General features: G+C 37.6%; 1 pseudogene; it reads right to left on the reverse strand.

Annotated features, from left to right (window-relative positions):
- Positions 1-6,956: 6,956 nt before the first annotated feature.
- Positions 6,957-51,362, reverse strand: LOC100596913 (annotated as a pseudogene).
- Between the last annotated feature and the right edge of the window lie 20,727 nt (positions 51,363-72,089).

Genomic DNA, 72,089 nt, shown 5'->3' on the forward strand with positions numbered 1-72,089 from the left:
ATAATCCTTTGGGTAATGGGATTGCTGGGTCAAATGGTATTTCTGGTTCTACATCCTTGAGGAATCGCCAGACTGTCTTCCACAATGGTTGAAGTAATTTACATTTTCACCAACAGTGTAAAAGCGTTCCTATTTCTCCACATCTTCTCCAGCATCTGTTGTTTCCTGACTTTTTAATGATTGCCTTTCTAACTGGTGTGAGATGGCATTATCATCCATTCTATCTCATTTTTTCCTGGTTTAGAAAATAGCTTCTCATTTTCAGTGTTGCCATCCACCTTGACTCATGTGTTCACATTCCCTGTAGGATCTTTATCCATCTCTTCATTCTTGTATGCATCAACTTCCTTGAATTCCATGATATTAATTTTTATTCTACTTTGCTTTTATTATTTTTATGCTTTCCTTTAAAAACCTTTATGTAATAGTTGTTTTCAAGTCCTTGTCTGTCAATTGCATTATCTCTGTCATTTCTGGGTCCATTTTTATTCATTGATTTTCTTCTGATTATGAGTCCTAGTTTCCTGTTTCTTCACAATTGGTTGTTTTTTTTTTTTTTAACACTGTACAATGTGAATATCACATTACTGAGGTCAGGATTTTTTTCTTTTAAGAGCACTGAGTTTTGTTTTAACAGGCGGTTAAGTTTCTTTCGGATCTGCTGGATTCTTTAAATGCTTTTGAAAAAACAACATTTTTTAAAGCATTTTTAAAAAGCATTTTAAAATGCTTTTTTTAAAAAAAGCATTCTGTCAGGGCAGGTTTATAGTTCCCTATGCTAGATACTTTAGCCCTACTGTTAATTCTTGACCCTTCTGAGTGCTCTTTTGAATGCCTTTGGTGTTTAACGAGCTTTCTACACTCTGCCTGGTCAGATGCCAATTATTCCTCTGCCCTGTGCAAGCTCTAGTGCGTGTTCAGTTTTAGTTTCCTAGTAGCTGTTCTTTCCCCAATAGTTTTGTGCCTAGTCTCATGGATCCATACTCTAACCATGCATAGTTTGGTGTTCAGCCGAAGACTCCAGTGAACGCTATGGTGCTCTTTCTCTGCCTTGCTCACTCTTTTCCAATACTTTTAGCAATTCCAGTGACTTTAGACTCACTGAACTCCAATCACTGTTTCTTCAACTCAGTGAAGCTATCATGCTTTGTTTGGATTCTCTCCTTGTACTGCGTATGTATATATATATATTTAAGTTTTGTAAAGTTTGTGGATAACCTTTTATCCACAAACAAGGTATATTCCTCCATTTTCTAAATTCTATTTCACGTCTTTAATAAAGGTTTATAATTTACCTCCCCAAAATTTCTGTATCTCCCTTGTTAGACTTATTCCTTGGTCCTCGTGTAGTTATTGTATATTGTATCTTGTTTAGCTTTTTAAAAATTCAAACTTATAGAAAATTTCAAAATTACATAAAAGTTGCAAGAATATTAAAAAGAACTCCCATACAATCTGGAATTGACAATTTTAAACATGGTCATGTTTATTTTATCATCTTTATCCCTACCTAGATACATAGATACAATGGCAAAATTTCACGGAACCATTTGACAGTGAATTGTATACATTTTGTACCTTCATGCCATAAAAATTCAATATATATATTTTATTTTTTGAGACAGAATCTTGTTCTGTCTGTCGCCCAGGCTGGAGTGCAGTGGGGCAATCTTGGCTCACTGCAACCTCCCTATCCTGGGCTCAAGTGATCCTCCCATCTCAGCCTCCCAAGTAGCTGGGAGCTGAGACTGCAGGCACGCACCCTCATGCCCAGCTAATTTTTGTGTTTTTTGTAGAGACAGGGTTTTGTCATATTGGCCAGGCTAGTCTCAAACCCCAGGGCTCAAGTGTTCCCTCTGTCTCAGCCTCCCAAAGCGCTGGGATTACAGGCGTGAGTCACCACACCCGGCCTCAATGTGTATTTCTTAAGAAAAATGATATACATACTTTTAGACATTTACAGTTCAGTTATAAAATGCAGGAAACTGAATATTTATAATACACTTTTATTTAAACTATAATCTATATTCTAGTTTTGTCTCTTACATCAATAATTTTTCCTTTACAGCAATGATTTTTCCAGTATAGAATCCAGTTCAAAATCATGAACAACAACAAACAATTCTATGGCAATTGTTTGTTGTTCATGCCATTGGCATGTTTGAAGAATAAAGGACAGGTATTTTACAGAGTATAACTCAATTCGAGTTTATCTGATTTTTTCTTATATTTAGATTTAGATTTTAGATATTTTTCCTAGAATGTTGCATAATTGATGTATGTTTCTTAAAGATACATGTGATAATCTTTTGCCCCTTAGCGACGTTTATTTTGATGACATGTGGAAGGTTTTGCCTGACTTCTCCACTGCTTACTTACTATTTTTTGTAATTAATAAGTATTTATATATTATTAATCTAACAATTAACAAATTACATCATTTCTTCCTTCAAATCTTTCTATTCTGTATTTGTATCTCGTGTTTTTTTTTGCCATCTTACTGCACTGAACACATAGTAGTAATACTAAGAATCAGCATCCTTGTTCTCTTCCAGTTTTTGATTCCTTCCTTCCTTCCTTCCTTCCTTCCTTCCTTCCTTCCTTCCTTCCCTTCTTCCTTCCTTCTTTCCTTCTTCTTCTTCCTGCATTTTACTTTGTATTTCTAGAAATCTATTTTTAAAAAAAGAAATCTATTTAATTTTTTGAGTCTATATTGTGAAATATATTTTTTCTGAAAAACTGAATTTTACCTAAGTTTTCATTTTTGTAAAATGTGACTATAGTATTTCCTTCCATTGTAATTCTGTATAGGTACCTAGTTATGTCCCCATTTTATTGCTGTCATTACTTCTTTGTTTTTTGTCTTTCTGTTCTTGGTCAATCATGCAATAGGTTTAAGAATTTTATTAGTCTTTTTCAAGAACTCAGTTTTAGGTTAGTCAATCCTTTCTGCTGTATTCATTTCCTTCCCTACTTTTCCATATGCTCTCTCTCTCTTTTTTTAACTATGTTACGGTCTAATTCACAAATAAAAATTACATATATTCAAAGTATGCAATGTGGTGTTTTGATAGACCTATAGATTGTGAAATGGCAACCACAATGAAAGTAATTAGCATATCACCTCACCTAGCCACTTACGTGGTTGTTACGTGGTGAGAATAGTTAAGATCTACTCTCTTAGCAAATTTCAAGTGCATAATATATTACTATGAAGTGTAGTTATCATGCTGTACATTAGGTTTTCAGATCTTATTCTGCAAGTGTGTACCCTTTAAACTTCTTCTCTTCATTTCTCCCAACCCTTCAGCCCCTCATAACAACCGTTCTGCTCTGTGCTTCTATGTATTTGACCTTTTTAGATTTAGATTCCACATATTCTCTTCCCTCAGTTTTCTCTAAGAACACTCTGCTGCTTTTTTCTTTTCTTTTCTTTTCTTTTCTTTTTCTTTTCTTTTCTTTTCCCCTTCCTTCCTTCCTTCCTTCCTTCCTTCCTTCCTTCCTTCCTTCCTTCCTTCCTCCCTCCCTCCCTCCCTCCCTCCCTTCTTTTTTTTTTTTCTTTCGGAGTTTTCCTCGTTACCCAGGCTAGAGTGCAGTGGCACGATCTCAGCTCACTGCAACTTCCACCTCCCGGGTTCAAGCCATTCTCCTGCCTCAGCCTCCCAAGTAGCTGGGATTACAGGCCTTTGCCACCATGTCCGGCTAATTTTGTCTTTTTAATAGAAACGGAGCTTCTCCATGTTGGTCAGGCTGGTCTCGAACTCCTGACCTCGTGATCCACCCACCTCTGCCTCCCAAAGTGCTGTGATTACAGGCATGAGCCAGCACGCCTGGCCTCATTTTCTAACCTGTTAAGCTAGTTTTTGAGCTTCTATAAATAAGCATTTATGAATATAAATTCCCCTCATAATACTTTGACTATAGCCCATACATTTTGATATGCTGTATTTATGTTTTGTTCACATCTAGGTATTTAAAAATATTTGTTATGTGTAATATTTGATCCACAAGTTACTGAGAAATGCATTTGTAAATGTCCAACTATATAAATTTTAAGTTATTCTTCACTGATTTCTAACTTAATTCCACTTTTCATAAAATATGCCAGTGTGACGCTTGTTGGGATTTGACTCTTTCCTTCCTTTCCCATTCCACATCCTCTCCTCCTCACAGGTTCACACAATAGCCTGCAGGCACTGCGTGACTTTCTCTCTCTCCAGTCTTTACCTTTTGGTCTTATTCTTCTGCCACTAGGTCATCCTCTAAATCAACACATTCTAAAAATACCAGCCCATTTACTCTTTCTTGGACATGCCCCATTTAAGGCCTTAGAAGTTGTTGTTTCTTCTGAAATACTCTTCCCTTAGAAATCCAGATGTCTGTCCTTGCTTCTTCACACCCCTTAAATGTTGCTCAAAAACTACATTTCCAGGGAGGCTTTTCCTAAACACTCTTCAGCAAGGCCAACTCCCTCCCTGTGTTCCTCTTTTGTCTTCTATTTTTCCATAGTACTCACCCCCATGGAATACCATATACATATTACTAGAGTATAAGCTCCATGAGGGCAAACATTTTTATGAGAATTCATTTTTCTCTTTGTAGCATCCCCTGCAACTCAAAGAGTGCCTGGCACATAAGAAGTAACCTGTAACTATTTGTTCAAAATTTTTTTCTCTTTAATCTCTCATGTGCTGTTAGATTTCTCAATCTATCTTTTTGATTCTGTACATGCTTTCTTTATATTTTTCAGACTATGTATTAGTTTTATACAAGGTTAAAACCGTCGTGTGTTATTGGTTAATTTAGTGTTTTATGACGTAATCTTATAATCCTTTTGCCTAAAATTTAATCTATCTGACATTCTTACCTCTGACCCAGATTTCTTTTCATTAGTATTTAATGAGTTTATCTTTTCTCCATTCTTTTACTTTCAACCTTTCTGTGTAGTAATTTCAAGTGTTTCTTTCAAGTATCATTTAGTTAGACTTTACCAAAATCTAATCCTACAAACTCTGTGTTAATGTGTTTATCTCATTTACATATATTGTGATTAATGGTATATTTGCATTTCTTCTGCCATGTTATTTTATAGTTTCTAATTGCCCTGCTCTTTCTTTCTTTTCTTGTTTCTTACTTTGACTTAATGGATTTAAACTCATTTCATCGTACTAGTTGGGAGCTTATATATTCTACCCCTATTGTTAGGAGCTACTCTTACATGTTATGTTAAGCTGCTCTTAAACGTAACATACATACTTGGCATAAAGTCTAAAGTTACTTTATATCTACTTCTACCTTCCTTGAAAACAATTATTACTAAGGTTTCATAATACTAATACTTGTTTAGATTTACCAGCCTGCTTTCCTTTTTAAGATCTTAAAAATTAAAAAAAAATGTTGTAGGTACATAGTAGGTGTATATATTTATGGGGTACTTGAGATACTTTGACAGGCATGTAGTAAGCAGTAATCACATCATGGAAAATGGGGTATCCATCCCCTCAAGCATTTATTCTTGGAATTGCTAACAATCCAATTATACTCTTTGAGTTATTTTTTCTGAAAATCATCTATTTACTATAATACATATAAGACAATCTTAAAATTGTAGTCTGAATTAAGATAACATTGACCAAAGAATTTTTTTCTTTACTACACAAAATATAACCTAGTGAAATTTGCCTGTGCCACCTATTCCGAAAATTTTATCCATAATTTATTGTTCTGGTTATATCTTCACTAACAAAATGTTTACCCCCAAAGGCAGCAGTCGTTTATAGTAATTCTGGTACCAACATCAAAGGAAAAAAATTGGCTTAAAAATGGTGCAAGAGCCATTTGGGGTTTTAGGATAACACATCACAGGAAAGGACATGAATACAAATTTGTAACATAAACACTCCAAAGAGTTTGTCAGTACCCAAAGTATTTTTATTGGTTTTTTGGATATGTTTTTAAGGGCCACATAAAAATAGACACAAGGAACAAATTAAATTGAAGTCCTAGATTTAAATGTTTGGTTTAAAGAATTTTCTACAACAAATTTCATGTTTTTGTATGAAAAGTTATATAAACTTAATGCAAATGTCATGAAGTATTTTCTACACTATACTAAATGTGTTCTCCAAGAGGGAAAAAATTAAAATATCTAAAATATATTAGATTAAGATTATAAGATCATAGAGCTTTTGAACACGCATCTGTTTCCAGAATTAACTGTCTACAAAATGTTTATTTCATTATGGACTATAAAGAAATGAGTTGGTGACAAGTATCCTTTGCACAATATTATCAACTCACTTTAGTCACAAGCATGTCCTTGGTATGTGTGTAAAAGAAATAGGTTCATTTATCCTTCATCAAATCATCCACAGATTTATTTGGAAGTAAAGATGTAGGTACAGAAATGTGAAATATGTCAAGTGTATTTTTTCTTTCAAACAACATCCCAAGCATGGCCTCAGTAGCCTGAAATTATAAAATACTTAACTGGGCTTTTACTTATCTACACTGACTGCCAGAATGTAAATTAAGTTGCCCAAATTAGGACATCAAATAACAAAATCAGCCAGAAATCAGGCTGAAAAGCATTAAATGTTTCATATAGGTGAGTTTTTAAATCATTTAATTTCTATAGAAAAATTTTATTCGCAATATAATGTGACAGAAATTGTCATAGGAATGATATACTGATTGCAATAAGGTTGCATGCAGCAGCAGTTTTGTATTTTATAGCTATTTTTGTTTATAAAAATTAAACCTCTCCAGTCATGCTTATCACATGGTCTTAGATTTGTAATGTAAGCAAATAAGGAATACCATCTAGTTCAAAGAGAAAATGTCATTTTGAATATGAATTATCTGCATGAAATATGAAGTATACTACTGAACCCTGAAACATGCATGTCTAGATTTGTTTTTTGTCCAAATCCAGCCTGTTTGCAATCACTTCCTACTCACATAATACCAAGAGGTTCCGTTTGTAATTGTGGTTGTATCAGCTGAGGTTGCAATGGTGGCGGCAACTGAAGTAATACCATTGGTTCCACCAACTGTCCTGGGTTTGAAGGTGGTGGAGAAGCCACAGTGTTTGTCGTTTCTACAATTTCTCCATTGTAAAAGAAAAACTGACACTGTTGAACGAATGTTTCAACAACAGATTGATGAATCTTAGTAGTGGACAGAAACTCTTGATTTTCAAAATCAGCTCTCATCAAGATTGGCCAAAAACAGATGGATAAGTTGTCTGCTGTCATTAGGTTGATTTTATTTTGCTGACTAACCCTGTTCAGATGTGTTATCATGTATCTGAATACATCATAGTTTACAGGATGAAATTTCTTAACAATTTCTTTCAAGGCATGAAGATGTTCTGTTTTATCTGGGATTTTTGCTGCTTCCAATAGCTCTGGATGAAGAGAATATGGTATTAAAGGAACTGGCAGATCTGCAAAGAAAGCTTTAAGGGCTCCAGCTACAGCATTTACTGTTACTTCCATTGACACTAGATTGATATTATGATCTTGATCAAACTGCTTTTGAATATTGTCTTAGTCAGTTTTGTTCCCACTAACACAGCAGAGTCTTTCAGTACATAACCCTGTATCTTCAATAAATTCCACACATTTCTCAACAAATACTGGTATGGGCTTCTCAGCTGTAACCAGATCCTGGAGGGGCATCCCAAAGTAATTAATTTCCCAATTTCTACATGTTGGTGGATTGAAGGTCTTAGTTTTCTTTTTCTGCTTTTTATCTTCTTTCACTTTGCGGGTTTTCTTCTTCATCTTCTTATCATCTAACTCCTGGTCAGAAGTGATTGCAGGATTACCAATACCTAACCTTTCCAAGTTTCAACAGGAGAAAGAAGTGGATCTTCTTCACTTCCACGATGTCTTCCTTTACTTTTTGTTTTAGAAGTGGTGAAAGCCTCATCATCACTTGCATCTGAATGTGTTCTCTTATAGTATGACTTGGCTTTACTAAACAAAGTTTTAGATTTATATTTGTATTTTGAAGGCCTCCGTTCCCCATGATTTTTTGAGGTTCTACCAGAAAATCCATTTTCTTCATCTCCTTGGGTGTTATTTACAAGTGAGTTTTGAACTTTAATGCTGTTTTGACTATCATCTGGGACAATATAAATCTCATCAGAATAGCCCTTCTATTTGAAAATTGTATCAATGGGTTCCGCATAGTTATCTGAAGGATCCATATCTTCAGGATGTGCCAAAGGCACCCGGGAAGTCCGCTTTCTTGGATTTTTACCAATACCAGCTTCAATTGTTTTTAAAAGGTTTGGATCCATTTTTTTTCACATTTGTCTTAGGTACAACTGGTTTAGTTTTAATAGGTGGAGACACTTTATGGTTGCGTTCATGGTCATGACAGTTTGGGGTACTATGAATAGAATATTCATTTCCTTGCAAATCTAATCTATATCTGGAATGGTCACTAGGTGTGGGAAGCAACTGTACATCATCCCCAGTTGGACTATAAGGAGGTAGTGCTTCTGTGTCATCATCTGAATCAGGGTAGTTGTTATAGGGAAAACAGTCTCTGGGAGATGGTAGAAAAACATCTTCACTTTGATGGGTTGATTCCCTTGTATTATCAGAAAAATAAGAATTTTCTATCAGATGTTTTTTCTCTAGAACATCACTAAAAAACAGAATAAAGATCTCAGTTTGCCGATGATACTGAGATAAAGAATACAATGCTGTAAATGTAGCAGTGATCTCAGTTGCAATGTGTTCTCCTTCAGTCATTAATTCTTTGATAGCCTCATTTTTAAAAAAAATCTGCTTGGCTGTCAGTAACTGCCACCAGCTGTACAGGAATGTGTCTTGAACTTCTGATAGAAATGCTCGAAGCATTCCCATTGATGCTTTCCGTTTTGCAGAGTATATTAATATATACCCATGAACTAGTTCATCTTTTCTTACTCCAATTGAAGAGTGGTATGATAATATTGTGGTCTGTATTCGCCTTCTTTTTTCACCAATGATTTTATCAAGCATTAGGGAATTATTCTGTCCAGCTTGAGCAGCACTGCAAGAATGAGAATCAAGGAAGGGTGAAGGAATAAGATCCACACTAAATGGATCTCCACACATGGCACAAATGACAATTCTCAAGTCAGCTTCTGATATGTCCTTATTGGCAGAAACTGGGCTCACCACATCCAAATTGGGTTTAACCGATTCCAGTACTCCTCTTAGAGCTTGCTTTATTTGGGTTTCATTAAAATTATGAGGATATGTACCAGCAGGTACATCTACAAACGGACATTGTAACTTGTTTGCCATCTTCTGCCCTTGGTGCCTGAGAATTGGTAGATTCTTACTAGTGGAATCTCTCTGATTAGCCAGAATTAATGTAAATGGAAGATTAGCCAAGAATTTATCTTTTCTGATCCGAGAAGCTTCAGTTCTTATTTTCCCAATAAATTCCCCCAATAAAACTCAATGACTCAATGGAATTAAATACACAGAAGCACCAATGTGGTTTGAAGGCGGCAGTCCATAACTGACTCAAAAAGTAAGGCGAACGGCCGAAGATCAAGTTCATAAATTTTCCATCTAAGGCATACTCATCATCAGTGGATTGTGTCCTTATCTCATTTGCTAGTTCTTGGGCAAGGCCAACCTTCCTTAAAATAAAAAGGTTAATTTTATCTATATTAGTACTATCGTGATATAATCTTAAGCAGCTGTGATCCAACTGTAAAAGACTGCTAGCAAGTAACTGCTCTACTTTAATGTCTGTACAATTTTGGTCACTAAGACATGTTTCTTTAGTGGGATGATAAACAAATCCTATATGCTTAAGTAGAAGAGAATCCCTATCAGGTGCAAGTTTCTGTAAAGCTTTATATCTAGGTTCTTCACTCAGAACTGTATGAATTTCACTCATTTTATCTGAACTAGGTGTTGCATTAAGATCTAAATCATAAAAAAGTTCAGAATGCTCAAAAAGCATTTCTTGAAACTTTTCTTTGGCTTTTTCAACTATTTCTTACTGATGCCTACCATACACCTCTTTGCTATCAGCCTCAGTGATATACTTGAAGGCTTCATCCTCCATAACAAAGCACATAACTTCCTCCCATGGCTGTCCAGGTGAAATGACTTGAATTTTTTCGAAAGTCTTTTTGAATTTTTCCTTCATTTCTACCCTCCTCTTCTCGGATATTGGATGTTGTACATGGTTCTGACAGACTTTTTCAGCTTCTAAAGTGCTCAGGAGGTCAAATGGAATCTGCCTGTCATTAATTTTGTCTATATGGTCAGTTTCATCCCAAGGTGTTTTTTCTAGCACCACAAAAAAAACTGGAAATCTATTCTCTTTTCCATTAACTTCAAAGCTTCTGACCAATTCAGATGTTCAATCTCTTCTAGACTTGGCAAGAGTTAAAAGCTCTTGGTAAAGTATTTATATACTCTTCTCTCCTTTTTCTTATACGTTCCTGTTTAAGTTGTTGTATATGTTTTAAGAATGTATTTCTGGCCTTTCTTGTTCCCTCTAAGTTGATGTATTCCTCATAATCAGGATGATTTTTTAATTTATTACTAACAGTTTTCCAAGTTGCATGATATCTCTCCCAGTCTGCACGATTTTTCAAACTTATCTGTTGCTGTGACAAGTTGTCTCTGTGTTTTATAAGCATCCAAATAGGGAATAATTTTAGGCTTGCTATGAGTTTTATCCAACATTTGTACCAGTGAAGTGAAACACGTTTCAATGTTGACATTAAATCCTGCTGATGTTTCCACTACAAGAAGCTTCTTTTTGTTTGAAGCAAATGCCTGAACTTCTCTAAGATAATGATCCACGCACTCATCACATTTAGTTGCCGCTATTATTATAGGTATTTTTTATTTTGATAACTGGACGAAAAGGTTATTCACAAATTTAAGTTGATCATCAAATTTCCTATTGCATCCCTGACTTACATCAATGCATAATAAAAATCCATCTACATTGAGCTTCCCTTCAGGCATTTGCTTCTGTTCAAAGTCTTGTTCTAAGCCTAGTTGATCAGTGCAAATGTACATTAGTTTTTCTGCTGACTGCAATTTAGATGCAGCTGCACGTTTTATATATGGTTGCAAATTCATACTCTGATGAGGCAAGAATGTCTGGTCATCAATGAACTCTGTTAAATGACATGAATTTTGCATTCTACTCCATCTTCACCATTCTGTGTTATGTCACCCCAGTAGTACAAAAAGTGATCATTGTTTACTACTCGTCCTCCAAAGTCAATGGTGCTAAGCACAGAAGTATGCTGTGGATAATATTCATCTGCTTTTGAGCGTACAAATCTATTGCACAAACAAGACTTTCCAACTCCACAGTTACCTTTGTCTTTTTCAGTCCCAGAGAGTCCAGCTACACTGATAGTATAGGATGGGGGACGAGGCTCTTTTGTTTTTTGCCATCATAACTCTCTTCTCATGTCTCTACATTCATAAATGTAGATATGAAACCAGATATGTTTCTCATTCTGAAAATAAAATCATCTCAAAATACAGATCCCAAGTTTCAGAACTGTATTTGGTTCTTTGTATTTCCCTCATTTCTGTGCAGAAACATCTTCAAGATCATAGAGATCGTCTTCCTAACAACGTCTGTCTCCTCTGTCTCCCCCTCAACCACAGCGGCCCTGGCAGTGGCTGCGGCAGCAACATTCCTGGGTAGCGCTCCCGCCGCCACCGCCTCCTCCTCCACTCTCTGCTCGCCTGTCTTCCGCGGCGCGCTCACCTAGCGGCGCGTCCCTTCAGCCACCTCCCTCCGCCCTCCCCGACACACACGCCCCGAAACCCTGAGCCCTACGGCTCCCCGCAGCCTGCTCACCCTCCCTCCCTCCCTCTCTGCCACCAGCTGCGGCCCCATCCCTCCCCGCTCTCCCAGCGCCAGCCGCAGCGCCAGGCTCAGTAATGGCGGCCACTCGGGCTCCCTGGCGCTGACCTAAGTTAATTTTTAATGTACATTTAAAGTATTATTGACTATAGTCACCCTGTTGAGCTATCAAATACTGTCTTATTCATTCTAATTATATATATACATATATAATTATATATATAATATTACATAGATATATATATGTATGTTTTGTACCTGTTAACCATCCTTACTTCCCTCCACCCCCCACTACCCTTCCTAGCCTCTAGTAATCATCCTTCTACTCTCTATCTGCATGAGTTCAATTGCTTTGATATTTAGCACCCACAAATAAGTGAGAACATGCGAAATTTGACTTTCCAAGTCTGACTTATTTCACCTAACACAATGACCTCTAGTTCCACCTATGCTGTTGAAATGACAAGGTCTCATTCTTTTTATGTCTGCATAGTACCCCATTGCGTATATGTACCACATTTTCTTTATCCATTTGTCTGTTGATGGACACTTACGTTGCTTTCAAATCTCAGCTATTGTGAACAGTGCTGCAGTGAACACGGAAGTGCAGCTATCTCTTCCATACACTGATTTCCTTTCTTTGGGGTATATACCAAGCAGTGAGATTGCTGGGTTATATGGTAGCTCTATTTTGAGTATTTTGAGGAACCTCCAAACTGTTCTCCATAGTGACTGTAATAATTTACATTCTCATCAACAGTGTATAAGGATTCGCTTTTTTCCACTTCCTCATCAGCATTTATTATTGCCCGTCTTTTGGATAAAAGCCATTTTAACTGGAGTGAGATGATATCTCATTGTAGTTTTGATTTTCATTTCTCTGTTGATCAATGATGTTCATCTCCTTTTCATGTGCTTACTTCCATTTATATGTCTTCTTTTAAGGAATGTCTGTTCAGATCTTTTGCCTATTTTTAAATCAGATTATTATTTTTTCCCTGTAGGGTTGTTTGAGCTCCTTATATATTCTGGTTATAAATTCCTTGTCAGATGGGTAGTTTGCAAATATTCCTCCCCTTCCGTGGGTTGTCTCTTCACTTTATTGACATTTCCTTTGCTGTGCAGAAGCTTTTAAACTTGATGTGATCCCATCTGTTCATTTTTGCTTTAGTTGTCTGTGCTCGTAGGATATTACTCAAGAAATTTTTGCCCAGGCCAATATCCTGGAGAATTTCTTCAATGTTTTCTTGAAGTAATTTCATAGTTTGAGGTCTTAGATTTAAGTCTTTCATCCATTTTGATTTGATTTTTTGTATATGGTTAGAGATATGAGTCAAGTTTCATTCTTCTGCATTTGAATATCCAGTTTTCCCAGCACCATGTATTGAAGAGACTGTCCTTTCCCCATTTTATGCTCTTGGGACCTTTGTCAAAAATGAGTTCACTTGAGATGTGTGGATTTGTGTCTGGGTTATCTGTTCTGTTCCATTGATTCATGCTTCTGTTTTTATTCCAGTACCATGCTGTTTTGGTTACTGTAGCTGTGTAGTATAATTTGAAGTCAGGTGATGTGATTCTTCCAGTTTAGCTCTTTTTGCTTTGGCTATTCTGGATGTTTTGTGGTTCTATGTAAATTTTAAGATTGCTCTATTTCTGTGAAGAATGTCTGGTATTTTTATAGGGATGGCATTGAATTTGTAGATTGCTTTGAGTAGTATAGACATTTTAACAATATTGATTCTTCCAATCCATGAACGTGAAATACTTTTACATTTTTTTGTGTCTTCTTCAATGTCTTTCATCAGTGTCTTATAGTTTCGTTGTAGAAATCTTTCACTTCTTTTTGATTCCTAGGTATTTAATTTTATTTGCGGTTATTGTAAATGGAGTTGCTTTTTTTATTTCTTTTCCAGAATGTTCACTTTTGGAATATAGAAATGCTACTGATTTTTGCATGTTAATTTCTGTGGTATCAGTTCTAATGTCTTTTTTTTTTCCAACTCCGCAACTTTTCTGAATTTGTTTATCAGTTCTGTACTTTCTTTGGAATCTTTGCAGATGATATCAGCTCATATCATCTGCAAACTAGGATAATTTGACTTCTTCCTTTCCAATTTGGATGCCCTTTATGTCATTCTCTTGTCTGATTGCTCTAGCTAGGACTTCCATTACTATGTTGGATAACAGTGGTGAAAGTGGGCATCACCGTTGTGTTCCAGATCTTAAAGGAAAGGCTTTCAGTTTTTCCTAATTCAGTGTGATACTAGCTGTGGGTCTGTCATATATGTCTTTTATTATGTTAAGGTATGTTCCTTCTATGCCTGTTTTTTGAGGATTTTTATCATGAAAGGGTGTTGAATTTTGTCAATTGCAGCACCAATTAAAATGATCACATGGTTTTTGTCCTTCATTCTATTGATATGATGTAAGACATTGAATTATTTGCATATGTTAAAGTGTTCTTATATCCCTGGGATAAATCCCATTTAGTCATGATGAATATTCTTTCTAATGTATTGTTTAATTCAGTTTGCTAGTATTTTGCTAAGGCTTTTTGCATCAATATTCAACAGAGAGAGTGTCCTGTAGTTTTCTTTTTTTGATGTGTCTTTGTCTGGTTTTGGCCTCATAGAAGGAATTTGGAAGTTTTTCCTCCTCCTCTACTTTTTAGAATAGTTTGAGTAGGATTGGTATTGGTTGTTTAAATGTTTGGTAGAATTCTGCTGTGAAGCCAACAGGTTCCCAGACTTTTCTTTACTGAGAGACTTTTTATTACAGCTTTGATCTCATTGCTTGTTAATGGTCTGTTCGGGTTTTGGATTTCTTTATGGTTTAACCTTGGTAGGTTGTATAGGTCTAGGAATTTACAAATTTCCTCTAGATTTTCCAATTTGTTGGCATACAGTTGCTCATACTAGCTACTAATCCTTTGAATTTCTGTGGTATCAGTTCTAATGTCTCTATTATTTTCAACTCTGATTTTATTTATTTGGTTCTGGTCTCTTTTTTTCGTAGTCTCGCTAAAGATTTGTCAATTTTATTTATTGTTTCAAACTAAATTTTCATTTCATTGATCTCTTGTACTGTTTTCTTAATTTCAAATTTATTTATTTCTGTGCTGATCTTTATTTTTTTTTCTACTACTAATTTTGGGTTTGGTTTGCTCTTGTCTTTCTAATTTTTTAGGATGCATTCTTGGCTTATTTATTTGAAGTTTTCTTTCTTTCTTGATGTAGGCTTTTACAGCTATAAATTTCCCTGTTTTTGCTACATTCCATAGGTTTTGGCATGTTGTGTTTCCTTATCATTTGTTTCAAGAAAATTTTCAATTTCCTTCTGATTTCTTCATTGACTCACTGATCATTCTGGGCCATATTGTTTAATTTCCATGTGTTTATATAGTTTTAAAAATTCCTGTTGTTATTGATGCCTAGTTTTATTCAACTGTGGTCAGAGAAGATGCTTGATAGTATTTCAATTTTTCTGAATGTTTTAAGACTTGTTTTGTAACCTATGATCTATTCTTGAGAATGATCCATGTGTTGAGGAGAAGAATGTGTATTCTGTGGCCATTGGATGAAATCTTCTGTAAATATATATTAAGTCCATTTGTTCTAAAGTGCAGATTAAGTCTGATGTTTCTTTGTTGATTTTCTGTCTGGAAGATCTGTCCAATACTGAAAGTGAGGGGTTGAAGTCTGCAGCTTTTATTGTACTGAAGTCTATCTCTCTCTTTAGCTCTAATATTATTTGCTTTATATGCCTGGGTGCTCCAGTGTTGGGTACATATATATTTACAACTGTTACATTCTGTTTCTGAATTGACTCATTTATTATTATATAATAACCTTCTGTGTCTCTTATTACAGTTTTTGTCTTGAAGCCTATTTTGTCTGACATAAGTGTAGCTACTCCTTTCTTTTTTTTTTTGCTTCCATTGTCACGCAATATCTTTTTTCATCCTTTTATTTTCAGTCTACATGTGTCTTTATAGATGAGGTGTGTTTCTTATAGGCAACAGTCATGGGTCTTGCTACTATGTTTATTCAACCACTCTATCTCGTTTTTCATTGGAAATTTTAGTCCATTTACATTCAATATTATTATTAACAAGTAAGGACTTGCTTTTGCCATTTTGTTATGTGTTTTCTGGTTGTTTGGTGGTTGTTTTGTTTTCTTTCTTCCTTCCTGTCTTCCTTTTAGTGGGGTTGATTTTTGTTGGTGGTATGCTTTAATTTCTTGCTTTTTATTTTTTGTGTGCCCATTATGTGTTTTTCAATTTGAGGTTACCATGAAGCTTGAAAAACGATCTTATAACCCATTATTTGAAACTGATGACAACACTAATTGCATAAACAAACAAATAAGCAAACAAGCAAAAATAAAATGAATAAAAACTCTACACTTCAACTTTATCCACTCACTTTTTAACATTTTATGGTTTCTCTTTATGTCTTATTGTACTCTCTACATCTTGAAAAGTTGCTGTAATTACTATTTTTGATAATTCAAAATTAATCTTTTCATCATTTAGTCTTTCTATTTAAGAGTATTTTACACAACACAGAGTATTATTATATTCTCTGTTTTTATGTGCTATTACCACTGAGTTTTGTACCTCCAGATGATTTCTTATTGCTCATTAATGTCATTTTCTGATTGAAGAAATCCCTTTAGCATTTCTTGTAGGACAGGTCTGGTGTTAATAAAATCCCTCAGCTTTTTTTGGTCTGGAAAGGTCTTTATTTCTCCTTCACGTTTGAAGGATTTTTTTTTTTTTTTTTGCCTGAACTATTCTAGGGTAAAAGTGTTTTTCCTTTAGCAGTTTAAATATGTCATGCCATCCTCTCCTGGCCTATAACATTTCGACTGAAAAGTCTCCTGCCAGAAGTGTTGAAGCTCAATTGTACATTATTTGTTTCTTTTCTCTTGCTACTTTTAAGATCCATTCTTTATCCTTGATCTTTGAAGAGTTTGATTATTAAATGTCTTCAAGTAGTCTTCTTTGGGTTAAATCTGCTTGGTGTTCTACAACCTTCTCATACTTGAATATTGATATATTTCTCTAGGTTTGGGAAGTTCTCTACCATTATCCCCTTGAATAAACTTTCTACCCCTATCTCTCTCTCTATCTCCTCTTTAAGGTGAATAATTCTTAGATTTGCCCTTTTGAGGCCATTTTCCAGATCTGGTAAGCAAATGCTTCATTGTTTTTTTTTTGTCTTCTCTGTGTATTTTCTTTTTTCTTTTGTCTTTTCTGTGTATTTTCAAATAGCCTGTCTTCAAGCTCATTAATTCTTTCTTCTGCTTGATCAATTCTGCTAGTAAGGGACTCTGATGCATTCCTCAGTATGTCAGTTACATTTTTCAACTCCAGAATTTCTGCTCAATTTTTAAAAATAACTTTAATCTCTGCTAAATTTATCTGATAGAATTCTGAATTCATCCTCTGTGTTATTTTGAATTTCTTTGAGTTTCCTCAGCACAGCTATTTTGAATTTTCTGTCTGAAAGGTTGCATATCTCTCTTTATTCAGGATTAATCCTTGGGGCTTTGTTTGGTTAATTTCATAGGTCATTTTTCTTCCTGCATGGTCTCGATGCCTGTAGATGTTAGTTGGTGCCAGGGCATTTAAGAGTTAGGCATTTATTATAGTCTTCACTGTCTAGGCTTGTTTGTTTATACCCACCCTTCTTGGGAAGGCTTTCCAGGTATTCAAAGAGACATGGGCCCCAAACCCAATAACGTTATGGTTCTTGTAGGCTCAGAGAGGTACCATCTGTCTTGGACAAGATCTAGAATAATTATCTGGATTACCAGGCAGAAAGTCTTGTTCTTTTCCCTTACCTTTTCCCAAACAAAGTCTCTCTGTCTTTGCTAAGCCTCCTGGAACTGGGGGTGGGGGGACACAAGAACCCTGTGGTCACCAACATTAGGACTGTGCTACTTTAGACCTGAACAGCCAAGCACAGCATTGGGTCTCACCCAAGGTCCACTGTAACCACTACCTGGCTACCACCTAAGTTCACTCAAGGCCCTAGGGATCTATGATCAGCAGGTGGCAAAGCTGGTCATTACTTTTTATCCTTCAGAGCAGCAAGTTCCTCCAAGCCCTGGGTGGGTCCGGAGATGCTGTCTGGGATCCAGGAATTGAAGTCAAAAACCTTAGAAATTTATCTAGTGTTCTATTCTACTGTGGCTAAGCTGACACCCAAACAACAAGACAAAGTTTTCTGACTCTTCTATCCCTTTTCCATAGGCAGAGGAGACTCTTTCTGTGGCCACCACCACCACCGATCCATGTGGGATTCTGCCAGGCCACCACCATTGTTCACTTAAAGCCCAAGGTCTCTTCAGTCAGCTTGTGGTGAATGCTGCCAGACCTGGGACTCACCCTTCAGGGCCATTGGCTCCCGTTTGGCCCAAGGCAGGTCCAGAAATGTTGATCGACAGCCTTGGCCTGGACTCAGGGACCCCAAGAGCCTACTTGGTGCTCTACCCCATTGTGGCTGAGCTGGTACCTAAGGTGCAAGACTGAGTTCCCTTTGTTTTCCCCCCTACTTTTCTCAAACAAAAGGAGTCTTTCACCATAGTCACCACAGCTGTGGATGTGCTGGGTCATCCCTGAAGCCAGCAAGTCTTAGAGCCCTAGGCCTGTGGTGTATTACCTGGGTATCACTGCTGGTTACTCAGGCTGATGGCGGAGGGGCTCTATAGTCAGCAAGTGATGAATCCTGCCGGGTCTCTGCTGGGCCAGGGCAGCACTGAGTTCAAATTAAGGTCCTCCAGTCACTGTACTCTCCCTCTCCCAACACATAGATTTCTCCATAATGTGCAACACTCCCTTAGCCACCCTGGCTGGTGTCTCAGTAGGTCACATGCCCCTCCAGTCCACTGGCCCTGAGCCCCACTCAGCACTAGGACTTGCCTAGAAATTGCAGTCCTTGTGGCTTAGACTGCCCCTCAAGTTTACTTAGGGCCCCAGAGCACTCAGCCCACAGTGGTGAGGCTTGCTGGAACTCAAGCTCTGATCACTGGGATGGGTGATTCCTCTCTGCCTAGGACTGGTCCTGATGCTCCCTCCATGGGCAGATGTCAGTTGAGTACAACCTTGTTCTGCTTTCAACTGTGACAAGGCACCAGCGAGTTCAATGCAAAACTTCACAATCACTGTGCTCTCCCTCCCTTAAGTGCATAGATTTCCCAGCAGGAGGGAACAAGGGAGGGAGAGCATCGGTATGTGGAGGCCATCTTTCCTGCCCTTTTCAACGTCTCTTTCTGTGATATCAAGTTAAAATCATGTATTGAGATTGCTCACCTGATCTTTCATTCTTGTGATAGTGCTTTTTGTGTGTAGTTAGTTGTTAAAATTTGGTGTTACTGTGGAGGAACAAATGGTGTAGGCCTCTAGTCCATCATCCTGCTCTGCCCCTCCCTTTCTAATTTCTTTGCACGCCATTATCTCTTGTATATCAGTCCATCCTAAGACTTGAGATCACTTAAGAATATCCTTTTCCTTAATAAACTACATATTTTAAAATTCCTTTAATAAATTAGGTCTGTTAGTGGAAACTCAGCTTTTATTTGAAAATGCATTTACTTTGCCCTCTTCCTGTCTTTTTTTTTATTATTATACTTTAAGTTCTAGGGTACATGTGCACAACGCCCAGGTTTGTTACCTAGGTATACATATGCCATGTTGGTTTGCTGCACCCATTAACTCGTCATTTACATGAGGTATTTCTTCTAATGCTATCCCTCCCTCTGCCCCCCAACCCACGACAGGCCACTATGTGCAATGTTCCCTGCCCTGTGTCCAAGAGTTCTCATTGTTCAGTTTCCATCTATGAGTGAGAACATGCGGTGTTTGGTTTTCTGTCCTTGTGAGAGTTGGCTCAGAATGATGGTTTCCAGCTTCATCCATGTCCCTACAAAGGACATGAACTCATCCTTTTTTATAGCTGCATAGAATTCCATGGTGTATATGTGCCACATTTTCTTAATCCAGTCTATCATTGATGGACATTTGGGTTGGTTCCAAGTTTTTGCTATTGTGAATAGTGCCACAATAAACATACGTGTGCATGTGTCTTTATAGTAACATGATTTATTGGGTATATACCCAGTAATGGGATTGCTGAGTCAAATGGTATTTCTAGTTCTAAATCCTTGAGGAATTTCCACACTGTCTTCTACAATGGTTGAACTAGTTTACACTCCCACCAACAGTGTAAAAGCATTCCTATTTCTCCACATCCTCTCCAGCATCTGTTTTTTCCTGACCTTTTAATGATCACCATTCTAACTGGCATGAGATGGTATCTCATTATGGTTTTGATTTGCTTTTCTCTGATGACCAGTGATTATGAGCATTTTTTCATGTGTCTGTTGGCTGCATAAATGTCTTCTTTTGAGAAGTATCTGTTCATATCCTTTGCCCACTTTTTGATGGGGTTGTTTGTTTTTTTCTTGTAAATTTGTTTAAGTTCTTTGTAGATTTTGGGTATTAGCCCTTTGTCAGATGGGTAGATTGCAAAAATTTTCTCCCATTCTGTGGGTTGCCTGTTCACTCTGAGGGTAGTTTCTTTTGCCATGCAGAAGCTCTGTAGTTTAGTTAGATCCCATTTGTCTATTTCGGCTTTTGTTGCCATTGCTGTTGGTGTTTCAGTCATGAAGTCCTTGCCCATGCAAGGACTTGAGTGGTATTGCCCAGGTTTTCTTCTAGAGTTTTTGTGGTTTTAGGTGTAATATTTAAGTCTTTAATCCATCTTAAATTAATTTTTGTATAAGGTGTAAGGAAGGGATCGAGTTTCAGCTTTCTACATATGGCTAGCCAGTTTTCCCAGCACCATTTATTAAATAGAGAATCCTTTCCCCATTTCTTATTTTTGTCAGGTTTGTCAAAGATCAGATGGTTGTAGATGTGTGTTGTTATTTCTGAGGCCTCTGTTCTGTTCCATTGGTCTGTCTCTCTGTTTGAGTAACAGCACCATGCTGTTTTGATTACTGTAGCCTTGTAGTATAGTTTGAAGTCAGGTAGCATGATGCCTCCAGCTTTGTTCTTTTTGCTTAGGATTGTCTTGGCAATGCGGGCTCTTTTTTGGTTCCATATGAAGTTTAATTTTTTCCAATTCTGTGAAGAAAGTCTTTGGTAGCTTGATGGGGATGGCATTGAATCTATAAATTACCTTGGGCAGTATGGCCATTTTCACCATATTGATTCTTCCTATCCATGAGCATGGAATGTTCTTCCATTTGTTTGTGTTCTCTTTTATTTCATTGAGCAGTGGTTTGTAGTTCTCCTTGAAGAGTTCTTTCACATACTTTGTAAGTTGGATTCCTAGGTATCTTATTCCCTTTGTAGCAATTGTGAATGGGAATTCACTCATGATTTGGCTCTCTGTTTGTCTATTATTGGTGTATAGGAATGCTTGTGATTTTTGCACATTGATTTTGTATCCTGAGACTTTGCTAAAGTTGCTTATCAGCTTAAGAAGATTTTGGGCTGAGACGATGGGGTTTTCTAAATATACAATCACGTCATCTGCAAACAGGGACAATTTGACTTCCTCTTTTCCTAATTGAATACTCTTTATTTCTTTCTCTTGCCTGATTGCCCTGGCCAGAACTTCCAACACTATGTTGAATAGGAGTGGTGAGAGAGGGCATCCCTGTCTTGTGCCAGTTTTCAAAGGGAATGCTTCCAGTTTTTGCCTGTTCCGTATGATATTGGCTGTGAGTTTGTCATAAATAGCTCTTATTATTTTTAGATTTGTCCCATCAATGCCTAATTTATTGAGAGTTTTTAGCATGAAGCGCTGTTGAATTCTGTCAAAGGCCTTTTCTGCATCTATTGAGATAATCGTGGTTTTTGCCATTGGTTCTGTTTATGTGATGGATTACGTTTATTGATTTGTATATGTTGAACCAGCCTTGCGTCCCAGGGATGAAGCCAACTTGATCGTGGTGGATAAGCTTTTTGATGTGCTGCTGGATTCGATTTGCCAGTATTTTATTGAGGATTTTCGCATGGATGTTCATCAGGGATATTGGTCTAAAATTCTCTTTGTTATATCAGGCTTTAGTATCAGGATGATGCTGGCCTCATAAAATGAGTTAGGGAGGATTCCCTCTTTTTCTACTGATTGGAATAATTTCAGAAGGAATGGTACCAGCTCCTATTTGTACCTCCAGTAGAATTCGGCTGTGCATCTGTCTGGTCCTGGACTTTTTTTGGTTGGTAGGCTATTAATTATTGCCTCAATTTCAGAGCCTGTTATTGGTCTATTCAGAGATTCAAATTCTTCCTGATTTAGTCTTGGGAGGGTATATGTGTCCAGGAATTTATCCATTTCTTCTAGATTTTCCAGTTTATTTGCATAGAGGTGTTTATAGTATTCTCTGATGGTAGTTTGTATTTCTGTGGGATCAGTGGTGATATCCCCTTTATTATTTTATTGCGTCTATTTGATTCTTCTCTCTTTTATTCTTTATTAGTCTTGCTAGCAGTCTATCAATTTTGTTGATCTTTTCAAAAAATCAGCTCCTGGATTCACTGATTTTTTGAAGAGTTTTTTGTATCTTGATGTCCTTCAGTTCTGCTCCGCTCTTAGTTATTTCTTGCCTTCTGCTAGCTTTTGAACGTGTTTGCTCTTGCTTCTCTAGTTCTTTTAATTGTGATGTTAGGGTGTCGATTTTAGATCTTTCCTGCTTTCTCTTGTGGGCATTTAGTGCCATAAATTTCCCTCTACACACTGCTTTAAATGTGTCCCAGAGATTCTGGTGTGTTGTGTCTTTGTTCTCATTGGTTTCAAAGAACATCTTTATTTCAGACTTCATTTCGTTATTTACCCAGTAGTCATTCAGGAGCAGGTTGTTCAGTTTCCATGTAGTTGTGTGGTTTTGAGTGAGTTTCTTAATCCTGAGTTTTAATTTGTTTGCACTGTGGTCTGAGAGATAGTTTGTTGTGATTTCTGTTCTTTTTGCTGAGGAGTGCTTTACTTCCAACACACATAGGCTCAAAATAAAGGGATGGCGGAAGATCTACCAAGCAAATGGAAAGCAAAGAAAAGCAGGGGTTGCAATCCTAGTCTCTGATAAAACAGACTTTAAACCAACAAAGATCAAAAGAGACAAAGAAGGCCATTACATAATGGTAAAGGGATCAATTCAACAAGAAGAGCTAACTATCCTAAATATATATGCACCCAATACAGGGGCACCCAGATTCATAAAGCAAGACCTTAGAGACCTACAAAGAGACTTAGACTCCCACACAATAATAATGGGAGACTTTAACACCCCACTGTCAACATTAGACAGATCAATTAGACAGAAGGTTAACAAGGATAACCAGGACTTGAACTCAGCTCTGCACAAAGCAGAACTAATAGACATCTACAGAACTCCCCACCCCAAATCAACAGAATATACATTCTTCTCAGCACCACTTTGCCCTCTTTCTTAACGCACTGCACAGCTCTGCATAAAATTCCAGGGTGTCAGTTATTTACACTAAAGATATTATTGTGGCTTTTTTCCTCCTGTATTTGGTAATTCTTGATTATGGATTTGTTTTGTGCAGGATTTTATCTGTGACAATGTGGGTATCCTGTACTGGCAAGGTGAAATCATGTACTGCAAAAACGACTTAATTTTGTTTTTGCCAAGTGCTCTATGACTTAAAATCTGGCACTTCAGGTTAATTTTGTAGTGTACATTTCCCTAGTTCACACAAGCAACATAATCTGGATTTCAAATTCACGTGGAGCAAGTCTATAGTGAGAAAGTTTTAGAGAAGAAGAATTTTTATTTTTTACACAGAGTAGACAAATTTCCCCAACATCTGTGTGCCTCTTGGGAAGATATTTTTAGGTTCACTGTTTCACTGAGTGAAAGAGTCCAAATTGTCAGGAGATTCTCAGGGTTCATACCTCATTTGCATAGTTAAAATATTTGTTTCCTGACCTCTGCAGCTATTAAGCCAACCCTGGTGGTTCCAAGATCAGCAGAGGCCCAGGACAACTGTAGCATCAGCATCCATTCATCATTATATTTTCAGCCTCTTTGATATTTTTGGATGCTGGGAATTTTCATTTTTTGAGGACTTGGCAATACATTTGAGATGTTGTTTATTACATTTTTACTCAGTATTGTTTTATAGTGAAAGCCTATCAGATTTTGTCATTTGTCTTTCCTCCCTCATGTTTTTGTTACTCTAAGATAACATTTTAAGCATATTTCATTATACTTGGTTTACATTAATAAGAATTATCTTCCTCTTCCTCCATAAGTTTGTTTTTATTATCTCCCAAATTATTTTACAAAATATTTAACTCTAATTTCTCTAAATATTAACCCTCTAATTTCTCTGCTCCCTTTCTTTATGTAGAAACCAAAATGTGAATTAAATCTCATGCTTTTTGCTCAAAACTTTTTATATTTCAAGTTTTCCTACTTTATAAAATTGTTCAGATTCTTCAGCATGGCATTCAAGGCATTCCAACTATTTAGCCATAATTAATATCAGAATATTTTTCTCCTTTCCTTGGGCTCCTACTCTATTTTATTATGTATATTATTGAACGTAACAGGGTGAGTTTTATTATAGTTGCATTCCTAAATCTTTGCCCATCTACTTTCATTCCATGCCATTTCCCTGCCCAATCACAGTCTTACCAAAGTCTAAAAATCACTTCCTGAGAACTTTTATGTTCTATAGTGCTTATTCAGATGCTGAAATATTTTTCTTATATTGAACTTAGACCTGTAGCAATCTATTTGCTGTGAAGCTATTGTTTAGGCTAATTGCTGAATTCTACTATGTAGCAATAGTAATTATCATTGTTTCAATTGGCATTTCAGAAAAATCCTATTTAATGAATATTGCTGAATAAAATCTCACAACTTTAGGCATTACAATTATCAAATTATGACATAAAGAAATTTGAATTATGTCACATTTTCTAAAAATAAAATAACAGCAAAAAATTCAGCCTAAATCATTCTGTACCATTTACTAGAATTCTGCAAACTTTACTGAATTCCTATTGTGTTCAAACTAGGAGCAAACTGTTTTGCTTAAAACTCATTCACTTAAAGGCAATTTGCTTTTAGATTAATGGTACATTTATTTAAAATTTATATTTACCCCATGCTGTGTTTATAACTTATCTTTATTTTATATGCAACAGAATTGCTTTAGCTCACTTTTAAACTTTTTAAAAATTTGACTATTTATATTTTTCTAACCTCTAAACATTTTGAAGATATTTCAGCCAGTTTTCTAAGGGTACTGTCCCTTATGATTTGGATTTTAAAAATTAGTACACATATTTTAATTCTTGTCACATTACAAACTTGGTTTAGCCATTTAAAAGTATGTTCGCATCCTTGGATGTGCCTTTTTTTTTTTCTGATTAGCACACTTTTAAACCTTTCTAGAATTAAGAAAAAAACAACGCATTGAGTCACTCTTAAAATTTTTTTGATCTTTCTAAATAGGTCTTTATAAAATTTACAAGAGTTTATGTATGATTTATTAATTCATGTCTTTTAAATATTTTGGATTATTTTGAGGAGTGTTTAGAACCTTTCTACATTATGCAAAATAATAATCAATAAAACCATGCTTATCGTTTGATTTCATTCTCTGTTCTTTATTTGCATGTGAATTATACTTCTTGTTTTACTTTTCTTAGTGTTGCCCTAGAGTTTGCAATGTACATTTACAACTAATCCCAGTACACTCTCAAGTAACACTACGCTGCTCTACTGGTAGTGTGAATACCTTATAATAACAAAATAATCCTATTTCTTCCAACAATTATTTGGCTATGTATACTGGTGTATATCTATGTGTGTATACATAAGCATACATATATACACACATATATATAAGCATACATAATCAAATAATTGTTGCTATCTGTTAGATCAATTAAGAATAAGAAAAATGAAAGGTTTTATTTCACCTTCACTTAGTTCTTCTCTGATACTCTTCCATTTTTTATGTAATTCTGAATTTCTGATCTTTATCATTTTCCTTTTCTCTAAAAAAATCTTTTAACCTTTCTCGCAACAGAATTACTGGCAACAAATTCCCTCAATTTTTTGTTTGCCTGAAAAAGTCTTTATTTTTTCTTCATTTTTGAAGGGTAACCTCACAACGTATAGAATTCTGGGTTTGTGAATTTTTTATCTCAACATTTTAAATATTTAACTCCACTTTCTTTGTGGCTTGGTTTCTGAGAAGTTGGATCTAATTCTTACATTTGCTCTTTTATAGGTAAAATGCTTTTTTGGCCTTCTGTGTTATTTCAGAATTTTTTCTTTATTTTTGATTTTCTGTAGTTGAAAATAATATGCATTGGTGTAGATTTTTGGAGTTCCTCCTGATGGTGTTCCCTGAATTTCCTGCATCTATAGTTTGGTGTCTGACATCAATTTGAGAAAATGCTTAACCCCTATTGTTTCTGTTCCTCTCTCTGTCTTTTGATTCTGATACTCCCTTTACATGTATGTTATACCTTTTGTAGCTGTACTACAGGCCTTCGATATTCTGTTCTGACACCTTTCTGTCTTTTCGTCTTTGCTTTTTCAGTTTTGTCAGTTTCTACTAAAGAATCTTCAAGCTCAGACATTCTTTCCTCAGCCATATTCAGTTTACCAGTAAGCCTAGTAAAGGCATTCTTGATTTCTTTTATAGTAAGTTTGGCCTTTAGCATTTCTCTTTAGTTCTTGCTCAGAATTTTCATCTCCCTTCTTACAAGGCCCATCTGTTCTTGCATGCCATGTACTGTATCCATTAGGGCCCTTAACGTGTTAATCACAGTTGTTTTAAACTCCTGGCTGGACCATTCCAACATCCCTGCCATATCTGACTCTGGTTCTGATGCTTGCTCTGTCTCCTCAAACTGTGTTTTTATGTTGTAGTATGTCTTGTAACTTTTTCTTGATGGCTGGACATAATGTCCCAGGTAAAAGGAATTGCTACAAATAGTCCTTTAGTCATGCTAAAGGACTTTAGCCTTTAGTGGTAATGTGTGGGGTAAGGAAAAGCATTCTAGAGTCCTGTGAATAGGCCTCAGTCCCTGGTAAGCCTGTGTCCTTGGACTTTAAACTTACAAGTGCTTCTCAGTTTTTCCAGGTGAGAAAGAGACTGCTAGAGTGGGCTGGAGTTGTGTATTTCTCTTTCCCCAGGTTGGTTAGGCTCTAATAAAAACCCAGCAGGCTGGGCATGGTGGCTCGCACCTGGAGTCCCGGTACTTTGGGAGGCTGAGAGGGGCAGATCACTCGAGCCCAGGAATTCATGACCAGCCTGAGCAACATGGTGAAACGCCATCTCCACAAAAAAAATACAAAAATAAGCCGAGCATGGTGGCACCTGCCTGTAGTCCCAGCTACTTGGGAGGCTGAGGTGGGAGGATTGCTTGAGCCCAGGAGGTCAAGGCTGCAATGAGCTGTGATTGCACCATTGCACTCTGGCCTGCATGACAGAGCAAGACCTTGTGTCAAAAAACAAACAAACAAAAACACTCCTGCAGGTTAGGCCTCTAGTAAGACAGTTTCTCCTGAGGGTTGACCTCGTTAAGAACAGAATGCTCCAACCTATTTCATTTCCCCTTTCTCCTTCCCCCTGCCAAAAGCAATGACTGGGGCTACATCACATCCCGGTCACGTTCCACCACACCTGTTCCACCACTCCAAGGGCTCTGACTTTGGTGTTTTGCCGTGGATTAACTTGTTTAGAACTTCGTGTAAATGGAATCATACAATATACACTCTTTTTTTTTTTTTTTTTTGTAAGGCAACATGTTACTGCATGAGATCTTTTCATTTCCTTCTCAACGCTATGAGAAGGAGTTGTTGAAGCTATGAATACCTCAAAGTTTGTTTATCCATTCCTGCTGATGGACACCTGGGCTGCTTCCAGTTTTTGCCTATTATGACTAATGTTGCTGTGAACACTTATGTACAAGTCTTTTGTGATTACATGTTTTTCTTTCTAGGAGTGAAATTGTTGGGACCCAGGGTAGATGTATGTTTAGCTTAGTACAAAGCTGCCAGCCTTCTTCCATAATGGTTGTTCCACTTTTACTGCCACCAGTAATACTCAAGAGTTCCAGTAACTGTCCTTTTATTTTAGCAATCCTAATATGTGGGTTGCAGTATCTGATTGTGATTTTCACTGGTATTTTCTTGATGACTACTAATGATTTTGAAGTTTCTCATGTCCTTATTTAACATTTGTGTATCTTCTACTTTGAAATATCTATTCAAAGCCTTGATAACTTTACAGGCAGAAGTAACTTATTTAAAAAAGAAACTAACATATTTCATTAAATGCCATAATGTATAAAAAGCAGTAGTTTTTAAAAAGAGAGGATTTAATTATGCATAATTAAATAAGAAATAGGCAATTAGATAAAGAAAACAACAGACTTAGTAATTATGAAAGTTGACTTTTAAAATACATGTAATGGATAATTGTCTGCAGAATAAATGGAGAAGTAAAAACATGAACATTAGAAAATACAGAATAAGAAGAATTTGTAAAAATTACAAATGAGGAAGTGAATATAGTCTACATCATGTGGGAAATAGTTATAAGAATACTATGTACAAATGCATGCTAATAAATCTGAAAATTTCAATTAAAAGATGATTTGCTGATACATTAAAACCATCAAAATTAACACTTCAAAACAAGAAAAATGTCATTGACTATGAACACAAGAAGGACAGTTTCAACTTTATCTGTCAGGTGTAGGCCCTTTCTTATGATCACAAATTACATCAAATATTCATGCAAATATTTGTCTTTTAACACAGAGAATTACTCCTGTTTCAGCATCCTTTGCAGAGTTCGAACCCTTTCTACATGAGTTAACCTAGAATTAATCCAACGTATTTTTTCTACACATTTTGATTTGGCACCTGTATTGCACGGTTTATTTTGCCAATTCTGCACCAATAGCTGCATGGAGTTCCATTTAGCAGTTTTGCTGGTTTGGGACTGAGTCAGAGGGCATGTGGAGTGTCAGGCAGTCTGCTGTGCCAAGGCTTCTTGCACCTTCTGGCCACATTTGGCAACAATGACCTATCCCTTCCAGCTGATACCCTTGGAAGGTTTGCAGAAGTGTAGGAACTATCAGGTCAAGGAGCTCCAGCTTCACGACCAGGACTTGGGCTTGTGGGTTTACTGTTAGGAAGGCCACTAATGTGAGCACATGTGAAAATGACCCTTAACTGTCTTTACTTTTCTGATTGTAAAGAAACTTTCCCAACAATAGAGACACATTTGAAGGTCCTCCCAAATATTCGTGCAGCTACTCTAGAACTTCTCCTACCAAGACCAGATGGAGAAGCCGATGTTGCTGGCGACCCACACTCAATGCAGCTTATGCTGTGGAGAAGGTACGCTGTCAGGCTGAGGACCTACAATTCTCCCGCGTCAGATGGAGACACGTTATCCACACACCTGTTATCCAAAGGGTGCTGCCATACAGCTGAGGCTCTGCTCAGGTCTCTGTCAGGAGAATTCAGTAGAACTGGTCTAAGGAAAGGGTGTTTTGTGAAAGTGAGAATGAGGGCTTTTCCCTGTAGAATGAAGTAATTTTAAGGTAAGAAGTGACCGACTGGTGGACCAAACCCCTTTTCAACATTTTCAATCCATCACAAACCCAAAGCTTCCCTGCTTTGAAGTAAACTCAGGCCCAGCTGAAGTGGCCAATGACCCATAAAAGCATTCCAATAGGTGAAAGGATAAAACAAAAGGCTAACATTGTAGCCATTGTAACACCCTCTAAACATGTTCCCTAAAGCTATCTTTGTTGACATAACCATCCCTGATAGAAGCCCACCTTCACCAAAGATCTATTAAACTGAACTAGGAATATGATAATATGGAAGAATCCATATCAGCACTGGAAACATTTCAGGAAATATAAGGAAACTCTCCAATACAGAACAGCTTAAGCAAATTGAGCAAAGAACCAGTAATTACTTTTAAAATATTGCTTAGTAAGTGAGTGGAAAATACCCTCAGGAGAACTTCCTTAGGATTTCTAGCACTGAACTGCAGATGCAGGGCACGTGAGCAGTGATAGATCGATTTTGGCAGGGTAAATCTTGATTATATCAATGTTTTTTAGAAGGCTTCAGGTGCTGGAGATCAACTAGAAGGATCTGCAAAAAAAAAAAAAAAAAAAGGGAAAGAAAAAAAGAAAAAAGGAAAGAAAAAATAAAGCAATAATTCAAAGGTTGAGAAAAAACAATCTCAACCCAAATGGATAGACCCAAGCTTTCCATTTTGAGGCATGCACTAAATTCATGGGTAAATTAACTGCAATACATGTTCAAGAACATCAAAAATCATAAGTGATATTACCCCATCCTATTAGTGTCCAAGTGCTGTCATAACAAAGTAACATAAATGGAGTTATTTAAAACCACAGAAATGTATTGAATCACTGTTCTGGAAGCTGTAAGTGCAAAATCAAGGCGTCGGCAGGACTATGTTTCCTCTGAAACTTAGGGTGGAATCCTCCCTTGCCTCTCCAGCTTCCGATGGTTGTCGGCAATACTTGATGTTGCTTGGCTTTCAGCAGAAGCACTTCCACTCTTGCTGCCTTCTGTCATGGCCTTTTCCCCTTCCCTGTCTGTGTGACTGTGCTCTCTCCTCCTCTACAGGAACATGAGTTATATTGATTTAGGGGCCCGTCCTACTCCAATATGAACTCACCTTAACTATTAGGTTGGCACAAAAACAATTGCAGATTTTGCCATTAAAACTAATTGCAGGCCAGGCACAGTGGCTCATGCCTATAATCCCAGCACTTTGGGAGGCCAACGCAGGTCAATTACCTGAGGCCAGGGATTCGCGACCAGCCTGGCCAATATGGTGAAACCCGTCTCTACTGAAAATACAAAAATTAGCCAGGCATGGCACATGCCTGTAATCCAACTACTCAGGAGGCTGAGGCAGGAGAATCGCTTGAACCCAGGAGGTGGAGGTTGCAGTGAGCCGAGATTGTGCCATTGCACGCCAGCCTGGGGAACAGAGACTGTCGCAAAAAAAAATAATAATAATAATTGCAAAAACTTAGTGTATCTTCAACCCTTATTTCCAAATAAGGTTATATTCTGAGGTTCTGAGGTTTAGGACTCTAACATATCATCATTTGGGGGCATCAATTTAATCTATGGTAACCATGTGTCTTTGAAAAAATACTTAAAAAATTTGTCCTGCAAAGAGAGAAATTAACAGCAATTAACTAAAAGAAGTGAAATGAGGTATTTAAAAGAAATGATACTAAGCAATTAAACCTGTTATGGCTAAAAAATTGTCACTGTTTTTATAAAGCAACATATATTAAAAATAATTGTTAAAAGTGAAGATGATTGATATAAAAAAGAAAAACTGTACATAAAACTGCAGACAAAATCTGTAAAATATTGGAAGGTGTGTTGAAAAATAGAAGGTATAAAGGCATCCAACATTTTCATCTTTCAGAGTTGGAGATATTAGCTGTTACATTCTTTACATTATTTCTCAAATTTATTATTTTATATTTAAAGTGAATTACAAGTAGAAAAAAGAAAATAATTCTTAACTTTCAAATAAGAAAAAGAATACAAAAGTGTAATGAACACATTATCAGTAGAGCAACAGAAAAAGAAAAACAAGGTGAGAAAGAAGCATGACAAAGTATAAACTTAACTGAGGTAAAACTAAACATCAATATACATACAAATATATATTAATGTTCATATTAATACCTATGAATGGCTAAATTCATATTAAAGCTACATGTTGAAAGACAACACAAAATTTGACTGCACATAAGAGAAGCACCTAAGCAAAATGATAGTTTAATAAAAAATATACTGAAAAAATGCAAAGCACAGGAGAGCAAGTGGAGGAGTTCCAATGGTAGTGGAGGTAATTTCAGGCGCAGACACAAGAGAACTCAGTGGACAAAGCACAGGGATTTCAATGGAAATAGCACAGAGGGTTAGCTCATATTAACAAAAGGTAGTGGATTTATAATTGAATTATGACATTTACTAACTCTTATTTGAAACAATATAGCATCAAAATAAAAATAAAATTCTTGAAAACATAAAGAAATTGACAAAACCTCAATTGCAATTTGCTACTCCACCATTCGTCTTATTTCTTTATTGACAAGCAATAATAAATTAGGATAGAGAGAATTTGAAAAATATAATTGATAAGCTTGCTTTAGTAGGCATGCTTAGAATTTTGAGGCTGATGAGCAAATATATATTTACAGACTTGCAAATATATATTAAATATTTATAAAAACAAACCAAAATTCTTAATGAATTTTAAAATATTGAAGTATTACTAGTTACATGTAATGATAACAAAAAATCTATACATCAGTTACAAAAGTTAGCCTAAAACAAAATCCAAACCATCAGAAATTTTAAAATAAAAACACCATCTGCAACAATAACTATCATATGTAAATATTAGGTAAAAAGCAAAATTAAAACTTTCCTTCCAGACTATTTAGAAAATAACTATTATAAAAATGCTTACTATCCAAGATAGTTAGATGTAAGAGGCATGTTTTAGTAATCTTTTTATTTTATTTATTTATTTTTGAGACTGAGTCTTGCCCTGTCGCCCAGGCTGTAGTGCAATGCCACAATCTCTGCTCACTGCAACCTCCACCTCCTGGGTTCAAGCAATTCTCCTGCCTCAGCCTCCCAAGTAGCTGAGATTACAGGCGCCCACCACCACACCCGGCTAATTTTTGCATTTTTAGTAGAGACAGGGTTTCACCATGTTGGCCAGGCTGGTCTCCAACTCCTGACCTCAAGTGATCCACCCGCCTCAGCCTCCCATAGTGCTGGGATCACAGGTGTGAGCCACTGCACCCAGTTAGTAATCTTTTTTATTTTTAAGGGGATAAATATAAACTAATTAAGTATTCATCTCAAGAAGTGAGAAAAAGTGAAATCAACCAAAGGAAATTAGGTTAAAAGAATTAAAATTACAGAAGAGAAAGTAATTAATCTGAAAGGAAAATTGAATAAAGTAAATAAAATTCATAAACTTTTGGCCCAGAGTGGGGTCTATCATACATCTAGATCACAAACTTACCCACAAGGCTCTAAAAGACTTATCCTGAATTTTCCACCTCAGCAGATCCTGATTGCCCAGTCAGAGCTGAAAGCTTCATTATTTTAAACAAACTCTAGAACTGATGCTGATGTGTTTCTCACATGACAGTAAATATGAACCTCCTCTAAACAGAAAAAAAAACTCAATGTACCTATTATTATTTTATCATAATTATTCTATGTTATTTCCACTATTTTTCTTATGAATTCCTTATATTTATAATACATCTATAAAACCAAACACTTTAATAAGTAAATACCATAGAACTGTCCAGAAAATCATTCTGTCATAGTGGCTGGTAATGCTTTGCTGAAGCTATAATGTTGTTGAAATTCAATGTTGGAAAATTATATTTTGTATTTTACATTTTACTTTCTTAACGCTTACATTTGAGCATGCACGACCATCATACAAGGCATCTTCATTATCATTTTAACCCCTGTTACATTATTTAGATTTAATCATCAACTTAGTAGTGCAATTCAAAATGCATTATTAATTTTTTTTAATCCCATTTATAAAAACTCTTCATTGCCTATTCACTAGTATCCCTACTGCTAAAATATGTTCCAACCTGGCACAAAAATGGATAAATTCTGCATCGGCACAGAAAAGACACAGGCTCTCAGTTCTTGTGGCCTGCTGATGCTGGCCTGTCCTGCATGATAACTCGGTTCTCCCACTCCACTGTTCTATTTCAGTGACTTCAAAATGTCCCTCAGTACAATGTGCTGTAATATCATTTGGCCTGTATTTGCCTCAAGGGCAGTGTCCTGCATTAAGTCCACCTCTGCTCTTTCATCATTAGCACACAACAATTAGAGCAACATGTTTCACCAGTGCAATAAGCAGGGCTCATAAATTCAAACCAGGATCTCAACTGAGGAAGGTACAATCTTACATTGTGATAAGGTTTATCAATGGAATATTTTCATTACAAGAGAGAAGTTTGTGTTTACAACTGGTAAACAATTATTGTGTTCCTGTAACAGTGTCATCTTTTCTTGAGATTTTTTTTTTATGTTCCTTGAAGTCTTACATTGCTGTATTCTCATTTGAAGAAGCAATCAACTCCTCTAGTCTATAGTGATGACTTCAGGAGAAAAACAGCTTCACTAGCCAGCCAAGCTAGGGACTCTAGAGATCTCTCAGACATTTTTCCATGGATGTACCTGCTTTACTCCATCATGTTCTCTTTTCAGTGGACTTCATACCTTCTCTCTCTATCATGCAAAGCTGGCCTGGGTCCTAAGAGCCTCCTGTTTATTTTCCCTGGGACAGTGCCCTGAAGCATTCAAGGTTGAGCACCTTTCCCCTGTCCCTTTGAGTCTAGCAGGCTCTCTGCATTTGTTCATGCACAATGTGCAGAAACTTGCCTGTACCATCTTGGCAGGGGGATAGGGAAGGTCATGTGGAGTGCTGGCAGCATGCACCAGCTAGTTGAGGGGTCTGCTGGTAATGTGTCCCAGTAGGTTTTTGGGCAGGCCTCCTGGTGGAGTTCAGGAGGCTGTTAGTGGAAGCTGCAACCTTTGTTACTGTGGGCCCCCCACCCCTTTTCCCTGCTCCTAGCTCCTCCTCCACCGTGACTCAGCTGTGCTGATCCCCTCAGTGTTTTGAGTAAGCTTCTTGGGCAGCATCCTGGATGGCTGGGGAAGCCCAACCCTTGTTACACTCTCTTTCCCCCATCAGAGAAATCATGGACCAATGGGCACCCTCTAGGCACTTCGTTCTGCCACCTTGCGGGAGGGGAAAGGCAGGTAAAATCAAACTGTTCTTCTTATCTTCCTCAATGTGTTTACTCTCGAACTTTTTCCTCCAATAGCGTATTGGGCTCCCTCTGCCAGACTCCCAGCCTCTAACAATGGTCCTTTTGTCTTGGGTGTGTCAAGATCCCTGCTTCTGTTGGGGAATGAGGATTGAAAGCTTCTATCCAACATCCTGCTGAGGACACTGTCCTTCAGTATTTGTTTAGAGGACACAATTCATCCCTCTACAGTCAAAATGTATTATCCTTTTTATATATTGCTGGACTTGATTTTGTATTATTTTGTAGAGAATTTTTGTGTCTAAGTTCATGAGAGGTATTATCTGTCATTTTCTTATAATTTTTTTTTCTGATTTGGAGATTTAGTTTCATAAAATAAGTTGAGAAGTGTTATCTCCTCTTCTACATTCTGTAAGATATCATATTTAATTGGTATTATTTCTTCCCTAAAAAATTGCTAGGATTTACATGTGAAGCCACCTGGGCCTGATATTTTCTTCTCTTTTTAGTTTTAGAGGACTGATATTTTCTTGTTGGAAGGTTTTTAACTCTAGATTTTACTTCCATAATAAATAATAGAACTACTCATCTAATCTATTTCTCATTTATTGACTTCTGGTAGTTTGTATCTTTCAAGAAATTGGTCTATGTCATCTATGTTTCAAAATTAAACTTACAGGTTTATTAATACATACACAATCTGTAATGATGTATTGTCTTTCATTATTGATATGGTACTTTGTGCTTTCTGACTTTTTTCTGTGATAAGTCTGTCTAAAAGTTAATCAACTGTATTGATCTTTTCAAATAAGTGGATTTTGGTTTATTAATTTTTAAAAAATTTATATTTTCTAAATTTGGGGTTCTGTTCATCTTTATTATTTCTGCTTGTTCTGGGCTTTGTGTTGTCTTCTTTTCCTAATTTCTTATAATATCACCTTAGAGTACTAATTTGAGATTCTTCTCTTATAATATAGGCATTTAAATAAAAATGTTCCCCTAAGAACTACTTTAGTTAGATCCTGCAATTTCTGATGTCACATTTAATTTCCTCTACACTTTAAAATAATGTTTACTTTTAGCTGAAACTATTTTGACTCACAGGTTATTTAATCATGCACCATTTTATCTCCAAATATTTGGAGAAATTTTCCAGATATATTTTTGCTAGGTTTTTTCCAGTTTAATTCCATTACAATTATAGATCACAATCTCTGAGCACACAGTATACTTTCTATTTATTTAAACATGTTGAGATTTGTTTTTTAGCCCAGAGTCTGGCCTGTGTTAGTGATTGTTCTATGCACATTGGAAGAGTCTGTGTACTCTTCTGTGGGTGAGTGGACTCTTCCATAGGCATTTGGATAGAGTTGGTTGACGGTGTTGTTCAGCTTTTCTGCACTCTCATTGACTTTCTAAATACTTGTTCTATTAATTATTGACAAAGGAGTGATGAAATCTTAAACTATAATTGTGGACTTGTCTGTTTTACCTTTTATTTCTATCAGATTTATTTATATTTTTTAAAATATATTGTTAGTTGTTAGGTGCACACACACACAAAGATTTGTTTCTCTTTATACCTGATAATGTTACTTGTGTGTTGTGTTTCAGGGTGTCTGTTTCTTCATTCTTTTTGTTTGAACTCTTGTATGTGCAGGTGGCTGTCTTGTGACAGCATATAGTTGTGTCTTGCTTTTATACACACTCTGTCAATCTCTGTCCTTGAATTGGTGTGTTTATGCTGCTAAAATTATATTTGTTGTGTTTAGATTAACATCTGCCATCTTGCTAGATCTCTATTTGTTCCATCTATTTTGTTTTTTTAATTTCATCTTTCTGATTTCTTTTGAGTTGATTGAACATATTTTGTGATTTTATTTTATCTTCACCTTTTGACTCATAATCTATAATGTGTTTAATTTTTATATTGGCTACCATAGAATTTGCAGTATACATAGTTAATCAGAGTCTGTCTTCAAGTAATATGATATTGCTCTAGTTTATTTCTTATTCATTTCCTGAATGTCTCTGATAGCTCTCAGGTCATTTCAAGGTAAATTTTTCATTTTGCATTTTTCCAGTTCTCAGTGGGAGTTTTGTCTGCCTCAGGCAGGCTTGTCATACCCATCCTGAAAGGAAGACCTTCTGAAGAATCATCCTTAGTCACTAATATCTTTGGAGAGAAAGAAGTACCTGTGAAACAAGAACGCAATGATATGAATGAGAAGCAAGAAACAAACATAGCTCTGGGAAATTAAAAACATGATAGCAGAAACTAAAACTTAATAGGAAGTTTGGAATTTAAAGTTGAAGAAATAACCTCAAAAGTAGAGCAGAAAGAAAAAGAGCTGGAAAATAAGGCATAAAAGATAAGGCAATTAGAGGACCAGGACAAAGTGTTTGACATCTGAATGGTAAGCCTTTCAAAAAGAGAGAACAAGAGGTCAGGAGATCGAGACCATCCTGGCTAACATGGTGAAACCCTGTCTCTACTAAAAATACAAACAATTAACTGGGCGTGGTGGTGGGCACCTGTAGTCCCAGTTACTTGGGAGGCTGAGGCAGGAGAATGGCATGAACTCGGGAGGCGGACCTTGCAGTGATCCGAGATCACGCCACTGCACTCCAGCCTGGAAGACAGAGCAAGACTCCGTCTCGAAAAAAAAAAAAAAAGAACAGAGGAGAGGACTCACCAATTAAATAAATTTAGAATTTTTCTAGAATTAATTTGTGCAGCCAAACTGAAAAATCTCATTGCCTCCATGAGAATAAAATAAAATATTCAAGCCATGCATATTCTCGTGACATTTGCAGGATACGTGGGCTAAAGAAGCTGTAATATTATATTTCAGAGAGAAATAAGATCATAATTAAAGAATAAGAACTGATAATGTTTTGTCTTCAACACTAGAAACTAGAAAATGGAAGAATGCCTTTAACATTCTGAAGGAAAAGTATTTCCAGCCTGGACAACTGTATCTGGGCAAACAACCAATTAAGTTTGAGAACAGAATGAAGTCTTCATTATTTGCGGATTCTGTATTTGCGAATTTTCTTATTAAAATTTATTCGTAACTCTCAAATCAGTATTACAACACTTTTGCAGTCATTTGCAGACATATGGTAAACAATTTGACTGCCCAACACACTTTCCCGGTTGAGGTTAAACAAGATGACATGGTTGGTTTAATGCAGCTTTCATACAGGAACATATCTTCTCATGGTCTATTTAGTGCAATTTTTTCTTTGGATTTTTGTGCTTTTTTGTTTGTGGTTTCTCCACTTAAAACGACCCCCAGGTGTAGTGCCGAAGCGTTGGCTAGCTTTCTTTAGCACAAGTGGGGTGTGATATGTGTGGATAAGCTTCATTCAGGCCTGAGTTACAGTGCTCTTGGCCGTGAATGCAACATTAATGAATTAACTGTATATAAAATAAGGTGTCTTTAAACAGAAACACACATAAAACAGGGTAATGTATTGATTGGTAGATGAAAATGTTGTGAACAGAGGCTGGCAGGAACCTAATCTTGTTAATTCGCTGAGAGCAATGGCTCAGTATTTGCTAATTCAGTGTTGATGGCAACTTTATAGGACGTTAACGATGGCAAATAATGAAAATCAGCTGTAAATACACTTTCAGGCACGTTTTCTCCCAAGTAATCCCTTCTCAAAAAGTTTTTGGAAGATAGGTTTCACCAAGACAAGTGAAAGCACTAAAGAAAAGGAAGACATAGGAAATAAGACAGTGAAGATGTAACACGTGAGAGAAGCAAAGGGAGTTCCAGGATGATATTGAGGAAAGATCCCAAGGAGAAAGCATGACACCAGAGCTAGTGAGCAAAAAAAAATCCCAATCGGAGCAGTGTCACTCATAGTGTGTAGGAAGCGGTCATCTGTGCTGTCTTTGCCATCAACACATGGCCTTTCTGTGTGAAGGTGGAATGGCGGTGTGTCCCGCCAGACTCATCAGTGCACAGTGCTGGTGGAGCCTCTGTTCCGTCTCCTGTGCCTGCAGCCCGAATCCGCTGAGATCATCCATATGGCACCCACGAAGGGCTGTGCACTAGTTACCCCCAAGGGTTGGAACTTGGCTGTGTTGAGCTTAGAAGAAGACAAACCCTGTTCCCACCACACCCCACTTGTATTCCTGCTGGACCACACTGCAGCCTTTCTAGAAGTCCCAGCTTTTTCACAGGTTTTCACTTCTGTCCTTGACCACTTGTTTTCTCAAATGGGGCTATTATAACTTCTCAGGAAAACTAAGGCCAGACTGTGATCCTGAGAGACACAGATCAGCTTCTCTTACCATGGAGGCTTTATTTAAAAAATAGCCCTTTCCTGAGATCAACTTTGAAAATATCTAAATAGTACATTTATTATACACAGCCACATGGGGAAAATAAAAATAAAACTATATGAGGAGTTAATGACAAACATTCAGCATGGTGGTTACCGCTGGAGGGACTGAGTGAGGGGGATAAAATCAGGAAGACACTTTTAAGTTCTGTTTCTTAAGCTGGGCAGTGTGTACACATTATTTCTTTTATTGCTATTCTTTATGCACACACACACACATACATACAAGCAAACACATATACTATACTCTTTTATATATGTGTTATATGTTTAAAAACACAATTAAAAAAATTAAAGCCTTAAAAGTCACCAAACAGAAAAGCTGAGAAACCCTGCTAGACATCTCCAAAGGCTTATTTTTGTTTAACTGTTAGTGTTGCTGGAAAAAGGGGTCCTGTTCCAGATCCCAAGAGAGGGTTCATGGATCTTGCACAAGAAGGAAATGTGAGTGAGTCTCAGAGTGCAGTGAGAAGAGAGAGTTTATGGAAAGCCACTCGGTTACAGAGCAGGGCATCCTCAGAAAACAAGCTGAGGAATGTGCCATCAGTGCTTTAAATTCTTCTTGTATAGGGGTCTTATGTATGTAAAAGCTAAGGTGCTCACGGGCTAACAGCATGAAAAAATTGATTACTTTGTTGATATGGAGAAAGTTATCCTTGGCATTTGAGTGCGCAAGTACCTCAAAGCATGCTATGATCATCTTAAAAGCATATACTGTTATGTGATATTGGGACATATGAACATTCTTCTGTCTAGGAGTTTGCCCTTGCGGGCATTACTAAATTGCTTCCTTAGCTGTAAACATCTTATGACCACGGGGTGTGACTGGCAAAGAATGTGACTTGCTAGTTTTAAGATGGAGTTGATTTTAAAATGGTGTCACTCATGCTCACCTACTTTCCTGTTTCCCAAACATTATTGTAGTACTTTTTTTATATTTAATAATAAGAGATCAATGTGAATGAAAAAGTAACAGTGAAAAACAAAACAGTAAATATGCTAATATAAAGCAGGAAAAAATCAGGTCAGAATTTGGATAGAGGCGTTTAGTTTCATCATAAATCAGGTCATTGGTCTCATGCTAAGAACACTTAAGGGTATCCCTTTCCACCAAGGACCTGTTTTATTTTTTCTTTCACTTTCTTTACTGCCTTTATGGCTGTTTGCTTACTGTAGCAGTTTCTTCACATAAAGGTTTGCTTCTATTTGATCAAAATCCATTTTTTCCCTAGTAGATGGAGGCAGAGGAGAAATATTTTCAAAGAAAAAAACAAAGCAGATGACAAAATCAACATTGGTTTTCTATTACAGAATATAGAAAATCAGAACTAATTAAAGGGCATGTCTATACAAAGAAACACACTAAAAATGATGCTACACGTTGAATCAATTATTATGAAGTCCCAGTTTATACAAGATAGAATGAAATGGCCATCAACTAAAGTTGTGAAATACTCTATGTGCTCACCATTCTCTGACAGTCTTCCCTGACCTCAATCCTCAAGAGACATTTTAGTCTTCTTTTTTTGCATGTGGAATTAATTTGGATTTTGTAGCAAGCAGACTGTGTCATGTGAGTCTCTTATTTCCCAAGTTACAGCTGATGTGCAGCTTCTGCTCTGGTGTCTCATTCGACGTCAATGAGTAACAAGAGAATACTCCGTTCTTTAGAAATGAAGTAAGTTCAGGAGTATGTCCCTAATACTGAAAATTACTCTCTCGAGGGCTAGGTCAAGAGGGTATGTTTAGTGACAAAGCGGCTGAGTCAAGTTTTGGAATGAACTGATTTGTTAAGGAGGCTGATGAATGGATTTGCCCTTAATGTTTTGCAGTTTTTCTATCTTCCCATTCAAGAGAACACCTTACCTAACTTCTTCATTATTATCACTTTCTACATTGAGGAGACCCAGCCTAATTGGAGGGCTGAGAGATCATGAAAATTCAGACATTCCAAGAAAAATAACAATATTTGAATGATCCCTCTGAAAGAGATTTATCAGAACCTCTCCTGTTCTCTTCTTGCTAATGCCTCCGTTTGCCATGGTGAGAAATGTTATGATGATTTAGAAGTAGTCTGAGGAAAGTTTGTTAGCTTCAAAAGGGCAAAATAAAATTTTCCAAATTCGCAAAGCCAAAGTGGTCTTTTTCTTTAAAGTGTGACTGTGGGGTCTTTGGTACATCAGTTTTAGAGACATAAAGTGTTTTTTTTGTGTTCCTATGTAAGTAACACATGCATTTTTAAAACTCTATAGAAAATGTGTTATTTTCAATAAATGATATTTATAACTTTTTAGTTATCTTGGTATGACACTTACCTTCTATACTTTGAACACCCTCTCATGAGATGCTGTACATCTTCTTTGCATATACTTACATTTTATATTGTCTGCCTTCTCTGCTCATTTATAATTCCTGTGAAATCAGAAAATGGCTCTCATATCCCCAATTTCCAGCCATTAGTAAACTCCCCAAATATAATTGAATATATGAATGAATATTGAATAAGACTTACTAAATTCATCATGACAATATTACATATGTCTTACAAATGAAAAAACAAAAATTATGTTTTCTATTCAGGACTAAGCTTGAATCATTAGAGTGTGACATTTCTGAAAGTATGTTCTACAGAAAATTATTTCTGGAGGATTTTAATAATCAGCAAAACAACCTTCCTCCCTTATTTAATAATTAAAGTAATTTGGAGAATTGAAAGTTGCTACATTAAGCAAAATTAGGTTACTTTACCACTAGACATAGAAATACATTAATAGGTATATAGAGCATGCAAAGCTCTGGGTGGGGATTTAGACTTCTTTGACTGGCTGGAGGTCTTCTCAACAAGCTTCCTGCGGGAATAAAATTCTCCTTTGGGACCAGCTGTGTTAGAACATGGCATTTATGCTTGTTTCATTGAATACTCCATTTTGATCTGTCTGCCTTTTGACCTGATAAAATTTATGATTGCATATGCAATGTAGATGTAGCAGAGAGGCAAAAACTGATTGAGAATCTCTTATGAACCCTTGTCTAGCGCTTGCAACAATCCTATGAGGAAAGCTCTATTATCCCCACTTTATAGATGAAGAAGCTGAGACCCAAAGCAGTGAAGTGAGTTTCGGGGCCAGCACAGTAGCGCTTGTGAGGAGATGGTTTCTCATTCTGGTTGGCCTGATTCCAGTGTCCAAGCTTGTTCCGCCGACTTCATCAAGTTTCCAGCTTCCGTGGTGCCTGTCCTCATGCTGACCCAGGCCTTTCCATGGCACCGGCTGCATCCCAGAGTGAGGTGCCCGGGTAGTCCTGCCTCCACAGCTCCTTGCTGGAAAACCTGTGGATTTGCTGCTCCTCGGAGTTTTTCTTGTTCTTTTCTCAGGTCCAGTTGCTTGTGAGACTGGCTGTGTTTTCTGCCCTTCGATTCTTTTAAATATCCCTACTTCTTTGTGATTATTCATCCTTAGACTAGTTCGTGTAGGTTTCTCCTTTTGCCGTCAAATTACTCTTGTCTAAGACAAAGCTTGAAAGAGGGAAGATTCTTGTGTTGAGCTTTGAATGAATGCCGGGCACTATGTTAGTAAACTTCCTGTGTGTGCACAGGTGTGTTCATGTGTGTGGAGATGTGAGCCTCAAAACAACCCAGAGACAATATGTGATGACAGCTCCAACCAGCAACTGGAGCTAAGTCCGAAAGAGATGGCCATGGACATGAATGGAGGCTTCTCACCATATTAGTTGCACTAAAATACAATCACCAAATAGTCATCAATATTAGATGATTGTGTGAGACAAGGCTGTCAGGCAAAGTGAAATTGGGGAAGAAAGTTGTGTAATGCTAAAGTCACCACCAGGGTTTGAGTTTGCACCAAAGATTATCCGAGTGGCTCCTTCCATGCTCTTCCCCAGCTGTCTCTTCCTGTCCGGCAGCACCTTTTGAATGGAGTGTTCACCTTCCCCTTCCCAGTCATGGGAGTCCCTTTGCCACAAAGATTATCAGCCACTTGTATTTTGTGTGCATTGTATATATTTACCCCTGTTTATTTACCTTTTGATTTTGTAAAGGGATTTTTAAGCATACATAAGATTTAAATTATATTAGACTACAATAGCTATGTGTGTATACATAAATATATGTATTTTGTGTATAAATATATGTATTTTATATGCACACGCATATATATTCATATGTACACATATACACATACACATATAGTCAGAGTTTCTCCTAGTGAGAGGTGACATTGTGCTGGCAGTCCTCACAACCCTCGCTCGCTCTTGGCACCTCCTCTGCCTGGGCTCCCACTTTGGTGGCACTTGAGGAGCCCTTCAGCCCACCGCTGCACTGTGGGAGCCCCTTTCTGGGCTGGCCAAGGCCAGAGCGGGCTCCCTCAGCTTGCAGGGAGGTGTGGAGGGAGAGGCGCCAGCGGGAACTGGCACTGCGCCTGGCGCTTGCGGGCCAGCTGGAGTTCCGGATGGGCGTGGGCTTGGAGGGCCCCGCACTCGGAGCAGGCCCCAGGCAATGAGGGGCTTAGCACCCTGGCCAGCTGCTGCGGAGGGTGTACTGGGTCACCCAGCAGTGCCAGCCCACTGGTGCTGTGCTCGATTTCTCACTGGGCCTTAGCTGCCTTCCTGCAGGGCAGGGCTTGGGACCTGCAACCTGCCATGCCTGAGCCTCCCACCGCCTCCATGGGCTCCTGTGGGGCTGGAGCCTCTCCGATGAGCACCACCCCCTGCTCCATGGCACCCAGTCCCATCGACCACCCAAGGGCTGAGGAGTGCGGGCACACGGCGCGGGACTGGCAGGCAGCTCCACCTGCAGCCCCTGTGCGGGATCCACTGGGTGAAGCCAGCTGGGCTCCTAAGTCTGGTGGGGACGCGGAGAACCTTTATGTCTAGCCCAGGGATTCTAAATACACCAATCAGCACTCTGTATCTAGCTCAAGGTTTGTAAACACACCAATCAGCAGCCTGTGTCTAGCTCAGGGTTTGTGAATGCACCAATGGACACTCTGTATCTAGCTACTCTGGTGGGGCCTTGGAGAACCTTTATGTCTAGCTCAGGGATTGTAAATACACCAATCGGCACTCTGTATCTAGCTCAAGGTTTGTAAATACACCAATCAATACCCTGTGCCTAGCTCAGGGTTTGTGAATGCACCAGTGGACACTCTGTATCTAGCTACTCTGGTGGGGACGTGGAGAACGTTTGTGTCTAGCTCAGGGATTGTAAACGCACCAATCAGCACCCTGTCAAAATAGACCACTTGGCTCTACCAATCAGCAGGATGTGGGTGGGGCCAGATAAGAGAATAAAAGCAGGCTGCCCGAGCCAGCAGAGGCAACCTCCTCAGGTCCCCTTCCACACTGTGGAAGCTTTGTTCTTTCGTTCTTTGCAATAAATCTTGCTACTGCTTACTCTTTGGGTCCACACTGCTTTTATGAGCTGTAACACTCACCGTGAAGGTCTGCAGCTTCACTCCTGAGCCAGCCAGACCATGAACCCACCAGAAGGAAGAAACTCCGAACACATCTGAACATCAGAAGGAACAAACTCCAGACACGCCACCTTAAGAGCTGTAACACTCACCGAGAGGGTCTGCGGCTCCATTCTTGAAGTCAGTGAGACCAAGAACCCACCAATTCTGGACACACTAGCATGTTTATTCTGTTTTTTTTTTTTCTTAGAAACTCAGTCCATTTAGGCTTAATTTAAAGCTATATTTCCTTCACTTATTTTTAAATATATTTTATCAGGTAGCTGCTTTAAGTGGATTTTAGGACCAGTCTGAAAATCATATATGTGTAAATAAATAATCAAGTATAAAAATAAATAAGCACCATATTCTCCCAGATGTCATAATCATTTCACATTCTTGGCACCTAGGGGTAGACCCAGGCATGCATCAAGTTCAGTGGGTGCTATTCGAGTCAAGGGTCAGTAAGTGAATCATAATATATTACAAACAAGGCTTCTAGAGGCTATCCTTCCTGCTCTTATAGCTTGTGGAAGAAACTTCTGTTGAACTAGTGCCATATACAGGCATGCAGTAAAAGTTCTCTTTTTTCTTCCTATCTGGCCAAAGAATCGCATTTTGTTCATATATGAAAGAGAGAGGCAGCTTCTTTCTCCATCAATTGTGTAAAAGTGCCTAAATAGATAAAAATTGTGTTAACTTTCATTGGGATTTTTGTTTCTACCTAGAAGAGCTCTCCAGTAATGAAAGTTTCAGTCCTTTTCATACATTCAAAATGTTAAATTGCCATATTTAGCCAATTAAAGGACAGGATGCCTAGCTAAATTTGAAAAATAGCTCTAACTGCTGAATATTTGTAATTGATTGAAGAAAGCTTCATACAGGACATTAGGACATACTGCCAAAGTCAATACAGGATGTGGGGTGAGGACACAGGAGCCTGGCAAGCCTAGCAAAAGATGGCATCCCAAGTCGTGGCTCATGCCTGTAATCCCAGCACTTTGGGAGGACGAGGCGGGCAGATCACCTGAGGTTGGGAGTTCGAGACTGGCCTGACCAACATGGAGAAACCCCGTCTCTACTAAAAATACAAAATTAGCCAGGCGTAGTGGTGCATGGCTGTAATCCCAGCTACTTGGGAGGCTGAGGCAGGAGAATCGCTTGAACCCAGGAGGCAGAGGTTGCAGTGAGCTGAGATCGTGCCATTACACTCTAGCCTGGGCAACAAGAGTGAAACTCCGTCTCAAAAAAAAGAAAAGAAAAAAAAAGATGGCCATCCTCACACCCCTGAAATAGGTCTCCTGCATAGAACCCACCAGAAGCCTCCCACTCACCTGCCCTCAGTGCTGCACTAGATGCTCAAAAATGGTTCTTTCTGAGGCACTAAGTTCAGTACATTTATTGAAATCTTAGTACATGGGAGGCACCTGCTGAGCTATGAGAGATGTAACAATGACTGAGAATTGGTAGTATCTTCAACAAGTTTAAAAAGAGACGAATCTGTACACAACCTTCATGTATCATGAAAAGCACCATACTAAAATAAAATATTTTATAAAAGTAATTAATTTTAAAAAATGTTCTCTCTTCCCACCTCTTCATCCTTATAAAATGTAAGCTCCCTGGGGCAGTGATTTCTTGTTTTGCTTACACTTATATTTCCAGTACCTAGAATGACATCTGGCACTTAGGAGACCCTCTGCAAGTATCTGTTAAATAAAAGATAGGATTACTGAATGATAAAGAGGAAACGGAAATGAATTCCAAAAAAAAAAAAAAGGATCACAGGTGGTTCCATGAAGGAAGACTGGTTATGAAGCTTTGTGTGGTAGAGATGCAAGAACGATGATTTCAGTCTGAGAGAATAGGATACGCAAATATGGAAGTCATGAATTTTATGGAAACTCTAAAAACAGAGGACAGTGTTAACTGAAGTACAGAGATTAAAAAAGTAGGTTGGATTTGTATTGTAGAGAAACTTGAAAGCCATGTTGAGATATTTTGAACTTTCTTCTATAAGTTAATATTAAGAATTAAAATGGACCAGGCACAGTGGTTTATGTCTGTAATCCCAGCACCTTGGGAGGCCCAGGTGGGAGGCCACTTTAAGCAACATAGGGAGACACTTTCTCCACAAAAAAATTAAAAAATTAGCTGGGTACGATGGTGTGCACTTGTAGTCCCAGCCTCTCAAAGAGGCTGAGGTGGGCAGATCACTTGTGCCCAGGAGATTGAGGCTGCAGTGAGATAGGATTACACCACTGCACTGCAACATGGGTGACAGAGCAAGACACTGACTCAAAAAAAATCAATTAATTAAGATGGAAGTAAGATGATAATAGGTGTTTCATGTAAATGATACTTTGCAGCCACATAAATCTGGAATATATTGTTTTTCACATGACTCTTGGAGATCAATGCAAACAAAACGACCCCAAGGATGTCACAGCAAAATCCAACTTTCCAATCAATCACATGCAGAAAATGGCTGTTTACTTCTAGTTAATTCAATGAATTCTCAAACTAATTTGAGCATAGAGCCCTTTTCTCCAGGGCCATATTTAACTGTGGATAGACTGATTCTGCTGAGCCTTGCTTTTCTCGGGTAACTGGTTGTGTGGACATGTGACTCATGGCTTGGCTTTATTCAGTCTATTCTGTCAAATGACAATTTCATAAATGCAGAGTTAATTCAGAGAGACCTGCATTCTAGTCTAGCTTTGCAACTAATTTGGGCTATTTATCCAACTTTCGTGAGCATTTTTTAAAATTTTGCAACTGTAAGATGAACAGTCTGAATAAGACTATCTTTAATTTTTATGATATTATGATCAACTCTCTTCTTACAAAGCCAAGATTCCAGCTCAGTAAGAAAATGTCCTTGAGATCCAAGGACACGATGACCTCAGACGTGGGACGATGTTGAAACTTCCTCAGAGACACGTTCCCAGGCTTTTACATTTCTTCCTCTCTGGACACATCGTTTATGTCCTGATGTTCAACAATCAGATCTGTCTCCTATCCTGGCCTTATCCCTGGAGAAGCAGGTGCTGCTTGGTCATAAAATTTTGCCAATTAGTTTTTAACAAAATTAAGGTCAAGATTCTTCTCCAGATGATGAATTTTTTCCATATTGCAATCCAATTTCTTGAAATTTTGAGGATGTGCAATTCTAATTATTAAGATTAACATATAAATATGGGCATGCCAAATAAGCATTATGAGAAATAACACTAGATTTAAATTGTTTAAAGCAAGCAATTACACCTGACAATATAGTCAAAGGACATAAAATAGTACAAGAGCCCTTTTAAAAATGTAATTATCCTCTGCCCCTTTAATCTACCAACCTGGAAACATGTGGCTTTTGTGTTTATGTATGAAGGTAGGTAAATTTCTCACCAATCAAAATTTAAAAAGAATGCAGAACAGTGACATTTTGTTCTTTCCACCTCATGCCAAAGCCGCATATTCTCTCTTTACAAATAAAGCCAACGTTTAGTTCTGGCTTACATAAAATACTTTATACTTCTATATACAAGCAAATAACTATTTACTTCTCCAACTTTGTGCCCTCATGCTGTCGTTTGTTCTGAGCCTTTGGGAATGTGTGTATTGATATTGAAAAGATAGAAGTTATGACATCCAAGATTATCATGAATGTGATAATTCCCTTGTGATGCACATTCCCTTGTGATGACTTTAGCATCTAAATCTAGCATCTAAATCTCTCCAATCTAGCACATCTCTCCAACCTCCTTGTCAGCTGCCCTGTTCAAGCCATGTTATATGTTTCCTAGACTACTTCAGGAGTCCCTCATCCAACCTTGCTGCTTCCAGCCCTGATTTTTCCTATTCCTCTCCAGCCTGCAGCCAGACTGGGCTCCCAGAAAGCTATTAATATTTCTGAGTATACTGGTCTGCAGACCAAAACCCTTTCATGGTCCTTCCTGAGTTCTTCATTCTTTAAATTGTTTTGCAAGACCTAGAAAAATGTGGTCTGTGTCAATTTCTCCAGTTTTTTTACATTCCCAATCTTGTGTTCCATACTTCACTCATCTTTTCCATCTTTATGTGAAGCTGGCATTCCTCTTGAGTCTCATATTCTGCTGAAACAATTTGTCTTTCCTCCTCCATTTTCTGTTCTTCTGAAAGCTCTTTAGGATCCTCAATAATTTTTATGACCATAAAGAGATCGTGACACCAAAAAGTTGAAGAGTTTCCATCCTGAGGCAAGGACTTGACAAGGAAAGCTGAGAGTGAACCCAGAGCCAATAAATCTGCACATACCACAGGGCTTCCAATCAGCGAAGAACAGAAGTTCCAAGAAGAGAAGAACCACATTAGGCAGAAGAGAAGAAATCATGAAAGCAGTGATTCAAGAAAAGTTTCCTTTGCTCTGTCTTTCAATCTTTCTAGCTTTCATTTATGTTATCACATATTTAACTTTTCAGAGCTCTTTTTGTTCTCTGAATATCCTGCCTTCTTCCTCTTTTTAACAGTATTTCTTTTTATATGTTTCATGCATTCTGTAGCTTTTTTATTATCTCTCAAAAAATATTTGTGGTTATTGCCTTTGAAGTTTTCTTCTTCCTTCCAAATTTCTGATCTTATATTTTCTCTTTCTCGGAGCTCAGGGACATATTTCCAGGTTAAAGGCACACTGTTGTCCAGCACTATGTGAAAATAATCTCACACAAACATACATCATTGCAAATTTTGAAAATGCTAAGAACAAAGTAAAAGATGCCAATTGCTTTTAAGAAAGAGAAGAAGTAGGTTTTAAACGAAGAATCAAGCATCAGAATGGGATCGAACTTGTTAACAGCAACATCGAAAGACAGAACGTAATGGAATAACATCTGGATGGAACATCAATATTCTGAGGGTGATGTTTTCAACATGCATTTTGTGCAACCAGACTCTTATTTAGTGTGAACATAATATAAAGACATCCCCAGGCATGCCGGGTCTTTGGAACTCAGCCCCAGGCATCCTTCCCCAGGAAGCGAGGGGAGAATGTGCTCTGCTAAAGCAAGAAGATAACCAAGAAAGATGAAGTCAGGGGACCCAGTAATTGGGGAAATCAACATGAAAGAAAGGCAAAAGAGGTCATCATGATGGTGATAGAAGCCCTGGGAGGAATGCTGAGCAACCAGGCTGGAGCTGACCAGAGCCAAGTAGGACAGGGTGGAAACTGCAACGGAGGCTCTTTTAAGATGTTGGGATTGTTAGACTCCCTCCCAAGGGGTCGCTTGTATATATGGGGTTGCAGAGGATGGAGGCAGACCACAGACTCTGGAGTCAGATCACATGGGTTGGAATAAGCTCTTTCATGTATGAACTGTGAATTTGTTCTCTTCATGCCTCACATGAAATATGAGGATAACAAGATAACTACCTGTTAATGTTGTAAGCATTCAGTGAATTTGGAAGTGCTCGGAATAGTGCCTGACACACAGGAAGTGCCATGTTTATGTTACCTTGAAAATAGAGGAATTTATAGTTTGATAGATCAATAGATGACAAATCTATAGAGGGTAGAAAGAACATTACATCACAGGGGCTATGTTTGGGTGATAAATTAAGCATATAGAAAACTGAGCAAAACTAAAATAGACACTACTCCAGAGAAAATAAAAATTGAATGCCAAAGGAAAAATCAGTATTGAAGGTTTTAGCTATATAAACACTGAATATTGACTTAACAAAAATTATGGCATAACTCTTATCAGTGGAACAGAATACAAGAAGTGTGAGTGAACTGGTGACATGTGTGATAAGAGCTGTATCTTATTCTTCCATACTGAGATGCCAATAAAAGTGCCTAAGATTGGAAAAAAATAGAAAAACTAAAATATAAGCATGTTATTTAGCAACATAAAAGTAAAACTCCAAATAATCCATCAATAGGAGAGCATAGTTTTTCCTAGTAAGCTTGTATAGCTGTTTCATTTTAACTCTTTAAAATATGTGAATATATATTGTGTTAAAAATTAATGGGCAATAGAGAAAAGGAACAGGATGAATCAAGACAGAGAAGATTAGTTTCGAGAAAACACAATCAAAGAAAGGCACAAGAACTTAAAAATAAGTTTCAATATCTGCAGAAATATTTTCAGATTTAGTGAACAAGTTTGTAACATGAAACAGATTGCTTTGAAAATAGAGCAAAGAAAATTTCTAGTAACAAAAAAAGATTGCCAAAATAAAGTATTTAGTGGTAGGCGTCAGTAATTGATGGCCAGATTAGTAAATTGGAAGATAAAATAGAAGAAATATCCCCAAATATGGATTAAAAAGTCAAAGTGAAAATATTGCAGAAATTTTGAGGGAGCCCAGGACACTTTTAGGAGACTCAGTGTTTGTTTGATAGTTGTTTGAAATAGAACAGAGAGAAGGGGGAGAAGGAACTAATCCAAGAAGTAATAAAGTAAGCATTTCCTGGAAGTCAATGTAAATCTTCAGTTGGAAGTGGCCATGAGATGCTGAGGAACAATAATGTACTATCTGGGAAAATCTTCATGATATTTCTGATTTCCAGTGACAAAGAGAAAAATCTAACAACCTCTCGAGGGGAAAAGCCCCTGAAGAACTAGAGCGAGACTGCAGTGAGGGATCTCTGGAGATGCCAACCTGGTGGTGCTTTGAACCTTCTTACGGGAAGAGAGTTGTGCTCATCCATCACACTATTCCATGCTTGCAACCCAAATCCTTTCACACATGTAAACACTTGGCTACCCATCTCTGGAAAAAAAAAAGGAGAATTACCCTGGGTTGTATTTTAACAAAATAAAAAAAAAATGAACCCAACCAAGGAAGTAGATATGTAATCTGGTGACAGTGAGACGCACAGTGAGTTCCAGTCATTGCTGGCGATTTTGCTAAAGCTTTTTTCTTTCTCTTTGTTTTTTTTCTCTTTTCTTTTTTTTTTTTTTTTTTTTTTTTTTTTTTGAGATAGAGTCTCACTCTTTCGCCCAGGCTAGAGTGCAATGGCACAATCTCAGCTCACTACACCCTCCACCTCCTGGGTTCAAGTGATTCTCCTGCCTCAGCCTCCCGAGTAGCTGGGATTCAGGCATGCACCACCACACCCAGCTAATTTTTGTATTTTTAGTAGTGGTTTCACCATGTTGGTCAGGCTGGTCTCGAACTCCTGATCTCAAGTGATCCACCCACCTTGGCCTCCCCCAAAGTTCTGGGATTACAGGCGTGAGCCACTATGCCTGGCCTTGCTGAAACTTTTTATACAACAGTTGAGAATGGATTGTTACAAATGTAAAAGATACAGTATAAAAATATTGACACTAAAATGCTACATGATTTTAACAAGTTGTCCTTGGTGTGGAGAAGAGCTAGTGAGGAAAACTGCAAAAATGTCTCCCCTGGTCTTTGAGGGTTGGCCAGCTATTGGTTAATTCTCAACATTGAGTAGAAGGGTACACTTACTGACAGTTTGAGGTCAACCATTAAAAGAGAAATAGGATTTATGACTACAAAAATCACTAAAAGAAAAAGATAAAAGAAATCAATTCAGAAAAAAATCAAAGGAAAACATGAACTTGTTTTTAGATCTTAAAAGGGGATTAATGTTCAGTTACAAAAAACAAGACTATTTTTAGTTTCAACAGCAATACTTGAATCTATCATTTTCATTTGTCCTTATGTAATGCTTGACATTTTCTTATTGCTTTCCTGTTCTTCAGTAGCAATTAGTTTATCACATCGTTGTGTCTGGATACAGTTTCTAAGAGTCTACTTGGTTATCTGCCAGACTGAATTTCATAAAGACCACCCTGGAAATGAGAAGAGGACACTGGCTGTCGTCTCCCTCCTTGTGTCTTCACCATGGGGTCTGTTCTCTCCTCCCTTATCAGGATTTCAACTGCAGAATACCCATATTGTACAATTGAGAAAAAAACCTGGCTGGGCGCGGTGGCTCACGCTTGTAATCCCAGCACTTTGGGAGGCCGAGGCGGGCGGATCACGAGGTCAGGAGATCGAGACCACGGTGAAACCCCGTCTCTACTAAAAATACAAAAAAAATTAGCCGGGCGTGGTGGCGGGCGCCTGTAGTCCCAGCTACTCGGAGAGGCTGAGGCAGGAGAATGGCGTGAACCCGGGAGGCGGAGCTTGCAGTGAGCCAAGATCGCGCCACTGCACTCCAGCCTGGGCGACAGAGCGAGACTCCGTCTCAAAAAAAAAAAAAAGAAAAAAGAAAAAAACCCTCATCTTTAATGAAACAGAGAAGTTGCTAAAAGTGCAAACTTAAACACCAATTATGCAAAGATGTGGCATCACGAGCAGGAGAGTGCAAGGAAGCTGATGAGTTCAGCCCTGCTGGCTCAGACTCGACGCAGGGAGAGTTTCTTCACAGGTGGCATCATCTAGAAAGGCCCATCCAGCAATCTTTTGAGTAGATCAAGATTTGAGGGCATGAGCAGACCACGGTGAGTGGAGAACCATCCTGTGGGAACAGCAGGAGGCCTGATGCTGAAGGAAAACCCAAACTGACACTTTACACCTATATGTGACCTGGCGCACGGAGGATGCAGAGGTGAGGAGGTGAAGAGAAAAGAATCAAGGGCTCTATTGTAGCCTACCTAGTCAGGCTAACTCCTAAACTTGAAGGAGATAAACTCAAAAAGAACAGAAAGTAGCAAACTTGGTAACAGCGAGTTTGAGAAAAAAATACCAGAATGAAAGCTCTAGATGGCCACAGCCCTATATCTCCCTGCTCCTCTCCACAGCTAATTATCAAAACTCGCTGCCCCCTGCAAAGAGGAATACCACAGTTAACAGGAAATGAACAGAGGTACTGCAGAGGGAAAGAGGCAAGGGACATGAGCAGCAGACACACAACGATTGCACATTACGTGAAAATCACCCTGTGGAAGAGGAAAAGATTCTCCAGAGTCTCAACAAATTACTATATAATCTCTTAAAGCTAAAGAAAGAAAAACAAAAGACCCATGTTTTCAAAGTAGAGCTTATACAGCAGAGAAGAGATGAAAATGAGCTGGTCTGCTTAACCTTGCTAGTAATTAGCGAAATGCAAATTAAAACACAAATGAGATATGCTTCAGAATCACATTTGATAAGAATTAAAAATCTGAAAGTATTAATGTATTCTTGCTGAGAGCAAAGAAAACTTGTGTCGTTCTCCTAATGAGTGGGGGAAATGGTACAATCATATCAGCGAGCAGCACCTAGTTAAGTTTAAAATGCACAGACCTTAAGCATTGACCTCTAGCAATTCCATTCCCAATTCTACAGCCTAGAACAACTCTTGCTGAGGTATACAAAGATTGACATTCGTGGGTATCAGGGTGAGTGTTCATGAATGTTAATGACAGCATTGTAACAGGGAAAGATAAGAAATAACCTAATTGTTCATGATTAGGAAAAGGGGTAAATAAATTGTGACATATTCTTAAAATGGAATTATATAGAGCAGTAAAAGTAAAAAACCGGAAGTATATATTCTATGTAAATATCACAGACAATGAATAAAAATAAGTGGCATGCAGATTTGTACACTTAAAAGATATGATAAATAAATTTACTTTTTCAGCAATTAAATTGATGCTTACTCTAGCCTCTGACGCTATAACAGTGAATAAGACACAAAAATATCTTCCTTCATGGAGAGTCTATTCTAGGAGGGGAAGTCAGACAATAATCAAAATATATAAGCATGTTATTTAGTGTATTTGAAGAAGTAAGTGATATTGAGAAAAAATAAGCCGGGATGGAGGAGATGGAGGGCTGAGAGTGTTGCAGTTTTGAATAGGATGATGGGGCTAGGCATCCCTGACAAGTGACACTTAAGCAAAGCTTGAAGGAAATGAGAGAGCTGACTGTGCAGCTATCTGGGGGAAGAGTGTTCCAGGCAAAAGGAAAAGTAAGTGCGAAATCCTCAAGTCAGGAGCCCCTGGGCTTTGTCAACGAATAGCAAGGTGATCCAAGGGCGAGCTGGGTGGAAATGGTGGGGAGTCTCCCAGGAGAAAGAGGAGGACAGGTTCTGAGAAAGTAGGGGGACCTGGAGTAGACCTCGTGGGCCATTGCAGGGGCTCTGGCTTCTCTGAGATAGGGGCATTGGAAGGTGTGCTGTTCTGCTGTGCTGAATGACAGATCTGCTTTTCTGAAACTTTCATTTGGAAATAATTTCAAACTTACAGAATAGATACAAGAAAAAGACTGGTATAAAAATACCTATACATGTCCTTCGACCAGCTTCACCTATCGTTAACCCCATTAGCTCCATCATTTGTGCACATGTACTCCCTCTATATACAGACATGCACATAGGTGTCTTTCTTAAAAAATAAAGAAAAAAAGGACATGTTTAGAATAGTGCTTATAAAACAAGAGACGATAAACAAGAGCTGGAGTGTTATTTTCACCAGTAATTGAGGAAAATTAAAACAAAAGATAGACTTTCATTATCATCAGATTTGGAAAAGAAATTAATTCTGACAATAATGTTATTGATGATGCCCAGTAAAGGAAATTCATATGTATGTGTCTGGGTGTGTGCATGTGTGTGTGTGTGTGTGTGTATATATATATGCTCCTATATGTGTGTATACAAACATATATACATACATGTTTATATGTATTGTGTATATATGTATATATGTGTATATAAACAAATATATACTATACACACACACACACAATTTACCCTCCTAACATTTGAGAGTATGTCATGACCTTTACTCCTAAATCTTCAGTGTGTATTTCCTAGGAATAGAAAATACACAACCACAATACAATTATTAATTTCAGTAAATCTAACATTGACACAGTATCTTAATCTACTGTACATATTACAATTTGTCAGTTGATCCAATAATGTCTTTATAGCATTTTTCTGCCTGGGACAAGATTTGGTCTAGGGTCAGCTATTGCTTTTAATTAGTAGAGAGGGCAGAAGAAAAAGAAACCATAGAATACAAATTGGCAAAAATTATTTCAAACACACAAAATAACACAATATATGTGAATGGGTTAAATTTCCTACTTTAAATACAGGGACTTTTAGATAGGACTTGAAACAATTAAGAAAGCTAAAGTCATAAAAAAAGTGTATCTTGAAAAGAATAGACCTAGAAAGGACAAAAGATATTCCAAGTATACTCTAACAAAAATAAAATAAAAGTGCCAATATCAATAAGATACATGTAGGAAAGACTAAGCATAAAATATGAAAAAGTGGGATCATATTCCTTAATAAAAAGCAATTCATCAAGAAGGTTATAGTAATCAACCTTTGTGTCTCAAATGAGAAGATTAGTATTTATAAAAATAAATGCTTTTATCTACTCAAGGAATTATTAACTGATCCACAATCAGAGTGGAGAGAAAAACTCTCAGAAACTGATGGTTCAAGTAGAAAAACAAACTTACAGAGAATTTGAGCAACATTATTAACAAACTTGTTTTTTGGATTTTTATGCCAAACTTTATTCTGAAACAAAAGAGCACATTTTTTTTCTAATGCCAATGGATTATAAAATAATTTTCATCCTGTAGCAGGCTATAATGTCCACACATAGTTAAAGATATGTAAATAATAGAGACCATGTTATCTAAACTAAGGAAAATATAAATAGATACATTAACAAAGAATAGTAACAAAAATCTATCCAATTAGGGATTTGATATGAAGTTAAAAAAGAGAGAAAGGAACTAGTTAACATTTTTGGCAGATGCTGTGTTTTTATTAGAAACTCTGAGTATAGCAACAAAATAGAGATTGAAATAAGAACAACAAATAAATATTGTTCCCCTGCATAGTGACAATACCCAATTATAAAAATATAATACAAAACAATTCAATTTACAATAACAACTCAAACTATAACATTTCTAGAAATGAACACTGTAGAAATTTTATAAGACCTCTACGTGGAAACTACACAATTTATGAAAGAAAAAAATTAAAAAATAAATAAATAGAGGCTTGGTGTGGTGGCTTACACCTGTAATCCCAGCATGTTGGGAGATTGAGGTAGGGACATTGCTTGAGCCCAGGAGCTTACTGCTGCAATGAGCCACGTTCATGCCTCTGCACTCCAGGCTGGGGGACAGGGTGAGACACAATTAATTTGGAATTACCCTGTAAAATTAGCCTTACACAAATCAAAATTTTAAGGTAGTTTTGTGAAAATCTAAATTGGGCAAGTTATTTAACTTATTTGTCCTCAGTTTCTTTATCTGTAAAATGAGGATAATCCATCTTCACAGGACCGCTTGAGGATTAAAGGAGATTATGTGTACAAAGGGCATTGAACAATACTGAGTATATGTTGAATGCTATGGAAATGTGTATTGTTATTTCCTTTTCTATGTGATCGTATATGGTATATTCTGTCTTATTCTCAACAAATAATTTACTATTATTAAGATGTATTACTTTTATAAGGTGTAATAAATGAATAGAAAGGATCCATATAAGAAGAGAGGAGAAAGAATGGCACTAACTTTTATTGTGTATCTAGCATGTGCAATGATGGTTCACGTATAATACATTGTGTCCTGGGCTGAGGCAGAGGAGGGGCGATGAGGAGGAGCCGGGCCTAGCAAGGACGTTCACTCCCTTGCCTCACATCTAGTAGGATAGTCTTTAAAGAAAACAGTTTATGCTTATTTTATTAAAAGAAAAGGAAAGGTACATTGCAAACATGACTTTACAATTGATAATACAATAGGGTGGGGTTTTTTCTTATCATCTCCTTTATCTGTTTCCTTAAAAAACTGATCCTTTTTGTTATAGAGCCCCCACTGCAATTTGATAACATGCAATAATAATGCCTATTTTTAAATTGCATTCAGCCTAAGTGTGATATAGCTCCAAAACAATCTTTCTATCACTTTCTACTACCTAACATACAACTTCTATGAATCCTGTTGGAGTATATTTTAACCTGATTTGCATATGAATATTTTGTTAGTGGTATTCAGTGTGAATATGATTTTATATCTTAGCTTTAAAACTCAGCATATTATAATCACATAATTTTCTGTTCCTAAATTATTCTCAAAGCTGTAATTCTGCAGTGCTGTGACCCATGTGGCACGGGTCAGTGGGGTCACAGGAAGCTGCCAGGGTGGAGCCCCCTCCGCCCCCACCATCGTGGAGGTCTTCCCGCCTGTGCCCTGGGAAGCGGAGCTTGGAAATCCCGCTGCGAGTCCGAGGGGACGCCACGGCGTGCTGATGGGTGTTTTTGTTCTTTTCTTCTTTGTCTTTCAGTTAAATAAGAAATCAGGTCCAGAGCCGAGTTCAAGGCATTCGTGGCTTCATGTGTAGCCACTGCCTGTCCGTCTTTGACGAGCACGGCCCTGGGGAGAGGGACAGTGGGGCTCTGTCCGCGCTCCCAAGAGCAGGTCCCCGCGGCCCCGCCTCGGACCCTCCTGGTGTGCGCCCAGTGCCAAGTCCGTCTGTGCTCTCTTATTCAGCCGGAACAAGGACTGTCTGCAGCTGCTAATGATGTCGTGTCAAAACTGAAGCGAGGACACCATAGTGATGGGAGGTGGCTGCCAGGGAACCCACAGCGTGAAAACCCTGCATGAAAAGACAGGAAAGTGACACTAACAAGTTAGTGCCCAAATATCCATTAGGTGGAAAACAGAGTGTGCTACGGATCAATATAAAAAGAGAGAGAAAATGCAAATTAGTCATCCTTGGGTGACTAAACAAATTATATTAAACCAACAAATAACCACTCTTCTCCGTTACTTCCAGCCCGCTCTGCCGGGAGCTGGAAGCAGGGCCTGGAGAGGCGGGCAGAATTTCTGCAGAGCGCGCAGTGCGCTTATGTCCCAGCTCTAAGGTGTGGACATGAAATTTTGCAGTCATACGTTTTCTTGTGAATCTGTTATACATTTGTAAAATACATTTTAAAAGTTTGCCTTAAATGAAGTGTGGGAAAATTAATGAAAAATCATATATGAAGTGCTGGAGACATCATGAATGGGCTCGTTCTCTTAGGAAAAGAAGACAGTAAGAAAGAGATTAAGATATTTTGATAGAGTGTTAACCAATGTGCATGACTGTGACCCTTGAAAAGTGTAACAGTTGACACGCTTTATGAATTATAAGAGAAAAGCTGATTTCTGTTTGTCTAGTTTTGAATTATTTCATGATGTTATTCCTAGCAGGGACTCTATTTGGAATATGCATCATATCATAAATATTTAATTATCTGAAAATTAAACTAGCCAGGATTCTTATTCTCAATGAATAATTTACTATTATTCATTTTAACATAAAAGTCTTTTTTTCCTGGTTATTTCTGATTATAAAAGAATTGTGTACTCAGTAGAAAGTTAATGAATCAGTTAAAACTATAAATATGCAGAGACAAAATGTCTATAACGTATCCACTCAGGAAACCAATACTAACACATCTGGAATATTTTTCAAGAGTTTTCTTTATGTATTTTTTAGAATAATTGAATTCGTATTGTATATTTTTAAAATTTTGCTTTGGATACAGTGTTATTTAAAACTATAGGAGACGTGCTTAATAAATTTAATTTTAAAGATTGTATAATATTCTATTATTGATATATTATTATTTAATTATCTATTACCATATTATAGAGAAGTTTAAATGTTTTCCTTATTAAAGGTAATCCTAAATTGAATATACTTGACTTAAATATTTGTCTACCTTTCAGATTATTACCTTAGAATAAATTACCCCAGCAGTGGGATTGCACTGTCAGTAAGTATGAAAAATAGTACCATTCTTGTTAATATTGTCAAAATTCTCTTTAGATAAGTTTCTGTTTGACACTCACTAGCAGTAGCTGAGATAATGAGCTCTATCCATTATCCTCATTTCTTTAATATTCGTTACTTTAACATTGAAATCATCTCATTTGAAATTGGATTTTTTTTTAATAATTAGGAAGCTGGTATCTTTCGAATGTGTACTAACCAATTACAATTCATTTTATGTTGTGTTTTATTGGTTCACGGGCTTTGTTTAAAAGATGACCTTGCTTATGTGAAATAAATGGGTAAGTAATTTGGACAAACACTTCCACTAAAAGCAGCTAGAAAATACGGCAAAATATCTGTTAGATACCATGGAAAAGCCAATAACTCAGTGAAGCACTGGGCCAGGGTGAGTGGAGAAGCGAAGCCAGGCAGGTGGCCGTGGATTTAGGAGTCTTTATCTCAGGAGTTGTTTGCTGGTGTCAGAGGGAATGGCTGAGAGGCTGAGCTGCAATTTGGGCAGCCTCAAGGGGACAGAGGATCCAAGACTCGCCAAGAGGAAAGACAAGTGGCGAATCTGGGCCTCACTTTTGATTGGGACCCTGAAGAGATGCTCCCAGATAGTGAACTATAAGTCAGTGGGCCTTACCAGAGACTGTAGCTCAGCTGGGAATCACCTCGGTTATTCACATTGGATTAGGGTCATCTTCAGGTGCCAGTATCTCCAGGCCTCTTGCAAAAACAAATGAAATCCTCTCTGGGGAAAGATAATGTCATAGTAGATCTGACCTTACTTCTACAGGCAATTTTCCAAACACAATGTCTGTATCTGACACTTCTTTTATGTCTCTTCAAATCTTCCCAGTCCTCACTCTTAATTTAGCCACTGTTAGCATGTAGTACATGCTGCTGTAGAAAAGACTCCATTTGATATTTGATAAATAATTTGTGGTATAATCATACAACGGAATTTTCTTCAGCAATGAAAATAAATAGCCCTAGGTACATGCAAAAACATGAATGGCTGGGTGTGGTGGCTCATGTCTATAATCCCAGCACTTTGGGATCCTGAGTCCAGTGGATCACTTCTGCCCATGAATTTGAGATCAGCCTGGGCAACATGATGAAACCTCATCTCTGCCAAAAATACAAAGTTAGCTAGGCATGGTGATGTGTGCCTGTAGGACCAGTTACTCGGGAGGCTGAGGTGGGAGGATGGCTTGAGCCCAGGAGGTCAAGGCTGCAGTGAGCCAAGATCGCACCACTGCACTCCAGCTTGGGTGACACAACAAGACCTTGTCTCAATAAATAAATAAGTAAATCTTACAATCTTAATATTGAACAAAAAAGCTGGACATGAAGGATACATATTAAATCATTCTATGTATATAAAGTTCAAAAACAAGCAACCATAAACTCTAACAAAGTAAAGGAAAAAGATCATGGCCATTTCAATAAATGCAGACAAATCATATGATAAAATTCAATGTTTCTTAGCAAACCTAAAGCAGTGAACATATTCATTAGTGATATATTGAAAGTTTTTCCTTTTAAATTGGATGCCTACTACCAGAGGTCCCTTGCCAATAAAATAAAGATAAAGAAATAAAATATATAAAGATGGCAAGAGAAATAAAATTGCCATTATTTGCAAACAACATGATTATGTATGTAGAAAATGTAGATGACCTATTAGAATTAATGAGTGAATTTAGCAAGATTGCTGGATAGAATTGAAAATGTAACACACAATTTTAGGTTTGTATGTCATCAAGGATTAGATAATGAAATTAAAAGTAATACTATTCACAATGACATCATAAAACATTAAATATCTAGGAATAAATCCAACAATACATAAAGCTTCTACACTGAAAACTTGAAAACAGCATCGAGATAAGGTAAAGAAGACAAATAAACAATGCTACATACCTTGTCCTTGAATCAGAAGATTGTATATTATTAAGATGCCAGTTTCCTGTGAAATGATTAAATTGATACAATCCCTACTTAGAAAAGGCAGCAGTTGTGTGTATGCATGTGTGTAAACCGATAGGATAATTCTAAAATTAATACATTTAGTCCCAAGACACACAGGAAGAAGAATTAAAAATTTGAAGGATTTACACTCTGGATATAAAGATTTATTATTAAACTGGAGTAACTAAGAGACTGTGTCATTGGGGCAAGGATAGAAAAACAGACCAAATGGACAGAACAGAGAATAGAGAAAGAAGCCCACATGTATACGGTCACTTGATTGGAGAGTGGTGCCAAAAGGACAATAAATAAATGATGCTAGATTAGCTGCATATCCATAAGAAAAAGGTTAATCTTATCCTCAATTCACACTCTCCACAAAACCAAAACCCAGGTGGGTGATAGATCTAAATGTGATATATAAATCGATAAAATATCTAAGGACAAAATAGGAGAATATATTTTAAGAGCAGGGAACATTTTCCTAAATGCCAAAAGTGTTAACCATGAACCAAAAAAAAGTAATTATAGGAAGACAATATTAAAACTAAGACACTTAATATGAGCCAAATGCAAGCCACTGCGTCACAGAAGATATTTGTTGTGCATATGACTGACAAGGGACTGCCCAGGCTGGAGTGCAGTGGGGCAATCATAGCTCACTGCAACCTCCAACTCTGGGGCTCAAGTGATCCTCCCACTTCAGCCTCCTGTAGTTAAGACTACAGGTGTGCACCACCATGCCTGGTTAATTTTTTAAATGGTTTGTAGAGATGGAATCTTGCTATGTTGCCTCGGCTGGTCTTGGACTCCTAGGCTGAATTGACTCTCCCACCTCGGCTTCTCATCACGCTGGGATTATAGGTGTGAGCCACTGCAACTGGCCTAAAAATTTTTAAATGCCTAAAATCTATTTTTAAAATGACGAACAACCCAATAGAAAAAGTGGGCAAGATATTCTAACAGGAAATTTACCGAGAGGATATACAAATGATCAATACACGTATGAAAACGTAATCATGCTTATTAGTCATTAGGGAAATGAAAATTAAAACCACAATGAAATTCTGTTATACATCAAATAGAATGGCTAAAATTAAATAGGATGACAGTAGCAGGCACCTATGAAAATGCAGAGCTCTCATATGCTGCTGGTGATAGTGTCAACTGGTAGAGTCATTTGGAATACTGTTTTCTATTATATATTAAAGCTGAATTTATGTGTGCCCTAAATCCCTGTAATTCTACTTCTAAGTTTAAACCCAACAGAAATGTATACAGATGTCAAAAGATGTGTACAAGAATGTTTTATAGGAACATTATCTTTAATAGACAAATACTAAAAACAAATCAAAATTCCATCAAGATTATACTGAATGAATAAGCTGTGATATATTCATACAATGGAATACTATTCAGTAATTAGGATGAACTAATTATGGCTGCACACAATACAACACTATAAATCTTGCAAACATGATACTGAGAGAAAGAAGCCAGACACGAGAAATGCATACCACATGATGCCATTGTATAACAAAGTTCAAATGAAGATAAACATAATCTACGATGTTGGAAGTGAGGACAGTGGTTGCCTTTTGAAATGAACACAGGGTACAAATAGCAAGGAGATTAAGAGGAGCATATGGGGTCTGGGATTGTTCTAACTCTTGGTCTGGGTTCTAATTTCATGATATGTGCCTCCGTGATAATCCTTCCTGCTGTACACTAACAATATACTTTCTGAGTGTGTACTATTTTTCATTCAAGGTATTCCTAGGAAGGAAAACAGGTCATTTACAGGTTTATGAAATTAAACATTCAAGGGTAGAAGCAGCTTCAAGCTTAGTCAGATCTTGTTACTAAGAAATCTTCATTAAATGTGCAAGTGTAACGCTGGCAGCAATGTTAAGACGCTGACCCAGGGTTTGGCCAGGTGCCTTAAGTTTATTCAGTTGGTTTCCCATCTTGGCCGTCCTTCATCACATCTTTACTTATTATATTCCGTGGGTAATCTCATCCTAGCCCGTGGTGTTAACTACTGCCTCTGTGTTTAAGCCTGTACACCAAGTATAAATTGAACAATTATAATAATTCCCTCAGTCTCATCTAGTCAAGGGTGATGTTTTTGTTTCTATGGGAAATAATTTGTTGTATTTCACATAGAATTGCATAACAGATATTGTTTGGTTGATGCGTGGTCTCATGGATTGTAATTTGGTTACAATTAGTTAGCTATTAACTAATGATTACTGATCAATGAACCATACCACCTTCTCCCAGCATGGATTATAGCTGTTCCTGCCATCCCTTAAGAATCATTCTTCTAAGCCAACTAATGCCCAAACCATCTTTCCAAGGATGTTTGTCCAGCAAACAGCCAGGCTGTGTGGAAATAGTATCTCTCTGGAGCAAGGGGCAGACTTGTTTTCTGTGCAGTGTGATGAAGATGATGTCTCCTTTGGGGAAAAGGCAAGTAGGTTTACTTACAGGCCCCTTATAAAAGATGGGGGTTTCCTGAGCTTGGGGTTCTTTGGCTCCAATGTATGCACAATATCACTTGCTTGCCTCTTCATTCCCCTATGGAAATTGCGGGGTGAGGGGATTGAAACAAGCACAAAGCTCATGCTGCCTGCTGTTCTGTGAGCAAAAAAAGTTGTCTATGACCTGGGAGTCTTGTCTCTCCTGCCAGCATCCATGAAAATGTGGCAGGCTAACCTGTTTGTCTGCAAGGAGAGTAAAATTTCAGATCTTTTGTCATTCTTGAAAGAGATACACTTGGCTTCATCTATTGTTGCTACTATGTTTGCAATACAACCCCAAACCTAGATTCTGAGTTTAAGGGTATCCTAGATAAGTACCAAGATATAATAGGCCTAAATTGCCTAAGCTGGACAGTGACCAAACAGCTCTCTTCATTCCCCCTCTGCCTAGGGTGTGGGCTTCACACTATTACCTCCCAAGTAGTCAAGGAGCCTCAGCTTCGATTTGGGGCAAAGAGTCTTGGCCTGTGTTTTTCTGCAGCAGAATAGTCCCTGGAGAGGAGGTTGTGCCAGTTCCCAAACACTGACCAGTGTAACTCAAAATGAACTACTCGATGGCTTGATAAGTGATTTGTGTTGATGGTGCTCCCAAAATGGGTAGAATAATAACTCAGCACAGAGTTCTCTTCCATGCACTTCAAGAAATGTTCTTGATCAGCTTCCAACACTGAAGAATGAAGTGTCTCCATTTCCTCTTCCCTGTAATCCTCATAGTCTCTGGCCCTGTTTTTTAAACAATCTTTCTCCTTAGGCTTTCATCTAGTCTCTTACACTGAGAAGAAGTGTTACTGTCCAAGCATGCGTCCTACTCACTGCCCTTCGTTTCGGTTCTCATACAACAGACTCACTTCTTGGCCATGTGGCCTGGAGTAGCAGAGTCTGGAGACACTGGAGTACATTTGAAAAAATTTAAAGAAAGTTTTTTCAACTTATTTTCCAGTCATATTTGTATTTCCAATCCAGCGTCTTCTTCCAACATTTGGAACCATCTATTCAGCTGTATGATGGACATCTTCACTTGGGCGCCCTCAGGAATCTAAAGCTCAAATGCTGGAGATGCAGCTCTCTGTGTTCACACTCAACACACTCCTCCCCACTTTGTGGACTCTAAACCAGTGATTGACATTCAGGCCTATTCAAAATAGATTGTGTGTCAGCTCTTACTGAAAGAGGGTGATTAGAAATGCTAATGTCAAGTTCCCTTTGAATCTTCTGAGTGCAAAAGGGAACTAAACAACAAATGTAGTACTTGGCTTTCAGAACTTTGTCTTAATGAATGAAAATGAAAGACACACACAGTGAATATTTTTCCACTTGGGAGGATTTGTGTGTATTTTATTTATCTCAAGTTGCAACTAACAATTTTGATGGTTCTTATTGTAACTCTGCTCAGTGACTATAGTATAAGACAACTCCAATTTTTAGAGGGGAAGAAAGATTTGCAGTAAGAAACATTGTGTTCACTGCCTCTTACCTCTACTTGTGACTCATACTTAACAACATTAAAAGTAATGTATATTTGCAGGTTTCAGGCAAGGAATAGACTTTATTAGGAATTCCATCCCAAAAATATATTAAGAAATATTTGTACTCTTTTGAGTTCTTTCTGTGGATTCTTATTTTGAATATAATTAACATAGTGCAAGCTGAGAGGCCTGTTTGGCATTACTAACACCGGCTGATGGGTATTGTCATTGGTTCTATAATCGCCTTAAGCAAAAGGAATTGAATAAAAGCCAAGTAACTTAGTCAAATTTTGGTGTTTTTCCTCTTTCCTACTGCTAGAAAAACCACCCTTAAAATTTTGCTAAAATGTAATTAAATAACAGTTGATACCTCTGAAGGCAGAGACCACCCCTTATATTGGCTTATGCCCAATTTCTGCCTCCAAAGAATGAAGAAGTAAAAACTAAAAGGCAGAAATGAAATCTACAGGCAGACAGCTTGGCGCCGCGCCCTGGGCCTGGTTAAAGATTGACCCCTGACCTAACCGGTTATGTTATCTATAGATTCCAGACATTGTATGGAAAAGCATTGTGAAAATCCCTGTCCTGTTCTGTTCCGTTCTGATTACTGGTGCATGTAGCCCCCAGTCACATACCCCCTGCTTGCTCAATTGATCACGCCCGTCTCACACAGACCACTTAGCAGTTACAAGCCCTTAAAAGGGACAGGAATTGCTCACTTGGGGAGCTCGGTTTTTGGAGACGTGAGTCTTGCCAAAGCTCCTGGCCAAATAAAGCCCTTCCTTCTTTGACTCGGTGTCTGAGGGGTTTTGTCTGCTGCTTGTCCTGCTACACCTCTACCCACACTGAGATTTTTTTGCTGCGCAGACCTTCAAGCTTGAGAAGTTTACAACAGTATTGGAATAAAAACACAAAAGATATGCCTCCGATGTCATTCTCAACACCAGAGCACCGTCTATTACATTGCTCTCCTGTCTTGTGTCTTATTCCCCAGTATTAAATCTCTTCATTTTTCTCTATGTAATCACTGAAGTGGTCTTTCTAAATGCAGAATTTACTGTATCACTTCTCTACTTATAAACTGCTGTGGCTCTTGATTAGTCATAAGTTAAAGAGCAACTTCTCAGTATGTCATTCAAAGTCATTCACAAGCTAGGCCTAACTTATTTCTAGCCTCATCTCCTGACCCCACCTCCCCCAACACCCGGGCTTCACCATATCCCACAGTTATGCTTTAGTGCCCAGCTTTCCCTGAGCCTCCACACCCCCCATGTCAGTTCCGTGGCCCTGTGCTCTCTGGGCCTGGGCTCTGACCTCTTTTCCTCAACTACAGACTATCTATTGCTGAAGATCCTCTAAGGTTCCACTCAAATGTTACCTCTCAGCCAGGCAGTCCCTCTCACCCCCAAGGAAGAGTGAATTGCTCCATCTCTTAGCCTCCCTTGAAACATTGCATTTCTGCTAGCGGGGTGTACACATCACATAACATTGTTGAAATGTGTGAGTTGTCTGTACTATGATTTGTCTATCTCCTAGAAGGAATTTTTGTTTCTTGCTCACAGGGTGTAAATTTGTTTTTATATAAAAGTTGTGATCAAGTATCTTAATAGCATTTATTGAATATTATTATTCAATCATAGTTCTCTCATTAGGTCTATGATTTGGGTAAATTTCTTTATTTTTCTAAGTATCATGCTTATTCATCTCTATAAATAGAAATGCCAAGATAAATGGGCAAATGGGTGAATCTAGTGGGCTTGGGACTCGAGCAGAAATGACACTTTATGACTTCCAAGGCTAGGTCATAAAAAGTCAGTTTCCTCTTCTCCCTGTCTCTGAGGACACACGCCTTGGAAGCCCTTAGGTGACATGTAAAAGATCAGCTACCCTGAAGCATGCTAGAGAGACCACATGGGGAGGCCACATAAAGATAGCAATATCCAAGAAGCCCTAGCTACTATAACCTCCAGCGGTTCGAATTTTCCAAGTATAACCCACCAAAAATATGAACGAGTGAGCCCTTAAGTTATTCCAGTTCTAACTTTTGAGTAACCTTAGTCAACATGGAATAAAGCAAGAGTGAACAGTCTCTTTGGCAGAAGTTCTGCCAAATTACAGATTCATGAGCAGAATGAACATTGTTATAGAGCACTAAGTGTTGTGATTTTTAATACAATCCTCCAAAATTATTATTGTATATGTGTTTTATAATTGAGAGCAATTAATATGCTTCTTTAATTTTGAAATTCTTAGTTTAAAATTATATGATACTGGTAGACAATTTCCAGAATTTTGGCATAATAACCTGCATGTACCCTCTCCCTAGTGAAACAACCTAATTGGTGAAACTGAGAAAAGAAACCCAAACATTTTAAATCTTTGGAACTTGTTCTATGGGCACACAGCATAAAAAGAAACATTTATTTAAGAAAATCTACTAAATTTTGCTAAAAACAGTGAAATTTGAGCTACTTCCTGTTCTTTCTTTTCCCATCCTGCTCAGCAAAATGACAGCTCCACTCTGCATAGATGCAGGCAAGATCAAAGCTCTTTCCCATCGGCCAAGAACATAGGCCTTGTATGACTGCTCCAAATAAAGTCAGTCCCTTAAGTATCTCCATGAGAAGTATCTCTATGAAAAGTATCTCTATGAGAAGGGCAAGCTACCAGCTCAGTGCTACAGAGGCTCGATTTGAGACAAGAACAATGAGAGGTCCGGGGCTTCCTTTCTACACCCAGCTCCCACTCATACCCCAGGTATGGCAGGCCAAGAATACTGGGGCCCCAACTGCCTTCACCTGTAGCTTAGAAAGCCAAAGGTTCCTCACAAAAGGAGGCAAGTTGAGAAGACCAGAGGCTGCTGCCCCAACCCAGTGCCCTGCTTGCGAAGCAGGGGTGCCACTCAGAGAAGTAAGCCACTATCCTGGTCCCCACCTCCAGAGCAGTGACACAACGGTTTTGCCCAACTAGATATGTTGGTCCTAAGAGGAGAAAGCTCGAAAGCTCCACTTAAGGGACTGACTTTATTTGGAACAGAAAGTAAGGGAAAGTCGAGCCTAAGGTCTTTCTGGGAAACAGTGGAGGTAAGCAGTGATTGTAAGTAATTAAGAGAGGGCTGGTAGTTCCATGACAGGAGCAAGCTGCACTACAAACAAGGTGGAACTTTGGCAAAGAAAACCAGGAAACAGACAGCTAAAAAGAGCCCTCCTGTGGTTGGAACAAACCTCAACAGTGGCCTCAAAGATAGGAAGCAATTTAGGCCCAAGGGCATAATCAAAAACAATGGAATAATCAGCTAGGAATTGATGGAAGCTATAATAATAGCTAGATATAACACTGAGACAAGCAGACAGCTTAACAGAATGACTGGGAAGGAAAAAGTCAAAAACAGCCCTGCTGAATTCACCGTTATCCCAGGTGACTATGCACATGGCCAAGGCCGCATCCTCTGAAGAGTGACATGAGAAATTGCACAGTACAAAAAAAAAAGACTTTCTTAAATAGTTCAACAAAGTCACAAAACACATAAAAACTCTACTGGGGTGTGTGTGTGTGTGTGTGTGACTATTCACTGTTGCTACAATAGTGTATCTAAAATGACATTTTTAACAAAAAATCACAAGATTTGCAAAAGCAAAAAAGGAAATGAATCTATATATAAGAAAAAAAGCAGGCAACACAAACTGCCTTTGAGAGAGTTCTGTTTTCAAATTTAGCAGACAAAGACTTCAAAGAAGCTATTATAAATGTGCTCAAAGGGGCTGGGCGTGGTGGCTCATGCCTGTAATCCCAGCACTTTGGGGGACCAAGGCAGGTAGATCACAAGGTCAGGAGTTTGAGATCAGCCTGGCCAAAATGGTGAAACCCCATCTCTACTAAAAATACAAAAATATTAGCCAGGCGTGGTGGTGCATACCTATAATCCCAGCTACTTGGAAGGCTGAGGCAGGAGAATTGCTTGAACTCAGGAGGTGGAGGTTGCAATGAGCCGAGATGGTGTCACTTCACTCCAGCCTGGGTGACAGAGCGAGACTCCATCTCAACAACAACAACAACAACAAAAATGTGCTCAAAGAACTAAGGTAAAAAAAGGTAAAGGGGTAAAGGGAAAGGAAAAGGTAAAATAAAAATGAAAAGGTCAAGGAGGGTGTAATGACAATGTCTCATCACTGTGAAATAGAAAATATCATTTCTATATCTCACAAGAATAAAGTTAGTATAAATCCAAAGGACATTCTGACAAGTTAAGATGTATGTGGTAAGCCCAGCATACATAAAATAACTAAATATGTAATAAAAAGGAACTAAAAGTTACATAGGTTCATTAAAGGAAATAAAAGTCACACTAGAAAATATTTACTTAATGCAAAAAAAGCGATGAATGAGAAAAAGTAGAACAAAAATGACACGAGAAATATAGAAAAAAGAAAAATAAAATGTGCGATATAAATACAATTTTATCAATAATAAAAATAAATGTGAAAGGATTAATTATGCTAATTAAAAGTCATAGATTGACAGTCCAGATATAGAAAGATGTGTCTTTGTTCATATGGGATACTTTACAAAATACCATAGACTGGGTGGCTTATAAACAACAGAAATTTCTCACAATTTTGGAGGCTTGATAGTCCAGGATGAAGCTGCCAGGAGATATAGTGTCTGGTGATGGCTTGCTTCTTTATAGACAGCTGTCTTCTCATCATAACCTCATGTGATGGAAGGGAGAAGGAGTCTTTCTTCAGCCTCTTTATAAAAGAGTACTAATCCCATTTATGAGGGATTTACCCATGTAATATAATCACCTCCCAAAGACCCCAGTGACTAATACTACTGCCTTGGGGGTTAGGATTTCAACATAAGCATTCGTGGGGGGACAAAAACATTCAGATTATAGCAAAATCCACCTTTATGTTCACTACAGGAAACACACTTCAGATTCAAAGATGCAATTAGGTTAAAAGTAAAATAATGGAATAAGATATAAGATACAAACAGCAGCCATAAGAAAGTTGGAGTAGCTATGCTAATATCAGAAAAATATACTTTAGGCCGGCGGTGCCTCATGCCCATAATCCCAGCACTTTGGGAGGCCAAGGAGGGCAGATCACTTAAGGCCAGGAGTTTGACACTAGCCTGGCCAACATGGTGAAACCTTGTCTCTACTAAAAATACAAAAAATTAACTGGGCATGGTGGTGTGCACCTGTAGTCTCAGCTACTCTGGAGGCTGAAGCAAGAGAACCACTTGAACCTAGGGCGCATTGGTTGCGGAAAGCTGCGATGGCGCAACTGCACTCCAGCCTGGGTGACAGACCGAGACTGTCTCAAAAAAAAAAAAAAAGGAAGGAAGGAAAGAAAGAAAGAAAGAAGAAAGAAAGAAAGAAAGAAAGGAAGAAAGAAATTTTAAACAAAAAACCTTACTAGAGATAAAGGGGGACAATTTATAATGAGAAAAGAGGCAATCCATAAGGAAGATATAACAATTATAAACATACATACACCTAAAAATAGAGTCCCCCAAAATACATAAAACAAAAATGACAAAATTTATAGGAGAAAAAATACATAATAATAATTGGAGACCTTAATAACCCATTTTTAATAATGAATAAAACAAGTAGACAAAAGATTGACAAGAAAATAGAAGACTTCAAGTCTAGTTAACTAGATCAAGCATCTATAGAACACTCTACTCTGCCCAACTATAGCAGAATACACATTTTTTTGAGTACACATAAAATAGACTATATGCAAGGTCATAAAACAAGCTTCAATAAAAATAAAATGATTGAGGTAAATTAAAGTATGTTTTCTGACCATAATGAAACAAAATTAGAAATCAAGAACAGAAAGAAATTTGAAAACATGTATGTACACATTAAACAACGCACCCCTAAATAGTCAATTAGATAAAGAAGAAGTCACAAAGGTAATTCAAACATACTTTAAGATGATTGAAAGTTAAGACAAAACATACTAAAACTATGGGATATAGCTACGGTGCTGCTTAAAGCAAAATTTATGATGGTAAATGCCTATATTGAAAAGAAAGATCTCAACTCAATAACTTAATCTTCCACATTAAGATACTGGAAAAGGAAGAACAATTTAAATACAATACAAACAAGAAAAGGAAAGAGTAAACATTGAGGTTGAAAATAACTATTTAGAAAATAGAAAAACAATAGATTAAATAAACCAAACTAAAATAAGTTCACTGAAAAGATCAACAATATTGACAAACCTTTAGTTCAATTGGCTAAGGAAAACAAAGTGAAGATTCAAGTTACTAAAATCAGGAATGAGAGAGGGGACATCACTACCAATCTTACAGAAGCAAAAAGGATTATAAGGAAATATTATGAACAACAAATTAGATAATTTAGATGATCTGGATAAAGAAAGACACAACTATCAAAACTGTCTCAAGGTGAAAGTAAATCTAAATAGACTTGTAACAAATAAAGAGATTAAATATATTTAAATTAGTAATTTAAAAATATTCCATAAAGAAAAACCCAGGATCAAATGGCTTCATTGGTCAAGTTTACCAAACATTTAAAGAATCAGTATCAATTCTTCACAAACCTTTCTGGAAAATAGAATAGAAGAGAACATTTACAAACTTCATTTATGTCATTATTGCTTTGATACTAAAACAGACGGAGACATAAGAGGAAAAAATTACAGACCTAAATCTCTGATGAATATATGTACAAAAATTCTCAAGAAAATATTAGCAACCTGAAC

This window comes from Nomascus leucogenys, chromosome 17 (genome assembly GCF_006542625.1).
Source record: "Nomascus leucogenys isolate Asia chromosome 17, Asia_NLE_v1, whole genome shotgun sequence".
NCBI classification, from domain to species: domain Eukaryota; kingdom Metazoa; phylum Chordata; class Mammalia; order Primates; family Hylobatidae; genus Nomascus; species Nomascus leucogenys.